The 72089-nt window shown below is 34.9% G+C and overlaps 1 pseudogene; it reads left to right on the plus strand.

Moving 5' to 3' along the window:
- Nucleotides 1-36398: 36398 nt before the first annotated feature.
- Nucleotides 36399-37036, plus strand: LOC143645727 (centriole, cilia and spindle-associated protein pseudogene; annotated as a pseudogene).
- The last annotated feature ends 35053 nt before the right edge of the window (nt 37037-72089 follow it).

Genomic DNA, 72089 nt, shown 5'->3' on the forward strand with positions numbered 1-72089 from the left:
AATGACCAAGTGCACAAAGAATAAGAAATGTGACAATGATAGAAAAAATATTTGGGGGGAAATTCTACTTGAACAAATATTTCTGTGTTTAATATTGGATTATCAAATGTTGAGTGTAGAAATCTGGAAGAAGAATAAAATATGCAGATAAAAGATGTGCAGGTTTGAATCTGTGGTGGAGCCCAGAAAAGCCATGCCCTTTAATCCTCATTCAACATTGTTGGGTGGGAGCATTTTGATTATTCCCATGGAAATGTCACCCACCCAATTGTGGGTGTCAACTTTTGATTAGAGTTCCCTGGAGGTGGGTCTCCACCCACTGAAGGTGAAGTTGCTTACTGGAATCCTTTAAAAGAGGAAACATTTTGGAGAGAGTTCCTTTTGTAGAGCCACTAGAAAGCCAGCAGATGCTGCCATGTTCCCCATATGCCCTTCCAGCTGAGAGAGAAACATGAACTTCATCAGTCTTCTTGAACCAAGGAATCTCTCCCTGGATGCCTTTGATTGGACATTTCTATAGACTTGTTTTAATTGGGACATTTTCTCAGCCTTAGAACTGTAAATTAGCAACTCATTAAATTCCCTTTTCTAAAAGCCACTCCATTTCTGTTATATGGCATTCCAGCAGCTAGCAAACTAGAGCAAAAGTCAGTGTCCCTAACAGGATACATGCTTTTCTCCTTCAAGGCGAAGTTATGAAGCTGATGTAGCTGGTGGGGAGTAGTTGAAGGGAAGACTTATAGAAGAGAAGAGAGGTAGCTAAGTGACTAGATCCTGAGAAGATCTGTAGCCCAATACTATTCAAAGGATCTACAAATTCTACAATTCTACAAATTGTCACCACTGTAAGATGAGAGGAGTATAGAAGTCACCAGTAAGCATTTTGAATTTTTTATAGACTTTGGTAAAAAAAAAAAAAAATCACATCAATTAAATCTACTTTTTATAACTGGCTTGTACTGTTATTTGCTTTCATATATTTTTTACCATTGTATAAAATATTGATCCATGGTGTTTTAGATATTTTAAAAATTGAAAACAAAATGTATCCCTATTTTCACTTAGTTCAAGAAGTACTATAATAGCTTTGACTTTCATTCAGTGAAATAATCAAAGTAATGACATAATCCAAAATATTTTTTAAAAATTACCTTCATTGATATGAAAATAGAGTGGAAGAATAGGCAAGATTATAAAATTAAAACCCATTGGGAGATCAAGATTATAATAATTCTAATGGTATATTTTGGCAATTTGTCCCAGACTACAATTGGAAAGAAATAGATTTTGGATCTGTAATTTGTAAGTAAAGGATTTAGAAATGAATTGGATGTGTGTTGGGGCCCAGGTCAGGTTTTTCATGAAGCAGACCTCTGACTGCTGGCAAGGCCACATCAGAGTAACCTCAGAGGCACGGCCCCTTGGTCTCCTGTGGAATGAGGTCTGGCCTGGGCTGCACCTAAACTAATCCAGCCTTACTGTGGCAATATTCTGCCTGTACAATTCCGGGCAGTTTATATTCCAGACACGTTAATTAATGTTCACTCTGTTCTCAAGAAAGTCCTATATCCCTATCCATTCCATCAAGCACATTCTCACGTACTGCACTGCCTTACATGAAATTCTATTGTTAAACAGTATATAATAAACTTGCGTTGGCTTCTCCGGGTTGTTGCCTTCAGCCAGGTAATGAGGCACTTAGTCCCTGCTTTCTCTTAACTCTATGTTGTGTTTTTCTTAATCTCCCACTGCCCCTTCTGACCCTGTCTGAACAGTTGCTCAAGCTGAACTCGGCAGGTGGATATTGAAGGAGGGGATTCATGGTTGACTCTGAGATGTATCTTGGGCCCCTGGAAAAAGTGAGACTGGACTTGATGCTTACTGAGACTGCCACTGATTCATGTAGGCTGGCACATCTGATGATGGGACAGTGTGGATTTTTTTTTTATTTCTTCTCTTTTCCTCAGTGAAATTGGAAACAAATGGATCAGATAAATATGAGGGTTGTGGGGAGATTGTAAAAATTGAAGTTAGAGAAGAATTTACAAAACAGTAATTTTCAAACTAACAAGAAAGGGAAAATGGCACTCAAGACCCATTTGATGTTTGTCACCATAGATTTACACAATCAGCTTTGCCGGTAAGGTGTGGAGAAGAAAAAGTATATTATTTCACCACACTTGTACCTGTGCATCCCAGAGTACAAACAAAGGGGTAAGTTGAAAAGTTTATTAGGGAATGATAATGATGAGAAACCAGGAAACTAAATTTGACAATAAGTTAAATTGAGAAATGGGTGAGTGACAGTAAAAAGTGATGGGATCAATGGATTTTTCATTCATTTTTAGTCAAATAATTTATGAATTCTGGATCCTAGAGGAATGAGAGGACACAATAGCTGTGAGAAGGGAATGTTGTATTTGAGATTGTGGAGGATTTCCAGTTATTGATAAGGATAAGATTTCAGATACGACCATTGTGTGATGGCAGAAGAGTTTAGGTGATAGTTCATTGGAATAGAGAGGACAAATCCATGACATTAGAAAGATTATATATGAAGATATTAATATCACTACAAATCATGGCTGAAGTAATATTGGAATGAACATCAGAAAATTAAGGGACAAATTTTCAAGAAATAAAAGAGAATATAGAGGGCTTTAATAAGATCGGTTAATGAATGGGATAGCCTGATATCTTTAGCTTCAGACATACGTTCATATAATGTTAAAAAGATGTACTATATTTTATGTCAGACATTATCAAACAGTAACTGTCTTGAAATTGCACTCAATAACATGAAGTACCTAGAGATGTTTTCTTTCCTTTATTTCACATATTATTGGAAAGAATAAATACATACATAAGAAGAAATAAATACATACCTAAGAGAGGTATAAGGCAAACAAGCTCTAAATAGCCGACATTTTAATCAAGACCTAGTTTAAAAAAGAACAAGCCATGACTCAATGAAAGTCCAAGTAGAGTCTGCATGACTATCTGCCAAGGACTCTGTAGATTTCTTACTTTAACAGGGAGACTTTCCCATTCTAGCACTTTACCTTCTAATGAAAATAGTAAGAAAATATAATATATTGCAAATAACCATTTTCCCCTCTATCGTTCATCCAATGCCAGGCATTGTGCTATGTATGGTTAATAAAGAGTTTAAAAATGCATTAAGTAGACATTAAAGTGCACTGCTCTGATTAAGAGGACAGGGTGAGAAACTCCAGGGCTCCACCCCACATCCCTTACACAGAAGCTTGAACAACAAGAAAAGGCTGTCAGAAACATCTTTCTCAAAGCTCCAGAAAACATTCAGGGACTGAAATTAAAAATTCTATTCTCACAGTGCCTTTTTTGGCACTTGTCCTATCCCATCACCAATTTAGTATGGAGCTAGACCACAGTGCCAATCTGGATCCCTGGTTCTAGATGCAGAGAGAGCAGAGTAAACCCCATTAACCCACTGGGAGCATGTATGTCTGAGCCAGACTGTCTGGTGCTGGCTTGAGAAACTGAACCAGGACATTCATCACAGGCATGCTGTTCCAGAACTTGGCCTGCATATAGAAGGCAACACACAGAGCTCTCCTGCAGTGTTGGGGTTGTAGTCAAGTCATGGCTGCCTAGGGCAAGAGATTGCCTGGGACAGAGAGAAAGCTTCTTTCTAGGGAGAGGGGACACTTGTATTTATGTAAAGGAAGGAATTTCTGTGGCAACTCACACACACTTGAGACAAAATGCATGTGCAGAAAACACCAGAGAGGCCCCTACATTTTAGCCTTGAACTATTCTGTAAACACATTTCATGGTTAAGCTCTAAGGAACACTCACAGAAGTTAATCTGCAAAGATGAGGGAAAGTTATTTCTAGTTTTCCTTTTTTGAGTGTGTTAGCTCCTGACATTCCAGGGAAAGCACTATCATAGCACTACCAGTGTTAAAGGAATTGATGCCACAGAGTCTAAATTCCAGCAATAATTCATTAAAATATCAAAATGTTCAGGTTTCAAAAAAAATTACAAAAATGTCAAGGAACAAGAAGTAAGGTCCAGGATAAGATACAATTGATGCATTAGAAATCATCATTGAGGATGGCCAGACCTGGAACATACCAGACTAAGACATTTAAAATATTATTCTAAGTATACTCCAAGAGCTAAAGAAAAACAGGAACACAAAATCTAAGTTAAATCCAGAAAGTCATAGATGAACATAAGGAGATTATCAATAGAAGGATGAAAATTATGTAAAGAACCCAAGTAGAGCTTGAAGAACACAATAATGGAAATAAAAATTCCCTAGAGGGGTTCAACAGAAGATTTTAGTGGGCAATAGAAATAATATGTGAAATTGAATATAAGATAATTGGGATCATTTAATCTGAGGAGTAAAAAGAATAAAAAAACAAATGAACAGAAATTAGAGAACTTTGGGGCACCACCAAGCATACCAATTTATGCATTACTGACGTGTCAGAAGAAGAAAGAGACAAGGGATCAGAGAATATATAAAGAAATAATGGCTGAAGAATTCCCAAATTTAAGAATATATACATCCAAGTTTCTGTACAAACTCTAAAAAGGATAAACCCAAATAGACCCGCATGGTGACATAATCAAGTTGTTAAATGCTGTAGATAAAGGGAGACTTAAAAGCTGCAAAATATAAACAATGTGTCACATACAAGAAAACCTCAATAAGTTTGTAGCCAATTTATCATCAGAAATGGGGTAATAAGACAGTGGCATCACATATAAACAGTGCTGAAAGCAAAAAAAAAAAAAAATGAGGAAAAGATTAGGGTATTCCCAGATAAACAAAAGCTGATGAAACTCATCCCTATTAGACCAGCCACACAAAGGAAGCTAAAGGAAAATTTCCATATTGAAAGGAAGGGACAACAGACATTAATCAAAGCCATATGAAGAAATTAAGATCTCCAATGAGGGTAACAATATGGGTAGTTACAAATATCAATGCTATTGTATTTTTACTTTATAACTTCATTCTTTACTTTCTACAGGATCAAAAAGGCAAATGCATAAAATATGGTATGTTAGTGGTTTGGGACCCACAATGTATATGTGATTTCTGACAAGAACCATATAAAGGTGGAGGAACAGAGAGGTATAAGAGCATTCTTTGTGAATCAAAAGAAAAAAGATTGTTACAGTTTTCAGAAGTTAGATTCAAGCCCCATGGTAACTACAAAGTAAATTTGAGAGAATATGCAAGCTAATGGAGACAGTAAAGAGTGTACAGTTTTTCAGTAGTGGGGGTGGGAGGCAGAAGGAATGGGGAGTTAATGCATAATAAGTGAGAGTTCTTTTTGGGGAGATGGGAACATTTCAGTAAGGGCTGATAATGACTGTACCACAATGCTGTGATATGATGAGTAATACTGAATGTTATGTTGAGAAGTGATTAAGATAAGTAAGTTCATATTGTATATATGTTGCACAATTTTAAAAAAATAGCCATAAAAGCAATGACAAATATGAGATCGTGTATAAAATATACTATGGAGGAGAAATGCTTAAAAAGACATTATTAGGTATATGAAAACAATAGAATATAGAACTGTACAATTTATATCAGTGTTAAATTTATTGAATTTGATAAACACAGTTTATTACTAGATATTTTTGTTCTTAGGAAATGTACATTGCAATATTACAGACCATAATGTATACAATGTCCAGATGAACAGAAAATAGATTTAGACAGATAGATAGATGATAGATAGATAGATAGATAGAATGATATGGAAAATGGGACAAAATATTATAATTGGTGGATCCGGGCATCACAGGGAATGGAGATATGCTACAGTTCTCTGTATGGGGGTCTGTGTTATTTTTACAACTGTCTTGTATGTATGAATTTATTTCAAAATAAAAAGTTTAAAAATATATTCAGTGATTTTAGGTACTATAATTCTAGCATACAGGCAGGAAATTAAAAACTGGTATGCATACTTCAAATAGATATATGAACATGGTGTATGAAAGCACAGGCATGAGGTAAGTTCAAGTACAGCTCTACAGAGGAGAAAATGCTTGGGCTGGCTCTGTAGGATGAGGAGGATGTTGATAGATAAAGGGGAAGATTGTAAAAATTGGGAAAAACATTTGCATACATCTGGAGACACAAAAGAACAGACACTATGAAAATGCTGTATGAGCTGTGTTGAGACCTGAAGAGTGAGGCTACTGTGTGAAAAGACAGTTCGTGTTGTGTTGATGTGTTTGCTTGCTTGTTACTTTTCTTTTAAAATCAATGTGATCATAGTAGCTCTTTAATGTAATAATAAGGTCCACCAATGTATGATCCCAATATTCTTCCTAAATTCCATTGATTTCAATAAAGGTAAAATCCCATCCCTGCCCCACCACTGGGCATCCCACCAAGTTTATATAAAGCTCCATGTTCTTTTTTGCCTCACAGTCTTATTGAGGCTCTTCCTGATTCCTCTATTTGGGACGATCATCTTACCTGACATCCCTCCAACATACCCCATTCTCCTCATCTTCAAATGGGTATTTCATATGCAACTTCTAATTACAGTTGACCCCCTAATGTATGGCTGACCAGGAAGCATTGTTAGCCTATTTGTTTATTGGCTTCCATAGCAGTTTTGCTTCCACTTTTATGGCACACATTACTTTTACATGTAATTGTGAGCCATTGTAAATCCTGACAAACAAACATACAAATATATATCATTGTGAGCTAATCTTTTATCTTCCCTCTTTGACCATAAGCTCCATGAGATCAGAGGGCCTATATCTTCTCCACTGCTGGAATTCAAATAAAAGCTTGGATACATGAATGAATTGGAGATCAAATGGGAAATATGAATTGATACTATGTAGTGTGGACTCTATTGATTGAAATGTGGTGGATCAAACAGAAAGTGAGTAGATTCAAAATGTGTATTTTTAAACTTTTCTGTGGTTAATATTTGGAAAAAATTGGAAAGTGATATGATTAGAGGGCAATGATTAGAATATGAATTAAGAGTATGTTTTAATAGTTTAGGAAAGAGGACATTATAGAAATATGCAGAATAGTGAGTGAAATAAATATCTCACAGAGATATTTAGATTGTATGGTGGTTTGGAGCTATTCATCTTAGAAGCTAACATCACTCTAAAACCAAAGTTAAATAAAGATGATATAAGAAAACAAAACTACAGGCCAATCTCCCTAATGAACATAGATGTGAAAATTCTTAACAAAATACTAGCAAATTATATCCAATGTTGCATTAAAAGAATTATACATCATAATCAAGTGGAATTCATATCAGGAATGCAAGGGTGGTTCAACATAAGAAAATCAATTAATGCAATATACATTGAATTGAATTGAATTGGAAGGGAAGAATCCAATTGAATTGAAAGGGAAAAATCCCATGATCGTATTGATTGATGCTGAAAAAGCATTAAAAAAAAATCCAGAATCCTTTCCTGATAAAAACACTTCACATGTTAGGAATTAAAGGAAACTTTCTCAATATCATAAAGGGCATATATGAAAAATCCATAGCCAGCTTCATACTTAATGGTGAGAAATTGGAAGCATTCCCCTTGAGATTAAGGATGAGACAAGGATGCCTATTGTCACCACTATTATCCAACATTATATTAGAAGTACTAGCTGGAGCAATTAGACAGGAGAAATAAATAAAAAAGCATCCAAATAAGAAAGGAAGAAATAGAAGTTTCATTATTTGCAATTGAAATGATCCTATACTTAGAAAACCCTGAGAAATCCACAGAAAAACTACTTGAGCTAATATACAAATTCAGCAAAGTGGGAGGATACCAGATTAATGTAGAGCAATCAGTAATGTTTCTATACACAAGCAATGGCCTATCTGAGGTGACAACTAAGTAAAAATTTCCATTCAGAATAGGGACCAGAAAAATTAGATATCTAGGAATAAGCCTAATCAGGGATGTCAAGGACTTATACACAAAAAATTACAAAAAAAATGCTAAAAGAAATTTAAAATGGTCTGAATAGATGGAAAGATATTCCATACTCATGGATATGAAGGTTGAATATCACCAAAATGCCAATTCTACCCAAACTGAACTTAGATTCAATACAATCCCAATAAAAATTCCAACAATCTCTTTGAAGACTTGGAAAAACTGATTATCAAGTTTATCTGAAATGAAAGGAGACCTCGAATAGCTAAAGATATCCTAAAAAAGAAAAGTGAACTTTGAGATTTATCACTTCCTGACTTTAAAGCTTACTATAACAGCATGTTTTGAGACAAAAATAGGACTGGCCAGTGGAATAGGGAGATTGGCCACCAAATTAAAGGGCATTTGATCTTCTATGAGGCCCCCAAATCCATTGAATTGGGACAGAATAATCTTTTCAATTAATTGGGCATGGGGGAACTGAATTTTAATAGCTGAAAGAATGAATGAGGACCCCTACCTGACACCCTATACAAAAATCAATTCAAAATGGATCAAAGATATAAATATAAGAGCCAGTACCATAAAACTTCTAGAAAGAAATGTAGGGAAACATCTTTAAGAGCTAGTAATAGAAGGTAGCTTCTTATATTTTATACCTAAAGTACAAGCTACAAAAGAAAAAAGTAGGCAAATGAGAACTCCTTAAGATCAAGAGATTCTGTGCCTCAAATAACTCAGTTAAAAGGGTAAAAAGGCAGTCAACTCAATGGGAGAAAAATATTTGGAAACCACATATTAGATAAAGACTTAATATCCTATGTACCTAAAGAAATTATACACCTCAACAACAAAAGAACTAAAAAATTATAAAATGGGCAGAGGAAATGAAAAGGCAGTTTTCTGAAGAGCAAATGCAGATGGCTAATGAGATCATGAAGAGCTGCTCATATTCATTGGCTAAAAGAAAAACATTTCCTTAAATGTAATCCTTTCATGTGGGTGATGAGGCCACTTCAGTTAGAATGTGGCTCAACTCAGTCAGAATGAGTCTTAATTGATGACTGAATTCTTTTATAAGCAGAATGAAATTCAGAAAGAGAGAGAGAAAACCACAGTTAGAGCAGCCAAAAGAACCAGGAAGACAAGGGAGAGACCAGGAGAAGACACCATGTGCATTGCTTTGCGACAGGGGAGCTCAGAACAAAATATCCCTGGCAGCCAGTTCCAGAATTTCAGGCTTCAGGAAGAAAGCACAACCACGACGATGCCTTCATAAGGGTTTCTAGTTTCAAAGCCATGGGTCAGTAAATTTCCATTGTTTAAGAAAAACCATTGTTTGGTGTTTGGTTTAGCAACAAGGAAACAAAAACAGACAATTGGGTATATAGTGAAGATGAATGAAAGGGAGTTGTGGCCACAGTGATAAAGATGCTCGCCTTTGGCTGCATAACTAAGTATGCATAGTTTAAAAGCCAAGAAGATTCTGTCTTTCACGAGCACAATTATTGTAATATAAATAGCAGGTCTTGGGATGAGGCAATAGGTACATTTTCAAGCAAATTTTAAAATACTTCTGCAGAGAGTAAAAATTGGCTTTATTTTAAGCACATTGCCTTATACATAGGTTTGGATAGGGAGTGAGTCTAAATTAGTGATTCAGAGTACAGAAAATTTTTGAGTAAGGAAAATAAATAAGCTTTCAGGAGGCAAAATTATGAAATGAAAAGAGAGTAGGGTAGAACATTACCCCTAGGGAGTAGGGAAAGAAATTAACCTTGACCAAAAGGATGGAAAAACAAAACAAAACAAAGAGCAAACAAAACAAACAGCAAAGTTACAGGAAGACAAAGCAAAGAGCTAAAATAAAGTTATAGGAGGACATAGGAGGACAAAGAAGAGAGATTATATGGAATCCAAGGTAAAATAAAATTTCATGGAGCGAGTGATCAAAAATATCAAATGTGGCAGGAAGGTCAAGCAAAATAGTGACTGGAAAGCGTTCACACGCAGGTTATTGCAGCCTATTGTTTGAAAGATTTCAGTCAAGTGGTAAGGCCAGGGACCAGACCACAAAAGCTGAGGGATGATCAAAAGGACAAAAGGTTAATAAATAGATAGGACTCCTCTATAGAGAGCATTATCTATGTTAGGAAGGAGAAGGAAAGCACTGTAGGGCATGCAAGCTAGTGAGGGTATTTGTTAAAAATGTTATTACCCTCAGTTGCACTGTTATTTCAGAAAACTCTTGCATAATGTATCAATGTCCCCTAGATAATTCTATTATTTAGATGAAACAAAGTGCTTGTTATAAAACCATCAATGCTTGTCCTACCAAAATTTTTAGCATCCTAATTTCTTTCTTCAGTGTGAATGTATCATAATTTGAAGGTTAAGGTGATAAAAATGCTTCAGTTGATATTGAAAAACATTATGTGACTTTTAATGGATGTTAAAATTTAAAACATCTCTGTTACTTCAATAACAACTGGTTTGGGGTGCTGAATAGATGAGCATATCTATGGGAGCCTAGTCCAATGTTAAATTGCTACCTATCTCCAGGAGAAAGGATTTCTGTTCTCGTTCCCCTGTAGACAATTTATCTATGACAGTCACTTCAGTTAAGACTGTGGTCTAATCTTTTAAGCACTCCTTCCCTCACCTTCAACTAGTTGAATGTCATTCTATGTACGAAATCATAAATATTTCATGCATGAAATTTGTCAAGAGAAGAAAAAAATACCAAAATAGTAGTATGCACGTGGTTATTCCCTGAGGTATATTGTCTGATAACTAAAGTATCTTACAATAAGGAAATTAAGTAAATTATTGTGCATTGCCTTGGTAACATACTATGTTGGTTTTAAAATAATGATGTATAACTTTGTGACATGTTAAAATGCTGATATAAAGTTCCATTAAGGGAAACGGTGACTCAATGGAAGAGTTCTTGCCTGCCATGCCAGAGACCCGGGTTCGTTTTCCAGTGCCTGCCCAAGTAATAAAAAATAAAAAATAAAAATAAAAATTCCATTTAAAGCAGACTATAGATTGATTTGATCAGTATAATTTCAACCATAAAATATGTACATTCTTAATGACAATATTTGGAAGATAATTTGTAAACATGAAATTAGTTAAGGTATACTTTAAGATCTATAGATTCTTTTATCTTCTTAATTCACTTCATTTTCAATAAGAAGTTGTGTTATATGTCCTGCTGCTGCTGCTATTTCCCCTGTTTAGCAAAGTGCATCTAAACAAAGCTAGTGAAAAATTGCAAGGGATAGCTCCTATGGTATCTGCACTCAAGAAATTTCTTGGCTTCCCATAAATGACATTAAAGTAAATTTGATATGTAGTACTTAACATCAAGGACACAAATTTATCTTCATGTAAATGGGCCAACTAAGCTTCTCTCTCAAGGTTCAGCAAATGATCTCTGTGATTACTGATTTGCTGCAGAAAATCCAAAGAATTTTGGTTTTCCCAAAGATTACATTCTGCTTTTGGGTGAAGCAATTATCAGGCACGTAGATCCAAATTCCCAAATGGTTATTAGATTTGAGCTGTCCTAAGACAACATCTTTGCGTTGCTGTTATTCTATATTTGAAACGAATTGCATTTTCACCCCAAGAAAAAATCCAAAGCACAATTCCTCCCCTGATATAAACAATAACAAAATAATGGATTTTTTCCTCTGCTTTTAGAAATTGATTGTTTATTTCATGAGCCTGTAATTGAAGATCATGCCAACTCATAAAGAGAAGTAAAACAAAGGAGCTCTGAAAACTAGCCCCTGGTGAATTGGCTTAGAAAACCTTTTTTGCCACTCACATGTTATGATACTGATAAACATGTCTCAGGAGATCTAAGGAGACATGTTTAGTTTTTTCTATTAGTGCTTTCAATCTATAAGCAGACATCTATTCCCACTTACAGAGACTGGGGAAGAATTTTTGGATGAATGAGTATTTTTTGACAAAAGATAAAAATCTAAGAAGAGTATCAGTTTGGCAGACTGCTCACATCCAAAGGAAGCCCAGCGTCTTTATTCACATCTATATCTCATTAAGCTGCTCCAATGTTACTTAACATCATATTATTAAGATACACTTATGACTATACTCTAGAATATACATTAAAATGATTTCATGGAATCATACTATTCTTAAAGTTAGAGGAAAATATGTCACTTGCTTCAATTCTCAGATTTCAAAAATGAAGAATCCATGGTAGCAGTGATAAAATATTATTTTCTGGTATGTGGTAGATTAAAAAATATGAAGCATGATAGTTTGACTGTCAGTTTATTTCCCTGAAATTTCTTCTTCACATAATATTCTATTTTATTAAGTCCTAACCTCCCCATCATTGGACAATATGACAATGTTTATAAAATGACAAGTGCGTATGCCTATTTTAAAAGAAAGTCCACATTCAAATGTGTGCTTTTATGTTGTAGCATATAAGTTTTCTATAGGATATTTTAAAAATTCCTTCTTCCACAATTATCTCGTGTGGTAGTGTAAGATTGAAAGTTTTGTTTTCTAGGTAGGTTAAAACTTTAAACATATCCAGTGGCTCCAAGGAAATGCACTCTTTTCATTTTTCAGAGTTGTTCTTCACGGTGATATGTAATCAGGAGAGCAAAAATCTCAATTTTCTAAACAGTGTACATGCACAAGAGGTCAGACTTAAGGTTACTTTGGGGGTTCTAATTCTGAATTTCCTGGATTTGTGGGTTTAAATCATAACTTGAATGTTCCATTAACGCTGGATTTTTTTTTTTTTTTCTAAAACTGAATTCCTTTATATCTTTTATTCTGCACTAAAGGGCATTGTGTTGATTTCCGTGAATATCAAGGAAATTCAACATTCTGGTAAAATTCTTTTGAGTTCATGTGTAATTTTTTAAATCTTTTTATTTTTATTCGACTAACACAATTTAAAAGGCTTTCTATTGATCACATTTTTTTTTTAATTTTATAGAAAAAGTCCAGGCACTGCTTTTTTTTAATTATAATTAAGATTTGCCTTCTGAAAAATTTGAAATTTTCATGATTTGCTTTATTGTTCAAATAGCTTAAAATAGCATTAAACTGCTATGTTAATATCTTTGTCATTCAATCTTTAAAACATCAGATTGTCCATTATTTCATACACAAAAAACTTGAAAATAGGCATGAAATAAACTCAATCACATGTATAATCAGACTACAGCTTTTAATACTGGAATAATTTGTGAATTTCTTGTCAGGAGTGATCATGCTTTAATAAATTTTATATAATTAATCAGAATCCTGGATTAGGTGCTCAGTAAATATTTATTGACTTAGAGTTCTCAGCTTCTTCAATTTAACATGTTTAGCTCTATTCTCTCTCCAGAAACATGCCTCTTAATTTTAATTTGTGGTTTGGCACACATCCCTTCCAATTATTTTAGTAATAGGCCTAGAACTGAGAATTATTCTAGAACAAATTCAAAAGGAAAGGGAAGTGACTTGGTTTTTATCAATAAGCTTATTTCTGAAAACAGACTGTAAACTTATTGAAAGTTACACCTGTGTTTTATTTTATTTACTATCGTGAACCAGAAATGGCACCTTATATTTAAAAATATATATATTTTAGCTACAGTTGACTTCATAATATGGCAAATCTAAGCTATTTCCCCACATGTATTTACATATACCTTTTTTTTTTTTTTTTTTTTTTTTACAGAGAGAAGGAAGGAAGGATAGAAGGAAGGAAGGAAGGAAGAAAGGGAAACATCTTTAAACATTTACTTGTTTTATTGTATTTTGTTTTTTTTTTTTTTGTTTTTGTTACATGGGCTGGGGCCGGAAATCGAACCGAGGTCCTCCGGCATAGCAGGCAAGCACTTTGCCCGCTGAGCCACCGCGGCCCGCCCTACATATACCTTTTTGTCTTACTCTGGACATATATACTTAATAAGTTTTTGAAAGCTCTCTGGACATAGTTAATGAGTTTTTGAGGCATAGAACGAATATCAACAAATGGAAAATTTGAAGTAATAGCTGATGTTGTATGAAAAACCAAAGGAAAAAAATCAAGAGGGGGGAAGTATTAAATATTGATTGAATACTTCCAATATGCCAAACTATGATCAAGTCTTAATAGAACACACTATTTGATCCTCACACCTACTGTTCTAGTTTGCAAGCTGCTGGAACAGAATGGCTTTGAAAAGGGGGACTTTAAAGTTTACAGTTCTAAGGCTATGAAAATGTTCAAATGAAAGCAAGTCTATGAAAATATTCAAATTAATTAAGGCACCAACAAGAGGCTACCTTCACTCAAGAAAGGTCAATGAATTTCAGGGTTTCTCTCTCAGCTGGAAGGGTACATGGTGGCCAGCCATCTTTCTCTCCTGGCTTCTTGTTTCGTGAAGCTCCCCATGGGGCATTTTCCTTCATCTACGAAGGTCTCTGGCTGTATGGGCTCTGTGTAGTTTTATTCCAAAAACGGTTCCCTCTTAAGGGCTTCAGTAAGCAACCCCACCTTGAATGGGTAGAGAGAGACACATCACCATGGAAACCATCTAATAAAAAATTATCACCCAAATTGGGTGGGTCACATCTCTATGAATAATCAAAAAGCTCCCACACAGCAATATAGAATGAGGATTAAAGGGCATGGCTTTTCTGGGGCCCACCACAGATTCAAAGCCAGCATACCTACTATTAAATGGTTATTCTTAATTTGTAAGAAATAATTAGTATTCAGAGGTGGTCAAATATTTTGGCTGAAGGGAAAGTGAGGAATACAGAACAGCATTGGATGAAAAACCAAAATATACCTGGGGAAATTTTTTTTTGCATTATCTACTAAAATTGACTATCTGTACAGTGCTTTGATCCAGATTCTATTCTTAGGTATATAACCAACAGAAATGCATACTAATATTTGCCGAGATTCATTTACAAAATCTTGATAACTTTATTTATACAAAGTGGGGATAGATGTATACAGTGGATTATTATACAGCAAAGAATGGGTAAACTACAATTACATGCAACCAATAGTTGAATATCACAAACATAGTGTTATATTAAAGCAGGCATAAAGAGTTTTATGTCAGATTATTTTATGTATATAAATTTCATGAATAGCAAAAAAATGGACTATGGTTTTCAAGCTAGGAAAACTTACTTTTGAGGAGGTAGTGACTGGAAGGGAAGTTTTGTTTTGGGGGCTGGTAATTTTCTGTTTTTTTATCTGAATTTAGGCTGCACACATGTTAAGATTTTCAAAATTTTTTGAACTGTATATATATGACTTGTACATTTTTCAGTGTTAGGTTGAACTTCTGTAAAATTTAACAACAATTAAAAAAATACCTACCATAACTCTAAAGCAAAAGTGAAATGTAATTTGGAGTTAGATTTGGGTACAAATGCTTTGCTCATATTTATTTTAACTTGTTTTTAGGTGGGAAAATGGGGCTGGGCCACTCACATTAGAAAATTGTTTTAAAGATGAAGACCAATGAATGTGAATCTCATGGCATAAAATGGAATTCAAGTAGTACCTATTAGTGTTTTTTTTTATTTTAATAAGTTCAAAAGCATAGTAAGCACAGAGCTAGAAATCAATCTATCTTCAATTATAAAGCTCACAGTTTTTTTTAAGTTTTATTGCCTCCCTCCTACTGTGGTTTTCTCTTAAGGAAGAATTACATATTATAGTAATTAAGGTACATTATTCATTATTACACACTGGGATATTAGAATGCATGAATAGAAAAAAGATATTCAACTATTGGCAATAATTCTTAGTCTAAACATTTTTTTTTAACATCTAGGATGAAGTGTAAACATATTTCAACTTTAGTCCATTTGAACTCTCTATGGTCTCAAAACAACCAGTCACACTTAACAAATATTTTTAGTGGTGACTTTGATTTACCAGTGGATATTTTCTTTCATGAAAGTTCAGGATCTGATGGCTCACAACTTAACAAGGAAAGAAAAAAGAAGAGAGAGAGAGAATGCTCTTCAAGATACCTTCATAACCTTGTCATTCTGTCACTCCATTCCCAGGTAAATGCCAAGTTTTCTTGCATAACAGCTGGTATATTCCTTTGCCTTCAGTCAAAACAGAAAGATATCAACAGTTTGTATTTCAGGGTGCTCTTTCTCACTTATACAAAATGCCATGGTTTCTTGCTCAACTAATGCAGTATCTAGCTAGTGGCTTTTGAATCACTCATTTCTCCTCTACCAACTGATTTATTGAAATTGAATAAAATCAGGGTCTATTTTAGCTAGAATATAAATTTATTTGCATGTCCTCATTTAAGTAATTGTAAATAAATTTCCTTGGCATATCTTGGATCAAACTTTAAATACCCAAATTTGATTTCATGACAGCATGAGATGAGAGAACGAGGGACAAATATGAAACCTGGTTAGGAGACAGGCCAGCTATGCCATTCTGAAGGAATAAAATTAGATGTAGAAGTTGACTAGGATGATAGTATCTGGGGACAAAGATTTCTCATGCATAATTCATCACAACACCTTATATCAAGGTGGCTAAAAGTGTTAACAGACTTATAACATGTGTGTGCAGTATATTTACCACCAGGGCAATAAGTGTCCAGTTATTGAAGTGAACGTTAGAAATTTAGGAATTCTGTCCATAAGAAACAGTGTCCTGGTCCCCTTTCCCTGTGGTTCCACACAAAATTATCTTGTAGTAGTCCTGGTGTTGTGGGCAAGATAAAAATTAATGAACAGTAATAAAGTACAACTAGTTGAGTGAATAACCATAAATTGAAGGGAAAATAGGTGCCTAGCATAAGTTTTTGGTGGCACTGGAAGAAAATACGATAAGCAGCAAGGAAGAGTTGGAGATGTAAAAATTCAGCTCTTTGTAGCACAGTTCTGGGATTAAGACTATTCTAAGCAACAGTAAAGGAGCTACCCTCTTGCAACCATAAACTAGGCATGTCTAAAAACTGCATTTGTTCTGGATACTTAGGCAGGGCTGCTTCACAGGACAGTTGAGGTTTTTGGAATTGTGAGCAACAGTGTCAGGTATATGATATTCAGCTGATATTTGTCTGAAATATTTATTAAAATATAATTGTATTCATTTTGGGACCAGATTTTTGTCCAGAAAGGCAAATCTATAGAGAAAGAATGTATATGAGTAGTTGCTTGATGTTGGGTATGGAAATGGGAAATGATTGTAAATGGGTATGAGGGACCTTTACAGAGTGATTGGAATGTTCAAAACTTGGACTTGGTTGATGGTTGTGTAAGTGCAGATTTATTAAAATTCATCTAATTGTATAATTAATTGGATATTTTTATGGTATTTAAATTATAATACTAGATTTGTTTTAAAAATACTTCAGTATTTGGACTTCTTTCTGATTAACTGACTTTAATCTTTCACTGTCTTCTTTTTTATTATGCCTTATGAATTCATTATTCTTTCATTTTGTGTGACTCCTTATAGTCAATTGAGATCCTCAAGGGAAAAAAAATCCAAAACTGGATCTATTGTTCCTAGATATCGCAAAAATTATTATTTTTTTCTTCTTTTCATGGAGAGCAGATAGAATATAGATTAAACTTGCGCCTACTTGTGTTCAACAAGATACACAATGGTCTCTGGGCTCAAGCCTCTATGTGTAAAGAGAGTGAGGTTATGCAATGCTAGGAAATCTCTTTTTATAATTTATCTTTATGTACAATCATATTAGCTTATTTTTCCATGCTTTCATGAAAGAATAGGAAGAAACAACACTTTTGTGCCTTTTGTATGTAAATGAATTGTGATATATAGAAGAAAGCTAAAAAAGATGAAACAATGTCAGAACAATCATACACCCTGCCATCAGTAACCATTTCTTCACAGGATAAATTCACCATGGAAGTGTTCATCTATGTGAGGGAAAGGGACAATATTCTGCAAGCCATAAATCCCACTCTGTTCCTGACCAAACATTGTTCCTGGGTCAGGAATAGCTCTGGGTGAGCTGAGTTTCTTTATTATCACATGATCCATGCTTGGGGCAAACACTTGAGAATCTTCGAAGAACAGCCAAGTATATTTTTGTAATCCTACTTCATCTACTTTAAATAATTTTAGTGCATCTTCCTCTAAATATCTGACATTATTAATTTTGTCTATTTCGGTGAGTTGTAACCTGGTTCTGTAACCTTATAAGCATTTCAACCAAAGAATGGTAAAACTTAATCAGGGGACATTTGCACATTTCCATTTAAAGTGGTAAGTGTTTAAAGCATATTTAATCAGAATCTTTTAAAATAAATTTAAAATAATTTCTTCACAGATCATCATCATTTTATAATCACTAATAAAATTAGTAAAATGACTCAACAAATCCTCCCAGAAAAAGGTCAATGTTTTATTTTTAAAAGGTATATTTTAGGGAGATTTCACTTATCTAACTGTGTACATATTAGGCCCTAATCAATTTTTATATTCTTAAGAAGATTGGAATTCATTAAACTCAACCCCCTGCAGACCCAGATCGAAAGCAGTATATAAATTCCATTTTTAAGAAAATGTCATGGTTTGTAACTCCATATGGCAAACATTCCCCCAGATTCATTGTCTTTCTGATCCTACCTACATTCTCTCTGACATAATTCATTTCCTCTTAAAAAAAAAAAAAATCCTTGCAAGTTTCTCTTCAGTCCCTGAAGCTTACTCTTCATTTGATCATTACTAAAACAAACATAGTGTCCTTTGCTATTCTTCTTAAAATGGTTCTCTAGGGCCTTGTGTTTGATGACACCTAACGTGACCATCCCCAGGCAATATCCCGGCACTTTTAGTGACCTTGTCCCCTGGTCACTCACTTCCTCAATGCAATTAAAGTCCAGGTTGCCCAGAAAGGTTATGCCATTTCTCTAAGATTAGTCTGGTCATCTATATTTCTCTACAAGGAAGCTGCTCTTTTTATTCTAAATCTATGTAATGACATTGATAATGAGATTTCAAAGTAATTCATTTTTTTCAAATTTTCTCAATTCCATTACATTCTTAATCTAAAAGCACAAACAAATAATCGAGGAACTAACCAATAAAGAAATATAACTCTCTGTTGGAAGTTTTGTCTATATTTTTAAGTAAGAAAGCTCCCCATTAAATAAAGGAGAATTTATTTAAATATATAGTTTTCAATATGTTAAAAACTTTCACAGCAATGTTGCTATTTCAAGCCAAGTGGCAGGTGAAAGAATAGACATTGAATTTATTCTGACTTCAATAAGTTTATAATTCAATCAAAACAGAAAGTAAACTCATTTAAAAAAGAGTGAAGTATTCCCAAAATATGAGAAGTAGAACAGGCTACAACGAAAGCTCGTAATCTATATTAGTCTTGTAGGAAGTACCGAAGTGTCTACAAATAAATGACTTCAGATAGAAAGTCCCTGTATCCATCAATCATCAGTAATTTATTGTGATTTGAAATTACTTTAATTGAGACTCTATAGATTACTGTAGCTCTTTAACATAAAGTGAAGTTATCCTCTTGAAGCAAAATTGTTTGAAATATATGCCTTCAGTCTCAAAATTTTTACTGTTCTTTTTTATTTTAAGATTTAACTGAGTGGGTGGGCCACGGTGGCTCAGTGGCAAGAACACTTGCCTGCCATGCCAGAGGACCCGGGTTCGATTCCCGGTGCCTGCCCATGTAAAAAAAAAAGATCTATCTGAGTTACATTTTAGTCCAGAGTTAATATTTATAATTCAGTGATAGAGTACAGTATAAAAAAAATACAATAAGATTACAAAGTTAGTGAGATTAAATGCATATTTTGATCCTGCAGTTTTAGGGTCAACCTTAGGATTCCGCATTTCAGTACGCACACCTGGGGATTCTCATTTTCGTGGTCAAATATCCTCATCTTGTAAGATGTTGATATGAGAAATCATGTAAAAGAAATGAAAACAAATTATGGAGATTTTAGACAATCTGCCTGACTATTATACAGAAATTCCAAGTTACTGCTATTTGTTTATTTATTTATTCCAAGTTACTGGTATAATTGTGGCATGTTGGAGTCATAATTCCAGGAAGAAGTCATTACTCTCCAACACATTTGTTTTTCTCTGTTCTTTAAGTCTTTTAAGAACAATGTTGCACTCACCATCTTTTTTCCTTTTTCTCCAACCTTATAGCCAACACTCCATTTCCAGTTACTAAACACATTGCCTCTTCACTGCATTATTGCAATAGACTTCTCACCTCCAGTTCCAATTCACATGACACCATGGTGCCAGATCAATTTTCCTAAAATAACCACAATCATATTACATTTTGCATGAAGTCTTTTAAACAGTGTTTGTTACATATCAGATGTAATCTACCTTAATTTGGTATATGAGACCCACAATTATCTGTCTTTAAGCAGACTTTTCAAATCTTATCTAATTTTATTTCTTGCTATTCAATCTTTCTGTTTTGTTTTGCTTCTCACTACAAACCAATTAAACCGCTCACTCTACACTACTCTAGTTACTCCACTTGCTCATTTTATGTTTATGAAAGCCCCAGGTCAAAACATTTCCTTATTTATCCAACTGTAAGTAGATCTTCTTCTACAACAATATAATAACTTGTTATTTTCTCATTAAATCTAATATTAAATATCATGAGTAATGACACATGTAAGTCTAATTTTCTTTTCTATGTTTATGTTCTAAGAGTGTGGAATGTATTTCAGCTCCATAGTCCCTCAGAATTATTCAAAGATTTCTAACAAAGAGTTGTTAAAATTTATTAAAAAAAATGTTAGAGTGTTTATTTTCCCTAGTTCAGCTTTTATTTCTTTTGAATCAGTGCCTATAAACTAGTACGTGTTACTAGATGCTCTATATCCATAGAGCATCCAGAATGGATTTAGCATTTAATAAATATCTATATAGAATTTACTTTTGCCAGACACCCTTGGAGCATTTAAAGGTCTTACATGTGTTTCATGGGAAATTTTAATATGATTTTCATGAATGCCAATCGCCCAAACAAGAATATTCAGCATATTCTATTACTAGTTTTTATTGCCTATTTGAAGCTTCTCTACTTCCAAAGAGAATATCACTGTTTTTATGACTCAACAATAAACCTTCAAATATCTCCACTAATTTTTCATTGACTATATCCAAGTTTCTCAGAGCAATTTAGAAGTGTTAATGGTATGAGTAAAATTATTAAATATATTCTGGAAAAATATTTTCTTGTATTATATTCTTCATTAACCAAGGAATATCCCATCAATAATTTAAATTATGTACAAAAACAGAAGTATGTATGATTTGCCATTTCTTTGTTCAATTTGTTGATAAACTTGATGCATCTGAAAAGCACTACTTATTTATGCCTTGTTTATAAAACTTTTTGTGAGTGCCCACATAAATGATAATATATTTTATTCAAAGCAATATTGAAAATGTTGAATGTAATAAAGTAAAGATGAATCATAGAAGAGGGACTTTTATATGTAATTTAGATGTATTTTTCTATCATATAAATAATAAAAATAAAACAGGAAAATGTAAATTCATTGTAAAAGCTGACATTTAATCTAACATTTCACCACAAAATACAAATATTATAGTTGCTTTTTAGAGATGCTTTCAGGTTATGAACTATTGGGATTTCCACATATATTTCTAATATGTAGAAATATTAACATTTTGTGTGTCATTAAGAATTATATCATATGTTATATACTGCTGATTAATTTAAGATTGCCATGTAATAAGCCTTTTCTTCATAGAAAATTCCCTTAGTATACAAATAATTATGTGATAATGTTTATATTTCCTTGAGCATTTATAGAATCTAATTTGCAAATGAATTAACACTTTGATCCAAAATTAAGCTTGCTTTATCTACAGAGGGTCATCAGTATGAATCATTTTATTTGTGCTAAGAATGTTCCATTCTTTCATCTTTTTGATGCACAGAATTAGCATTGTTCTAATTTAGAAAAAAAATAAGCAAACAGCTTGCAGCTCTTCTTTTCAAACCAAATATTCAAAGAACCAGGTATCAGAGAACATAGGTAGCTGACATTGGAGCATGGAGATAGTGGGGCAAGGAGATATGCAAAATATTAAAATAGTCTTTCCCCTGTAATTGTTTTGTGTTCTCAAATTTATTTTTAAACACGCATTTTTGTTTTAACTTAGGCCCTGCAATAAATACAGATATCATAAAGATATGTGCCAGTTTATAGGCTTTGTTTGTTTGTTTGTTTAAGGAATTCATGCTGAGAGAGATGGTGCATAAAGACCTAGGAACAGCAGCTATCCTCAGGAGAAGGGGTGTAGCTAGCGTGCAGCTGAGATACTGGTGTTTGATGGGACACTACAAACTTTAGAATTAGACAGTCAACCATTTCCTCCTTGGGGTTTTATTTGCTTTCCGTAGATAAGGCAACATCTCATTCATACCTTTGTAAAGACATTCCCTAGAATTTTTAAAGCTGTTTTACTTAATAGAGAAAAGTGAACATTAGAAAAGACAAAGAAAGGAGACGTCAGAGAAGTAGGATATTATCAGGTGGAGTATATGGCTATGGGAATTAAAATGGAGTCCTTCACACCGGTTCTCATTGGACGCCTGACACTACCACATCAGAGCTGCCTATAATAAATCAGAAACAACACCTATATTGATTGCTCTGTCCATACACTCGTTTGAATGCTTTATTCATGTTCATATGCCCAAATCCCCATAAAAATGCCAAGAGGTGGGAACCAGTAACGTTTTTCTGTTTCAGATGAGGAAATTGAGGTACAGAGAGTTTGAGTAATTGGGCAAGACTACAGAGCTCCCTAAGTAGCCAAAGTGAGGGACCACCCAATTAGTGAGAAACCACCCGAGGAAGTGAGGAACCAAGACCGGCAGTCTGGCTCCAGCAGCCATGACCTTTTCATTCCCCTTCTAAACACTGTCTTTTATGAATTTAGTTTTACTTGACATTCACTTCTGATTATAAAATACGAATTTTCTTAACATTTGAATTCATTCAATAAAAATAGCTTTGTGTCTACTACACATGAGGGAGACTATTGAAAACAGTAAAAAAATGCCATAACGCTGTAAAAGACAGAGTATTGGTAGGAATTAGCAAATAGTTCAGCAGGATGTGAGGGTGAGAAGAGACAGTCCTAGTGTCTGAAGAAGTTGGTGCTGAACGACAAGTTAGAAAATCTGGACTGTGTTTTGCTTTGTAGTGTCCCGGAAAGTTTTCTGCCACAGGCATAACGTGACAAGAAGTATGCTTCAGAAAGATCAATCTAACTGCAAAGAGTTAGCTGTTGTGCGGTAGAAATAACCAGAGGCGAGACGGTATGAATAGTTGGGAGACTGTAAGTCTTTGAGGCAGTAGTCTAGGTAACATATATGATTATGTTTGAGAGGAACTATTGAAAAGAAGTGTGCAGAAGTGAAATTAAGAATATATCATTAAAAATCACATATTAGGGAAACAAAGAATTCGAGAATAATTCTACATTTTAAGCCTGGTGAATGGGTCTCTACCTGTGGCATTACACAATTTGTGAAGAGAAGTGGGTTTTCTTTTTCTTTCTTTCTTCTGTCCTTCCTCTCTCTCTCTCTCTCTCTCTCTCTCTCTCTCTCTCTCTCTCTCTCTCTCTCTACTTTTGAACTTGGCAAGTGTGTATTACTAGATGAAGGTCTATTAAATGTGTCTGGAAGTGCATAACTTAATTTTGAGAAGAAACAGAAATAATACCAGGTAACATCCCTTGACTGTGCAGTTTGAGCCAGATAATGCTAATAGCTTTCAGGTGTTTTCTTATTAGTCCTGAAGATAATTCTGTGAACTGGAAGTGCTGTTATACACATTTAACAGGTGAGGAAAGATGAGGCAGAAAGAACTAGAATAACTTATCAGTGCTGCATATTAGTGAATGGGGGAGCCCATTTTGGAATCCAGGTTGTCACACTTCAAACAACGGTGTCCTCTACATAACAGATGATATTTCAATGTTTAAAAAATTCAATGAGACTCCCCATAAGTCAAATTAGAGAGTGAAGAAGGTCAGAACCATAATGTTTGAAATAAGTGTAGTAATATTCTCCAGAAGGAGGATTTCTCAGTTATTTAAAAGAAAGTGAACTCTTAACCAACAAAGCCTTGAGTACTTTTCCTTTTAAGCAATAATATTTCAGTTGAAATGACCCTCAAACGACTCTAGCCATCATTTTTAAACTGCCAGCTCTATATATCCATATATATATACATAAACTTTAAATCTCATTCCTATTAAGCTATAATGTAAAAAGTATATTTATATATTGTTTAAGAATTTTAAAAAGAAAAGACATAGATGTCCAATGCTACCATGTTAGTCCAGAAAGCTTGACACCCTCTGTAGCTCTATCCTGAATTTAATAAATGTATACACTAGACTCAAGTCCTTTAAAACTGTGTTATTTTCTTCTAGGGTCATTTATAAAACAATTTTAATATAAAGCAAATGAAATAAAAATAGCAGTGTGCCGGAACGGATATGATGTTCCCTGCATGTTATATTTTCCCAGAAATTTCGACTGGATGGATTACTTGTTCTACTTCCCCAGTTAACCAGTTTTAACATGAATGTTCTAGACTGCTAACTTTCTATACTAAGCCCAGAGCTGAGTGAAATTCATTGAAGTGTAAAATCATCTTTAAAATATTTTGTATTAAAGTTTGCTGAATTTTAAAGTGCTTTGACATCATAAGGAACAAAAATTTCTCAAACCACATCAATGTAGTTGAATATTCTGACCATGTATACTTTTTTGAAATATAGAATTATGCTATTATTTTGGCCCAGTAGGACTTCACAAGTCTTCTTGTAATCACTGCTAAATAATATGTACAGAAAAGTAACATTGGCATAGTAATAGATGATAATTAAATTAGCTTCGACAGTGTAACCTAAACAGAGTCAATGGAAAAGTAACCCTATAATTGTTAACTAAATGCCTTTTGAGCTTTCAGCTTTGGAGAAAGTTATGGTGGTATAAAACTTACTGACAGTAAACGACCTGGTTTCTCTCCAAGGCTTAGTCTACCATAGGTATTTTTAGCTAAGCCAGTTTCTGTGAGGAAAATATCATCATAATCCACTTTAGAATATTATTTGGTCAGGGTTACAGCAGAAATCTAAATTACATTTAGAAAGGAGAAAAAAATCACTTCCATCTGTGACACCAATAGTAATTTAACTTTCTTTTAGGTATCCACCAACTCAAAGAAATTAACCAGAAAATAATATTAGGAACATGTCCATTGGATAAGGGAAATTCTATCTTGAGCAATAAGTATTTAATGGATATTGGAAGCAATAACCTACTCTAGTGATTTGGTTCTTCAGTAACTAGCAAGGTACTGGAGAATTTTTGCTGGTGTCTCATTATAAGATGTTCATATTGACAAATTTTATTTCTAAAAATACAGCATTTAATTTTATTTGTATTCTAAATAAATACATTAAATTAAATTACATTATTTTAATTGAACATTAAATACATGATTGGATATATAAGTGTGTGTGTGTGGGTTTGATGAATGAATGGATGAGCATGGACTATTACTTAAAGCCTGCTTAGCTGTACACAATCTTAGGGTTCTCAAAACATCTGCTGATTATGGAACTAGACTCTTAGATTGAATATACTTTTCTTGAGGTATATAGAAATGTTTAAATCCCTTTTTTACTCTTGTGCTTCTGCTTTATTACCATTTTGAAATGTGACTATGTGCTATAATCTATGTCATATGAGATATTTCTTTCTAATGTGTACAGCATATCTAAAAGAGAAGTACGCTTCAAAGATGTAATCATTATTTGCTTTTAAATTGAAAGTTATCAACTACTCTTCAGTAGTGTGAACAGGAAGTGGGCAGTTCATTGGTTTCTCAACAGAGACTTCAATTTCTGCAATTATGTATGAAAGAAGGTCATTGGATATTCCAACTAAAATGTGGTTTAAAATTAGAAATGGAATTTCCATACTCATGCTTTTTTTTCTTAGGAGGGGGACAAAGGAGGAGATTGAAGAACAGTGTTTTCTTCTTTGAGGTAGAATCAACACCCAAAAGGAGTAGCATGTTAGAGTATCTCTAGAAAGTAGCATGTTAGAGTATCAAATTTAGTTTGATTCTAAAATATTGGAAGGCTGATGTATACTTACCTGTGATTTCTATAGCTTCATACTGTATTTGTGGTAAAAGGATGTTCTTCAGTAAAGTGAAACTGATTATGTTATATGCAACATTAATTTTCTCTTGTAAGGACTCAAGGTCTGGGACTCGCCCCCACCCTCCCCCATTTTGAGAGCAAGTCACACAACTACCTACATGTCCGAGACAGATGTTAAGGTCAAAGCATATAAAACTCCCCTCTCGTAATAACCAATCTCATTGGGTGTCTGTGAAATCCTGTTGTAACCAAATCTCCTAGGACTTTGCTAAACTTTATAAGCTGTGCTGTGGCCATGTCTACTCTCTTTCTCATTCTCTCCTGGTTTTGGGCAGAATGCAGACTTCTACTTCCCAACCAGCCACCAACGGGAAGAATAATTCCCCGTCCATAAACCCTCTATTAAAACTCATGGCTAATCTTCCGTCTGGTGTGTTCTTTGGTTTCAGAGTTGTGAAGGGCTTGAACATCTCTGCACTTTTTCTGAGAACAATATAAATATGGGCAATGCCAGTTTTTAGCTGAGTCTATCTGGAATAGAAAAATGACGTAAATCATTCCAAATCTGACCTTCTGTAGATGCAAAATTTTTGTGTATTATGTGTTAGATCATTAAAGAGAAAACAATTTGTTCTAGAAACAGGCTGAATATTCATTTGCATAGAGTTATTCTGTGTATCTCCATATCATATTCAGAGAAGCTATGATTGCAACTACATCGCACATGGATCCCTCAAGTTGCATTTGTTTTTCTGCAAAATCCCTTTTCCCTCAAGGTCTTCATTCTGTTTTCTACAAGTGAAGCATGTTATACATTTTGAAAATCTGCAATCATAAAACTTGAGTTGATAGGAATCTTTTGGATCATTTAATCCAAATAGCATTTTACAGATGAGTAAAATAAGAACAAGAGGAAATGAAGGAAATTTTCAAAGCATATTTAAGTAGCTAGGAATAGAAATCAAGTTTCCTAGACTTTTTTACAAAAACATATCACTATATTTTTCTCTTATGATAGTTTTAATTGGCTGATATTAGAAAAATATGTTTTCTGTTCTTTTGTGCCAGGTAAATACATTTATTAATAGTATCAAGCAACTAATTTAGAGATATAAGAATGATGAACCATCTATAATATTCCAACTCACTTTCATAACCAAGAATAATTCAAGAAATCTTAACTCAGGAAAAAACTTAAATAACCAACACAACTACTCAATATCTAAATCTGATATATAATAGTTTATGGGTCATATTTTCTGAGCTTCAGATCTCAAGTGAAGATAAAATACTGAAATATTATTTTTAAAAGTTGAACTCTTATTTCTCAAACTACTTAGGTTGAGTTTGAAGGATAACTTTTTTTTTTACCATTCATATATAGAGATAATTTGCAAGAACTCTTGAATGAAAAGATATCAGGCATTCTTTAGAGATATTAAAGTAGCAGTTGAATGACAAAACAGTTCATTTTAAGTATAATATTAATATTTGCATTTTATTCATTTAAGCTGGCATTTTATAGGCAACTAGTATATATATAATTTTGAAAAAAAACAATTGAGATTTTTATACAATTTAAATTTTTAGACATTTAGACTGTTAAATCAGTCAATATTATATAACTATAGTGTCACTTACTTGAAATCACTAATTTTATAGTGTCAAATAAACACCAAATATGAATTTAGGTAGGAAGATATTTTATTTAAAAAGATTATGGTCATAGGAACAGAGGAGCTATTGCCTTAGGAAGAACACTATAAGATCTGCCATCATTTCAAGGTTTGGGTAGACAAGAGTTCTTTTTTTATATATTAATTAATCAGTCTAGAGCTGAGTGTGGGAAACAGGGATAAGGGAGGATGATATGATTGGACAATAGATTGCAGGATCATTTACCCTGGGGTCAGCCTAGTCTAGGGAGGGGCTTTTAAGGGATGACTGTATGCTGACTCTAGCTCAGGTTAAGCCAAAGTCCAGGTGCCTGAGGATTGGGTGGCGGATGAAAAGTTTAAGCAAAGTTTTTCTCAAGGTCGCAGATCTTTTGTCCAGATTTGTCATTCATATAAAGAATCAACTAATCATTTATGAGTCAAATAATGGGAATTTTGAGTGACTGAGTCTAGTTTATTTTTTTCATTGGTCAACAAATGCGGACAATAAGAAGACTTATCTAAATTATATGGGAAAGGGTGGCACTTTAAATAAGATGTTTCCTGGAACATGGAAAGGTGGAAAGTGGGGAGTGGGCTTCTTAATCATTACTGTTTCCCAGGAGCACATGGCAGAAGTAAAGTTCAACAATCTGAATAGGATTTCCTTTTAAGCATTTATATCACATGGCATTCAATTCAATTTAACTATTATATTCATTACTATGCTCCAGTAAACCAGAACATAGTAGTTATTGAGAGAGACAAAGTAGTTCTGCTCCCATAACTACAAGGTTAGCATGAAAGAAAGACATTGGAACATTAGAAGAGATTTTCAAATTTGATAAAATTTTGATAAAATTTTACAAAGTTAGAACAAGAAATTATGGAGAATATCTCAAGAGAATCTTCTCTGTGAGAAGCCCCAAAGAATGAGTTAGGTGGACAAAGTTATAGAGAAAGGGGTATATAGAGAATTTCAGGTGAATGAAATGGCATGTCTAGATATGGAGAACTCTGAGGTATAACAGCCAATTCACAACTGGAAAATGCAGTGTTTAAGAAAAGAAAGGAAGATAGAAGGAAAGGGAAGAAGGAAGGAAGGAAGGAAGGAAGGAAAGAGAAGAATGGTGTACATTGAAGCTAGAGGGGAAGGGAGAAGGTAGACCTTCATAAGTCTTAAATTCCTTAAAACTTACTGAGCAACTACAATGAGGCTACACTAAGATACTGGCCACATTAAGGCTGCAAAGAGGAGGATATGTTAGAAAGAAATAAAACTGAAGATAGAATAAAAGGGCAAGGTATTGCAAAAGTATGGGCGAGTGATACAGTGAATTGGGCTAGGTTGTTGTTATGGCATTACATTTGGTCAGAAATGGAAATTTACATTGAAGTCATAGAGAAGGATGGAAGGTCCTACAGAATAAAGAAGGAGAAATGTTCCTATTGCATTCAACTTTTAAATGACAGAAAGAGGAAAGAAAGGCTGCAAGGAAAACTAAAAAGCAGAAACACAAGATACAAGCAATACAAGGGAAATATGAGTTGACATGTGGTTGCATTTTAAAAGGAATGTGCCAATAGAAGTCAAGAGATTATTCTTGCATGAGATGGAGAGTGCTTACCTCACCAACAAGGACCCCTGAAAAAAAAATGTGCCTGGGGCAACCCAGGGGTTGGGATCTGCTCCCTTAGGAAAAAATGGTAAGCCTTGAGCACATGGAAGCCTGTGTGATTAGAGTAGAGCATCAAAGCATTGAAACTCCCCTCTCCTAATCACTGTTAGTGACCAACACTTGCATGACTCCATTGTAACCAAATTTCTCTAGACTCTGAACCTTATCAGATCCCCACCACTAATACCCCTCCTTGCTCTACTTGTTCTTGGCCTGGAATGCTGACCTACATTTCCCAACTCTTTGCCATTGGGAAGAAACTCTCCTGTTCAAAACTCAGATAATTTTCTGCCTGGTGTGTTTTTTTGGTTTGGGGATTGAGTTGGGTTGGAACATCTAGTGAGCCCACCAGGAGACCAAAGAGCTGCCAGCTATAAAAGGTATGAATATTGGGTAGGACTCCCTGGGGGGAATCCCGGGTTGGTCTGCAACATCTATGTGGGGAGGGGTGGCTACCCATCTAGGCAACTAGGGACTACCAAGGGAATATGGAGATGTTTCTAACTCTCTGGTTGGACTAACAGTCCTTCTGCAATAGGTCTTAGGACAATTGGGATTTCATAAGAAAAAGGAAAGGCTACACCACAGCTGTAGCCTGGCCTCTTTTGAGGCCATGTAATCAGCTATGGAAGATATCTTGATGGTCAAAGTGGTGGTTCACCTCCTGAAAGAGGAACTCAAGTTAGAGACAGATATGCAGTAGCCCAAGCAGAGTTGAAAGATGCTTTAAATGAAAGGTTACACCAGGTGGATGAAAATTTGGAAATAATAGTATGTGATTGAGTTAGGGTAGGGGGGTAGAAGAAGTTACTCAAGGTTCAAGTAAGACATATTCTAACTTTCCCCAGTTGGGATCCCAAAGTCTGGGACCCAGTAGATTTTTGTTCAGATGATGAGGATCTCAGTCTGACCAGAAGAAGGAGGATGGAGGATGCAAATTTGTTTACCCTCTGATCCAATCTAAGATTTGATCAAAGCATGTCTACCCAGTTGGGCTCCCAGGGGAACAGGGATGATGCCACTGATGTGGCCCCAGCAGTACCCATTGAGCAAAAATGCATGTGACAGTGTGAGATTTTACCACCTCTGAATTATAAGAGATTGGGGTTCAGTATAAGCAAAAACCTAAAGAAATTTTATCAAATTGGCTACCTAAATTGTGGAACAACAATGCAGGCTGTATAATGCTCTCAGGACATGAAATGAATAAACTGTTCTATCTCATCACCCATACTTCTTTCTATCAATGCATGTATTCACTAGCCCCCAAATGGAAACAAAGTCACTACTTGATTGTCTTACATTCCAGTCAAGGAAGAGTGGCCCAAGGAGGGGAATTTGCCCCATTAAACCTCTCATTGGAACATTATTGATGAATTACAAGCTGTATTAAGGAAGTTAGGGATGTCCAATGGCATTTACTTGCCAAATGCCATCCTAGTCTGAACTAGATATCATGCAGAAGAATGTGGACAGACCTAATAGCTGCTGTAACTAAAATTGAGGATATTTATGGGTAGCCAAATGAAGTATTAGACTCTGGAGCAAGTTGCCCAAGGAGCAGGGGTTTACTCAGTTTGAAACCAGGTCACCAGAGAAGGAAGTGGATTCTCAACAAGACATTGCTGACATCATGTAAAGAGCCCTCTTCCCCCACATATGAGGAGATCTGAGAATTCCCCTATCCCCTAGCATAAGGGAACAAGTTGAGATCCACAAATAAAAGTAGTATGTAAGGGCACTAGGGATTGGAGGCCACATATAGAACTAACTATATTTTGCCCTCTACTAATGAACATAGAGTTTTGGCCTTAGTAGACACTGAAGCAGAATGTACCTTTATATATGGTGTGCTGGTTTGAAATAGTTATAGACCCCAGAAAAGCCACATTTTCTTTCTTAATCTAACCTTGTGGGGGCAGACCTACTTTTTAGGGTGAAAACTTTAACTGGATTGTTTCTATGGAGATGTGACAACTCTGTTGTGGAAGTGGCTTTTGATTGTATTGTTTTCATGGAAATGTGACAGCCAATTGTGGGTGTGAACTTTTGTTTGAATGGAGATGTGACTCTGCCCATTCAGGGTGAACCTTAATTAGTTTACTGGAGTCCATTAAGAGGGGAAATATTTTGGAGAAAGCTTAAAGCCAACAACATAAGACCCAGACATTTGGAGTTGCAGGAAGAAAATGTCCCTGGGGAAGCTGTTTGAAACCAGAAGGCAAAGACATAAGCCAGAAGACATCCGTTAAATGCCTTCCCACATGACAGTGGTGTTCTGTCTGACCTATTAGCCTTTCTTGAGTTAAAGGTATCTGTTCTAGTTGGCTAACTGCCAGAATGCAATATACCAGAAACAGAATGGCTCTTTAAAAAGGTAGTTTAGGGTGGGCCACAGTGGCTCAGCAGGCAGAGTTCTCGCCTGCCATGCCAGAGACCCAGGTTCAATTCCCAGTGCCTGCCCATGCAAAAAGCAAGAAAAAAAAAAAAAAAAAAAAAAAAAGACAGAGGAAATTTAATAAGTTGCAAGTTTATAGTTCTAAGTCCATGAAAATGTCCCAATTAAAGCTAGGCTATAAAAATGTCCAATCTGAAGCATTAGGAAAAGATACCTTGTTCAAGAAGGGCGATGGAGTTCAGGAGTCTCTCTCAGCTGGAGGGGCACATGGTGAACATGGTAGCATCTGCTAACTTTCCCTCCAGACCTCTTCTTTCACGTAGCTGCCTGGGAAGTGTTTTCCTTTTCATCTCCAAATGGAACTGACTGGTGGACTCTGTGGTTCTCTCGTTCTTCTGTCATAGTTCTGTAGCTCTCTCCTTGTTCTCAAAAAGACAATCTCCAAAATGTCCCCTTTTTTGTAGGATTCCAAAAAACTAATGAAGACCCATGTAGAATGGGTGGAGACACATCTCCATCTAATCAAGTTTAATACTTACAATTGATTGAGTCACATCTCCATGGAGATAACCTAATCAAATTTCCAGCCTATAGTGCTGAATAGGGATCAGAAGAAACCATTGCTCTCACAAGATTGATTAGATTAAAACATGGCTTCTCTAGGGTGCATAAATCTTTTCAAACTGATGGTATCTTTCCCTGGATGCCATATTTGGACTTTTTAATGACCTCGGAACTTTAAAAATGTAACTTAATAAGTCCTTTTTTAAAAGCCATTCCGTCTCTGTATATTGCACTTTGGCAGCAGTAACAAAAACTAATACATATGGGAAATGGCTGCAAAATGGGCACCCCTCACTAACTATTGCTGAATACAGGGGCCAAGATATTAAACCAGTACAGAAATGGTTATTAGTGAAAACTGGCCAATTACCACTTCAAACATATATGGTATGATATATATATATCATCTATGCTGGATGATATATTTGGAATTGCTATCTGATAAAATACTACCTTGCAAATTGTCATAGGTGAATTCCACCTCCATTGTCAAGTGGTCAAAGCCATCCTGGGAGGTCATGCTAGGTGGTTACTGGTAAAAGTACCTTCCCTCAGTTACACTGTGCAGTATGTCAGTATAGGTTCCCTGGGAGCCATCAAGAAATCACTGACACTGTTAAGGAATTAGAAAAAGTGGGTATTAGCATTTCCACTCATAGTATCTTTAATAGCTCTGTTTGGCCAGTAAGGAAACCTGATGAAACTTGGCAAATGATGATTGACTATAGAGAGCTGAATAAATACGCCTTCTTTATTTGCAGCTGTGTCAAACATTGCTACTTTGTTACAAAATATAAGTACTCATTTAAGAAAAATGTTGTATTAGACCTTGCTAATGCCTTCTTCAGTATTTCTTTAGATCCCTTCAGCCGGCCTGCATTTACCTTTATATGGAAAGGACAACAATAAACATTTATCATGTTGCTCCAAGGGTATCTCCATAGTCCCACTATTTGCCCCAGCCTAGTTGCTCAAGACCTGAAAATTTTTGAGAGAAACCCCTCAAAAACGTAATTATTTTTCATGACATTGATGATGCTATGCTAACTAGTAACTCTCCTTCAGAACTAGAGACTGCCATTGACACAGTGGTGACCCAACTTGAAAGCCAGGGATGGGCAGCAAATCCAGACACTTTACAAGGGCCTGGATGCTCTGTCAAATTTCTGGGTGTTATTTGGTCAGGTAAGACCAAAATTGTTTTTTCTGCGATTGACAACAAAGTACAAAACTCCCCCACTCCATATACTCCTAAACAGTAAATGGCTTTTCTTGGTTTATTAGGTTATTGAAGGTCATTTATATCTAATTTAACAAGACTTTTTAAACCTTTGAATTCTATGGTTTGCAAGGGGAAGGCTTGGGAGTGGGATACCCATAGAGGGCTGCTTTTGAAAAGCCCAAATGAGCTATCACACAAACACAAGGAGGGTGGACACATATGTGCCTTGTGAATTGTGTATGGCCAGTACCAATATGAGTTTTGGGTGGTGCTTGTGGCAAAGGCAATAGGCAAAATGTGTACTTGTTGTCTTCTGTTCTCAATTATGGAAAGGGGCAGAACTGAGATACAACCCCCTGGAAAAGCAGTTATGTGTAGCCTCTAATGCCTTGATACAAGTCAAGCATCCTGTGACTTTTACATGACACTATTAACAAGCCCCACTCAGGAAATTCTCAGTTTAGCACACTGACAAAGTGTGCTTACTCCCTGCAATTCACCATCTTTAACAATAGTGTGCTGTTTTAGGATCAGTTTCTTACGTAGAAGAGCAATGTTTGCCCTTACCTGCTGATCCTCCCTAGGTGGCTTCCTTAATGTCCACCATTGGTGGATGCAGAAGTATATTCGACTTTCCATGCTATACTGATGAATCAGCACATGGACAACCCACTACCTCGACCGCCATGGCCATCCAATCTAGCACTAACATCCTATCATGGGAAATTGGAACTATGCACAGTGGTCAGTGGGATGAATTAAGGGCTGTATGGATGGTCATTGTTCATGAACCAAGAGATGCATTAACTATTTGTTGTGACAATTGGATTGTTTACCAGGGCTTGAAGGTATGGATGACCATGTGGAAGTAAGAGTAATGAATAGTTGTTGGTCATCACTTATGGGGAAAATAAAAATGTGAGAGGACATCCGCACTTCTTGTCACAGTGAAAGGTAACTTTTTCATGTCTGCCCATAACTCTGATTCTTTACCTGGCAATATTGAAGCATTTACTTATGCAAAAAGTCATAGCCTAGAGCCAACATCACATGAGGCCGCTGAGTGGTTGCAAAGAAAAACAAGACACCCAGGGTACCAGACTCTGTGGAGAATGACACAGCAAATACAGCTGCCCATAATCAGATAACAACTGATAGAAATTGTGGATACCTGCCACTCTGTAGTCTTGCCTCCTTAAGGATCCTTCTTCGTCAACTCAGTCACATCAGCCACAAGCAAATTTAAGTCACCAGGTGGCAGGTCACCAGATTGGACCCTTTGTTTATCTGAAGGTGCAAAATATGGCTTTACAGCCATAATATGGCCACTGGACTTTTGCTGGCCTTCCCGTGTAGGTAAAGCCAACCAAAGAGCTACAATTTATAGCTTAGAAAAGCTGTGTGTTTTACAGGGTCCCCACACCTGTGGACAGTAATAGAGGGACCCCCTTAGCCAGACAACTAATCCCAACCTGGGCTACTGAACATGACAAATCATGGACATTTTATTTGCCTTGCAACCCCACAGCAGTGGGCTTCATTAAAAGGATGAACAGGCTTTATAAAAAGCAGCTGGGCCAGCCATGGTGACTCAGCAGGCAGTGTTCTCGCTTGCCATGCCAAAGACCTGGGTTCAATTCTTGGTGCTTGCCCATGCAAAAAAATACAGTTAAAAGATGATAAGCAATCTCTGTGGCAGTGAATATACTGGTTGTACTGACCCTCAAGCTGGTGAGGGTCAGTACAACCACCATGTCCACTGGTCCCTAGCAGCTGGTCTTGCCTAAGCCGGTCCCTGGTAGCTGCTCCTGCCCCCTTTGAACTGGTAGCGAACGGCAGAGCCCACGCAGGTGCTGCAAATTCAGGTAAAAGGACCTGCAAAGCTACAACCACAATGAGATAATGAAAATAATTTGCTTTTGCCTGTTCCACAAGCATTAGAAATTGGGGAGAATAAGGTCAATTGGCCATGTGCCTGGCTGACGCAGCTGCACTGGTTGGGAATCCTAAGCCTGTGGTTTATTGGGTTGCTCAAAATTTAAAGATTAGACCATAGTTTATATGCAAAATGCCAAAAGGCATATATGTAACGAACCTGAAAACATACACCCCCACCCCCACCTATACTTCAAGGCACAGTCTGTATGACTCTGTGGACACTTATTATGCCAAAGCTAATCGGATTTGACTCCAGAAGTCTCCCTTTAAATGCAGGGGGAGAAATTGTACTATCAAAACCCCAGCAGAGTATACCTTCTCCAGGACCATTTCTGTCTACTAATGGAAATTTAGCTTGTGCTCTATTAGATCAACAAGGTTTGCCTCACATAGTTCCCCATAAATGTCTTTCTTTCCACCCCAAGCTTCATAGCAAATAGTTTTGTGCACTGGACCCCTGCCATTGTCAGGTGCCACTGGCCTGCCTTGGACTGTGACCCCTGCAAATTGGACTGCGTGGAATATTCTGTTGGCCTGACAGAATCCAACACATAGAAAATCGGGAAAATAATCTTTTCATTTAAAACTGATATCACAGGGGTGAGGTTGGGGCTTCCCGACCAGGCCTTCGTTTCCTGTCTCGGGTCTCTTAGGTGGCTTCCCCCCCAGTGGAGTGAGGGCAAGCACAGTGCATTGGGACCGGGTCCCGGTGGCTGGGAGGCTAGAGTGGCAGGTGGCATGGCGTGGCCCAGGACCATGTCCCTAGGGAGCAAGGTGAAGGGCAAGTACGTGAAGCACTACGAGGACCCCCAGCAGGACATGTACAGGCTGAGCTACCATAAGCCACTGCACCACAGCCTGAGCCACCTGTGCTAGAGCAGGGGAACAGCCCCTGGTTGTGGGATAACTGGCCAGAACAGCAGTTTGGGTGACTCGTAGTCGTTGATGGGCGGTGGGGGTCCCTGTGCCCCATATCCCAGAAAGCTTCAGCCTCATTCTCCACTGCTGTTTTCGCCCAGTCCCATGGCATGGGAGGGGTAGGAGAAGCCCACAAGGGAGCTGGAGGCCTTGGAGCATGAGAACTGGGACGCTGGAGCTGAGGATTCCCCAGCATTGTCAGTCAAAGAAGTAGAAGTAAAGCCTGAATAACAAATCAAAACAAAAGAAAGTGCTAAATTATGCAGAAGTATTGAACCTCGATAGCATTGAAAGTGCGTTGTTTGCTAGGAGAAATAGGAAAGCAGTCAAAAGTCCTCAAAGTCATCAATTAAAATAAAAGAAAACAAGCATCCATTTGGTCTTTATGGCTGGGGAGAAAAGCAGACAGATACAGGAGGCTAAAAACACTCAATTTCTGTGCTTCTGCCTCTGTACATGAGATAACACATGGATGACACAATACATGAGATACTATCTGGCGAGAGCTTAAAGAACCAGTTGCCTGGACATCCTCTTTTAAAAGGTGGGAATGAAAGAAAGAAAACACAAAACAGAACAACCATTAAAAGAAAACTGGACATGGTTTAAGAAACCAAGTGATTATGCAAGGTTTTTCTTAGGGAATTTACAAACGATTGCTATATATTTTGATGAATCTTGCCGCCTACCCCAGCAGTAGGGCAGACAGTTGAAGCCATAGACATTTGAAGTTATTTATGAAGATAATTCTCTAAATCTTCAATATTCTTATAAAGGTTTTGTTTTAAAGCATCTTAATCCTTTAAGATACTGACACCAAATGCCTTTACATGGTTATGGATGCATAACAAATTCAATCTTGCTTTGAATAACTATTCAAACTCCATAGCTAATCAAATCATTCCATCTTGCAACATAAGACTCATTTTCATCATTTGTAGTTCTCTTAGTGAAAGAATTAATATCAAGTAAAAATGAGTTTCAACAGTAGCATTGATACCATGTATAATAAAACTAGAACTCTGGTAGTTCCTGAAAAACTAAACTTACTTGTATTTCAGTTTAGTCCCACTGCATATTGTAGTCAAAGATATTTAGACATCTGGGCTGGGTAAGGGTCATCCTTTTGTCTTTAAGTTATCATCCAGCCATTTATTATTTAATAGTTCAAATATATTCTAATAAACAAAGTGTCAGTGTAATACGTAAAACAATAAAATAAATTAAAAAAAACAAATTACAGGTTTTATCAATTATCATTACAGTCATTTAATTCCCTTTCTTGGCCTTGCTGACATCACTCAGTAAAGTTGTTATCTATGTGTAGGAGACTCTTAATGTTTTGTTGTTTCTTATACTGTAGCTGTGGAATTTGGATGCAGTGTACGTTGTTTGTCATTGCAAACTGCTGCGTGGGTGTGGATTGTGGCAACCCAGGCATTGGGTCCCCCTTCCTTAAGAAAAAGGGTGGATCCTTGAGCATATGTGCCTGTGTGATCAGGGCATAGCGTTAAAACATTAAAACACCCCTTCCTGATCACTGTTGGTAACCAACTCTCGTGAGGCTCTATTATAACCAAATCTCGTGAGACGGAAACTTTGAAGCTCCCTTCCTTGATTCTCCTTGCTCTCTTGGTTTTTGAGTGGAGCACTGACCAGCATTTCCCAACTAGCCACCATTGGAAAGAATCTTTCTCCTGCGCATATGTTTCTAATTAAAACTCATTGGTGATTTTCTGCCTGGTGTGTCCTTTGGTTTCAGGGTTGAGTTGGGTTGGAATAGGATCCCTTTAAGGGACCAATGCATAGGGTAGGTGTACATTAGGGAAAATTTATGCAGTAGCCAAAGATAATGACACAACACCCACTGTCTCCTTTTGGGCTCTGAGGGAAGGAACCCTGACAAATGATAACCACAGTTCTTCTTTGATATCTTTTTGGTTTTGAATTAACATTATTTCATGATCTTATAAATCCAGAAAGATAAATCACTACCAAATAGTCCTAGACTATAAACAAAATTGGTATACCTGACATAATAAAATTCAAAATTTCTCCCTCTTAACGAAAATGAAGATATTCAATACATGTTCATAGTATCCTGGTGATAACATTGCGATGAAAAGGAGCTTATATTTCAAAATAAAAAACATATATATATATGCTATGAAGAACACTACATGTCAGCAAAAACAGCAAATGGCAGAATTAGACTTCCAGAAATGTCATATGTTGGAAACAGAATGTAAAAAAAATCGTCTTTCAAGAACCTAGGAAAATTGAAAGTTTACTTAAAAATAAGGATATTTAATAATAATTAGTTGGAGATTTTAGAAATGAAAAGTGTAGTTATTAAAATAAAAAAAAAAACCTCAGTGGATGGATAAAATAAGAGGGAACACAACAGAAAAGAGAATTTCCAACCTAGTTGTTGACATTAAATAAATTATCCCAAATGAAAACAGGTAAAGAAATGGAAAATATGGGAAAGAGTAATAGATATAAAGGACAGCATGAGAAGATCCAAGTATTTCTCATTGTAATTCTTGTTACAGAGTACGTGAGAGAATGTTATAAAACGACAAAGAGAAATTTTGAACATGATCAGAGATTAAAGAGGTAATTTTAAAAAAGAGTGAAACAATCTGACTGACACAGATTCTCAATAACAATAATAGAAGCCAACAGAGAATTGAATAATTTCCTCAAAGTGCTGAGAGAAATTTTGTGAAACTGGAATTCAAAGATGAGCCAAACTATCACTCACAATGAAATAAAGACATTTTTAGATTGTTTAAAATGAGGATATTTCCAATCCAAAACCCTACAGGAAATGAATTTCTAATCTAGCATTTTAGGTAGAACAAAATTGAACCCTGAGGAAAGATATTTGTTCCAAGAAAGAATAGAGAACAATGAAAATAAATAAACATGTTGGGAAATAAAAATTATCATTGTGTGAAAAAATAATCATGATGAGTCTTTCAGGAAGTTAAAAATAAATGAAAATGATTCTAAAGTATTCGACAATAATTATATGTAGAAAGTGTTAGAATTATCTAAGCGAAATTATTCCAAGGTGCTTGTATTGTCTTCAAGGTGAGTAGAGCTATTTATGATTGACTACTGAAGATGTAGGGACAACCAATGTAAGAGATGAAACAACCGTTTAACTTCCAAACCCTAGATTTTAGAAATAGGCGATTTAATAAAAAAGAGACAGACATGCGAAGTAGAAATAAAATACAGAAATAAACATATACCTTCAGTGTGATGTTGACAGGCAAATGGAAGACAAAATAAGCATGGAATTATAGATAAATCATGAAGAACTACTTTTTATGGAAGGCAGTATTTGTATTTTACAAGTAAGGAACTGAGTTATTTTTTCATTTCATTGTTTATTTGTTGTGTATCTGATTTTTAAAACCAAAGAGGCTAGAGAAAAATATTTAAATCCATGTTTTTTACTTCCAAGTCTTTTCCACTACAACTTAGTCGACTCTCAGTCATTCAAACAATTGTGAAAATACAGATGGTAAAAAAACCCACAGTTTAAAAACTAATATAAGATACACTGCCAGATTCCTTCTTGACATCAAGTTCTTCTATATATTTTGTCATTTGCCTAATAAAGGCCTTTAGAAAAAGCTGTGAATTCAGATTTAAATTGTTGTTTCTGTAAGCCATGCTTTTTTACTGTATTTACTATCTCAGTATTTAAATATTTGTGAAATGTGCTTAATATTCTGCCCAGAGTTTGGCCTCAAGTTTTGTATTTTGTATATTCAGATTTTGTTCCCACACATTTGAATATGAGAGCAATTGCTTTTCTCTCATCTTCTAAAATTCCTAATAGTTTTTTAGTTTTTATTTCAATAATCATTATCAGTGTATATGTAAGATATTTTGAAATTATTTTTCTTAATTCACTGAATAATAATGAATCTTGATCTGGGAACATAAAAATTTATTTTCATTCATTATGTGTTGCCAGGTTTTTAAATTTCTTCATGTGTGTGTGTGTGCATGCTATCAGTTTTTAAACTCTATTTTTCAAGTCGCAGCTAAGACTGAAGTTCAGAAGAAACAACAGGAGAATCACTTTCCTTTTTCATCTTTTTTCCATTTTTCGTCATTTTACCTTTGGACACAAGCATCGGTCTTGAACTTCCCGTCATCTTTGAACATAGATTTAAAAAAAAAATCTAAATTTTGATTTTCCTTAGAAGTTTTCATATGTTGCTTTCAATTTGGGCTCTCCCTTTTACCAGTTTCTTAACTTCATTTCAGTTTTTTTTTGAAATATGCTCTGCACATGTATACAAGGGTCTGAATTTTGTAAACGTTTTTTTAAGAAATAAATGTACTATGAAGATTCCTTTGTATCTACCAATCAAATTACTTTGTAAATTTATTTGAATAATAACATTGTTATAATATAAGAAGCAGCCATCCTTTACATAATAATAAAGCAGAAAAGCTTAATTTTCAAAATGGGTTACAAGTAGGACAAATATCCAAAGAGACAGTGGAGCAGTCCCTAGTGGGACACTTCTTGGGGTTAACTCCTATTTCTACCATTACTAGCTTTAGGTATAGAAACTTACTTAAATATTTTTTGCATCTGTTTCTTTGCCAATTAAATGGAAAACTTTATTTTTCATAAAATTGTGGCTCAATTGTGAATCAGCTAATGCTTCTAAATTGTGATAATCTTTTTGTTCACATATGATAATTAAAATGTCACTTAATGATATCTCTTTAACATAATGTTTCTAAACATTTAAATCCATTACAATGGCTAACAACTTACTAGGTGCTTAACATGTTATAAACAGTCAGTGTCTGTAAAGTCTGGGCTTTACAGACATTAAATATTTTTATGTCCATGACATCCCTTTGAATTTGTATAATTATTATTAGACTTCATAGATGTGAATACAAAGAAAAATACAATATTATAATTGGCTAGGTATTGCTGTGGTAATAGATAAACCCTTGATTTTAAGAAGATTGATCCAATGGAAATACTATTATCTCCTAAGCCACCTGTTCCTCATGATGATAGTGGGGTATGGCTCTACCCCAATTGGACACTCAGATTCCCAGCTGAGGATCTCCACCATCTTATGGCTGCAGTTTCAGAAACACATCTCTTCCTCAAACTCTACAACATTAGAGAAGCATGCTGAGGATTCCATGTTGACTTTTCTGCCCATACTGGGGACCAGAATAAATCATTGCTAACTTCAAAAAGTCTGTGAAATATAGTGAAGAGTCAGAATTTGGATCTCTGGTTCCTGAGACTTCTTGCTGATCTGCTTTATTCATTCCTAGTATAATTTTGACAATATGGTGTGTTCGTATGTGTGTATGTGTGTGTGGTGAAGATTGCTAGTGGTTGCCAGAAATCTATTTCCTTTCCTTCCTCAATGCACAAACTGGAGTCTAAGTTCTTTCTGCCTTTGGCTCACTTCTGGACAAGTGGCTGGACACATCCAAGATAAAACATTGGGATAGGAGAGCTGCAGAATAGAAGCAGATTCCATTCCTGGGTCCTGAGGCAGAAAATGAAGGATAGTTATTTGGAAAGTAGGAACACCACATCAATGTTGAACTCTCTTTTTTAAAAAAAACTTCCATTTCAGCATTCCTGTTATTTATTTGAATAATTTTAAATCCAGATCTGCTTGCCCAGATAATTTTATGTATCATAAATATTTTGTTGAACTTTTTCAAATTGCTATTTGACTTATTTTTGGCATACAAAAAATGAAAATTTCATATGATGTGAGCTAATAATATGACCATCAAACATTTTAAATGAATAAATCTATTTTCTAATTAAAATCTGATATGATTTAAATTCTCATTAATTTGAAATATGCTCTGTCCAAATCAGGATTATATTGACTATGTAAAAATGTTCCCTTCCTTTATAAGAATAAACTCCTGAGCTCATTTCCTCATTGCACAGATTTTTATTTCTTTCTAAATAAATATTGATTCTTCTTTTTTCATTAGAGTTTAGGTCAGAATAGCAACTCCGGTCAAAACTTCCATTATGGATTAATTAAACCTGAAGACAATATTAAATGACAGTTCTCACCAGTTATTTTTTAGTTTGTAGAGGTACATTGTTCTTTCTAGTTTATTTAATTTTCTTTCCTAATTTTTTTCCACCGTCTATATATCTACCTTCAAGTACATGATGTTTTTTCCTTTTGGATGGAGACTATCTTGATATACCTATTTCATGTTTTCTTTCCTCTCCCATTTGATGTGTTTCATTTAACTTTGATTCATTTTAATATTCTATGAAATCATGATTTCTACTCAATACAAATTTGGTATTCATTTTCCTGTGTTAAAATCCGATGCTAAATTTCTGAATTACTCAACTCTTTCTATTATTATAGACAAGCAAAGGTATATTTTTGTATACACTGTTAATATTTTTTTCTTATGATTTAATAGCGAGCATTTGTTTTATTTAGCTTTACTGTACTATATTTTAATTTTAATTTATATATATGTATATAAATTTTATTTATTTATTTTTTTAGATGAACAAGCACTGGGACTCAAACCCGGCTCTCCATATTTTATATATATATATTTTAGAACATTCATCTCTCATTGCCACATCTGTTGTCTTACATACTCAGTTTCTCCCTTTCATGCTCACTTTAAAGATCTCCTGATTAAAATGGTGATTTCCATGCCAAACAGTAAGACTGTCTTTATGCCATGAAACTTCTTGCAATAAATCCAAGTTTGTAAAACTGTTATTTGGCATAATGTTTAGTCAGATGTTCATCTTCCTTACTCCTCTCACTTCATCCAAAGTCAGAACCTTTAACCAGAAGCAAAGATGAAAACATAGCTTGGACCTTCTGGTCCCTCTATCTCATTTCTACATTATACAAACTAATTTTCACTTCAAGTTAAAAATATAAGTGCTTGGATAAATTCCTCTTTGAATTCTCTTAAAGAATACCTCTGAAATTTTCTCAAGATATCTTCGTTCAAAAACGTTTTGGCTATGTCCCTTCCTACTATTATTCTATAATTATTTTGAGTGGGAATAAAGTACAGACCTCTAGCAGTACAAAGCATCTTTAATTAACTCATTATGTGATTTTTTTTTGTCTTTGTTTAGTAAACTTCCATTACACCGAAAAAAAAAAAAAGTGAAAATTCTCAGAAACTTGTTCCACCAACCCAATTATCCAAGGAAGGTATCTTACCAAAGGGAAGCATCTAGATGCTCTCACACAGATTGCATCTGTGGCCATGATAAGCCTTAATCAACCTTATCAGTGGGAGAACATTCTTAAAATGGCTGAAAAATCTAGCTCCTAAAGTTCTCTCTCTGAAATGAACCTGCCAAACTAAACCATTTTTCCCTCTATGAAGCCAATTTCCCTGTCCATCCACACCATCTGTTCCTCACGAAAATGGAAAATTAGCTTTGTGTTGACCTGGCAGCAGTTAGTTCCATTATTTCCAACTAATTCATTTATAAAATGCTGGGATTTCTTCTACCAGAATACTACTAGTGTTTTCCTTCCTAATTCAAGATAAATAAAAGCAATTCAATACTTATTGCTTCAACATGTCACTTCTTTCTTCAAAGTCTTTTAAAATTAACTTACTCAACTGTGTGATCCGATTTAATGCTGGTTATACTGGTGACATTACATACTTTATCCTCTGCTGTCTCAGAACTTTGGACTCAAATTTCATCTAACCATACTCAATAAAAGCCTAACCTATGCTTTCTTTATTTTAGAATTAAGCTATTGTCTAGGTATACAGGATTATTTTAAGAATCATTCATATTTGAAAAAGGCATCTAAATTCTTTTCACGAATTTAGTCAGAGAAAGCTACCCAAAGAATATAAGATACTATCATAAAACACAACATAAAAAATATGTTAATCAATGGAATTTGATTTTGCCAACTCCACCTGACTTCCTACACTTCAGTTTTTGAATGACCAGGCATAGAAGAATAGGGGACAGGGATATGTGTAACTAATTGTGATGGTTAGGTTCTAGTGTCAACTTGGCCAAATGATTATGCCCAATTGTCTGGTCGGGCAAGCACTGGCCTGACTGTTGCTGCAAGGTTATATCCTGGCTGGTTAAGAAACTGGAAGGCTGGTATATTAAATCATAAGTCAGTTAATTGCATTTATGACTGATATCTCCCTACAGAAGATAATCTAATCAGTTGAAGGCTTTTTAAGGAAGAAGAGAGACTTTTTCACTTCTTCAACCAGCAAGCCTCTACTGGGAAGTTTGTCCAAAACCTTTATCAGTGCTGCCAGTTTCACAGCCTGCCCACAGATTTTGGACTCTTCCATTCCCATTGTTGCATGAAACACCTTTATATATCTCATATTTACAGATATCTCCCACTGTTTCTGTTTCTCTAGAGAACCTGGCTAACAAGCTGGGTACCAGGAATGGCTCTTGAGAAACTGAATCTCAAAATGGGTTTTGCAATTGGTTTACTACTTTGACTAGACTCAGAGGCACTAATGACTCTGTTTCCAATAATCAAGGTGGCACTGATGTTCATGGGTGAGTTGGCAAAAGAGATATTCAAAATATCAACATTAGACTCTGCTAACTGTACACTTATATGAGGCAAAACTCTGGATGAGAATGTTTTTGACACGTTTATAGACTTTTGTGCAAGTAAGAGGTATAACGATGTTGGCTGCTTGATGTTAGATGTTCTGGATACAGTGATGAGGGAAAGGAATGAGCTGAAGCCTTCAAATTTGCACCATAGGGGCCATATAAATGATGTAAAAGTTTCCATGTGTGCCCTGAAAGAAAATCTTCCTTCTGTGGTCCCAGACTTGAGATCTCTAAAAACCAGACACAGTCTCATTATGAGAGTAGCAGATTTATAATGTAAACTAAAATTTCAACCTTGCATGGAGTCTACTGTTAAAGTGCACTGATAGGAAAAAAATAAGATCCCCAAAAGTTGGATAGCTATATTTGGCTTGAAAATGATGGCACTGAGGAGGAAGGATCCCTGGAATCTGCTGAGACTTTGCAGATAGACCTGTAATGGACTGCCCTGAGGAAAGAACTTCCTGACCTCAAGCCTGCCTTGAGGAAACAGCTTCCTTGTCTCCAGTCTCTCCAGAAGGGTCTGCCATCCAACCTCTACCTAACTGATTAATCCTTCAGTGCCTGTTAACCCTGCACCCATCTACCCTGGGGGAAATAGCCCTCATTCCTCTAACTGGAGTGACTAATTCTGCTTCACCAAATGAAACTGCAATGGAATGCCCTGAGGTAACTGGCTTGAAAGACACTTTTATTTATTTTCATGACCCACACCCACCACCCATCTTTTCCTCAAGACCTATAACAAGATAAAGTCCAACAAACCCTGAAAGGCAAGGTACAAAGTGTAACCCATGAGGAAATAAACTATAATCCAAAAAACACTGTTGAGTTTTCCAATCCATATAGACAGGAATCAAGGGGATATTTGTGAGAATGGATATTAAAGGTGAAGAATAATGGTAGAAGGAACATAAAGTTGAATCAAACAGAATTTATTGATATGGGCCCACTAGGCAAAGATTCAATATTGTAGCTAAAGGCGTTAGAAAGGACATTAACAGTTTGCTTGGATGGTTGATTGAAACATGCATCCAAAGGCCAACATTACCTGAGGTCAAAATGCCACAAATGTGTCAATATAATGTATATGAAGGGATCCAGAAGTTTAGAGAAATTGGAATGTTAGAGTGGATTTATCATGGTAAACTTACTCACACACCCCAGGAATGGCCAAAGGACACATCTTTCACCAGAACCTTGAGAAATAAATTTGTGAGACTAACTCCATCAGTCACTATCTCTGTAGTGGCCCTTCTCTGTAGGTCAGATATTACTATGGAAACTGATATTACTGAGCTGGAATTTTTAAACACAATGGGGATGTTTGGATCCTGATTGGCAGGAGCCATGTGGCAACAGTTAATCATTATAGACAAGGTGGGCATTGACACCATAATGGACAGCAGACTTAAAGCAATAATCAAAATAATCTGACTCACAGAGACTTGTGGCATTGCTTATTAGATCATGGAGTACCTAGAAGTAAAATAGATGGGCAGTTTACTAAATTCTTCTTGGAGCTGTATAAGCAGAAGAATTCTAGGTCAAGTGAGCAGAAGTTTAAATTGAATTACAAAAACAAAGTATCACAGCCCTGTAATCAATTTCCAGACTTGAGACAGTTTACAGTCCCAGAGTCTCTCAAACAAGGAGAAGATGTGGACCCTTAAGGAAAAGCCCTTTAAACTGCCCAAAACTTACATTGTGAACCTTCCTCCCACCCTTCCCTAAGGTGACCTACAGCCTTTTACCAGGGTGAGTGTTCACCGAGGAAAAAGAAATGATCAAATATTTCAGGAATTATTGGACACTGGCTCAGAAGTGCCACTACTTCCAGGAGACCTAATACATCACTGTGGTCCACCAGAGTAGGAACTTATGGAGGTCAGATGATCGATGGAGTTTTATCTCTGTTCCATCTCACAATGGGTCCAGTGGGTCTCCAGACTCATTCTGTGGTCATTTTCCAAGTTCTTGAATGCATAATTGGAATCAACATACTCAGCAATGTGGACTTCCATTCATCAAGACTGGCCTGGCTGTGGCCATTCTTGAATGCTCAGTCTGCCAGTAGCAGAAACCACACTCAGTCCTCAATATGGCATAATTCCCTGTGGTGATCAGCTTGCTACATGGTAGCAGGTTGATTACACTGGACCACATCCATCATGGAAGGGGCAGTTATTTGTTCTAAATGGAATAAACACATACTCTAGATATGGGTTTGCTATTCTTGCATGCAATTCTTCTGCAAAAAACTACCATAAATGAACTTACAGAATGTGTTATCCACTGTCCTGGTATTCTACACAGCACTGCTTTTGATCATGGAAACACTTCACAGCAAATGAAGTGAAGGGATGAGCAGAATTCTCTAGTCTTACCATGTTCCCCATCATCCAGAAGCACCTGGATTGATACAACGAAGTAATGACCCTTTGAAGATCCAATTACTGTGCAAACTGGGTGGCAATACGTTGCCAGACTGGAGCAATGTTCTCCAGGAGGCTTTGTCTATTCTAAATCAGCATCCACTCTATGGGTCTGTTTCCCCTGTTGCCAAGATTCACAGGTCCAAGAATCAAGGGGTGGAAATGGGAGTGGCACTACCAACTACCACCCCTAGTGATCCATTAGGGAAATTTTTGCTACCTGTCCCTGAAACCTTAAGCTCTGCTGGTCTACAAGAGTTGCGCTTCAAGGAGACACAACAATGATCCCATTGAACTGGAAATTAAGACTGTCACCTGGCCACATTGGGCTTCTCATGTCAATGAATCAACAGGCATGAAAGGGGATTATTGTTCTGTATGGGGTGATTGATCCTGACCATCAAGGGGAAATAGAACTGCAACTACACATTGGAGGTAAAAAAGAATTTTCCTGGAATACAGTAGACACTCTAGAGTGTCTCTTAATACTACCATGTGCTGTGATTAAAATCAATAGAAAACTGAAACAATCGACTCCAAACAGGACTACCAATGGCCCAGAAACTTCAGGAATGAAGGCCTGGGTCACCCCTCTTGGAAAAGACCACAACAAGCTGAAGTGCTTGCTGAGGGTAAAGAGGACATGGAATGGGTAATAGAAGGTAGTGATAAATATAAACTGCGACCCTGTGACGGGTTACAGAAATGAGGACTGTGATTGCATGAATATTGCTTTGTTATGAGTATGTTTGCATTTGTACATTCTTTTTATCATATGACATAAGTTGTATTGTACATGCTATAATAATTAAGTGATAGGATACGAATTTAAGAGTGAATGTTACCGAAGGACCTGCACTCTATTCTGAAGAGATGTAGTGCATTTCTAGTGTACACAGGACAGTTGAATATTGCTAGGTTAAACATATGTCTGTTATTGTTTTCTATATGGATTTTAGTGCGTTTCAAGGTGATGTGTATAGCTGCCAATTTGACAAGTGGTGAACTGTGATAGTTATGTTTTGGTGTCAACATGGACAAATGATTATTCCCAGTTGTCTGGTCAGGCAAGCACTGGCCTGACCATTGCTGAAAAGATATGTCATGACTGGTTGATAATGTGGAAGGCTGGGGTATTAAATCATAGGTAGCTGATTACATCTGTGGATGATTTCATCTATGATTAACTAAGGTGCATCTCCCACAAAGAGATGATCCACTCAACTGAAGGCTTTTTAAGGAAAAAGGAAGACTCTGTCCCTGCTTCTTCAGCCAGTGAGCCTCTCTTGTGAAATTAACCAGACCCTTCATCAAAGCCTCCAGCTTCACAGCCTGCCCTATGGATTTTGGGCTCTTCCATCCCACGGTTGTGTGAAACATCTTTACAAATCTCATATTTTCAGATATCTCTGGTAAGTTTTTTTTCTCTAGAGAATCATGACTAACACAATCATACATGATAAAACATATTAATATGAAAATAAAAAAATACATACTGAGTTTGTAGAAGGCTTGTTTTCCCTTTGGTAGGAATTCCAACTGTACTTTAAGTAGTGAACTTCCAGTAATGTGCTTTAAATTGTTTATTTCAGAAAAAAAATTGCAGTATTCATTAAATCTAAATGTCATCAGAACAATGACAAAACAGATATGACTTTTATTGAAATTGTCATATCTGGAACTTTGAAAGAATTGTTACTTTGTGGAAAATGGAGGGGTCAGGATGGGAGTTCCCAATAGATCCATTTGTGAGGATGGGATTCACACTGACAGGAGATGATTAGTCAGCAAGATAAGAAGACAGCCACCTAGGTAGGCACTATCCATGAATGTCAAACAAAATTTTCATCACAACTTTGAGAATAAACAGCATGTCCAAAAATGGGCAAAACACGATGGCGACAAGCTTAATCCAGGTTCCTAGGATATCTGTTCTGTGGCCTCTCATGTGCATTGCAAGGTGTGCATGATGGGAGTGAGGTTGGTACTAAATTTCTGTCTATCATGGATGAAGCGTGGGTGCATTATAACAAGGAACAGGTGCTTTCAAACAATAGCACTAAAACTGTGACAGAAAGTGGGAGTGGGAAGATGTGGTGTTATATTCGCCACTTGGAGAACAGTGCAAGAGATGGTGAATGTCCATATCTGAGTCACTCCACCTGCAAAAATTGATATCTGGATGAATTCCAGTTCTTTTAAGATGCTATTTTTTTTTTCCTATGGAGCCCTAGCACAAACAGCTGTAGCACCACAATTTTAGTTGCTTTATTTCCTAATCACAAAGGTAGCAATACTCAATTTAGAAAACATAAAACAATTCAGAAAAGCATTAATGCATCCTATTATTTTCAAGTATTGCCTATTTTAAAGAAAAAAATCAGAGAAGAAAATATCCCCTTAATACACTTCTCTTTATGTCCTCTCTTTTGTTCTCTGCTTACATCTCACCAGCATAAGATTGCCATTCTACAGAGTTCTATGTGTTTAGCTGGTTTGACTCTTAGTTAACTTTCTCTTCAATAAGTACATGGCAGGAGAATAATCCTATCTTTTCTCAAATGGGCTTCTTCTTCTGAGATGGAACACTTTATAGACTCCTGAAGGTATATTGAATCTGTCTAAATCTCAATATGCATTAAACTCACATTTTATTGACATCTTTTACATACCACAAACCACGTTGCACATCTATTACAAGAAATGTACCACTAACCATAAAGATAAACTGTATTTCTCTACTGAGTTGCTGTTTATCAGATAGTACACTGACACTATTAAATATATAAGGAATGCAATAGTGCCATCACAGAAATGAAACTACGTTCACAAGAGGCATTCCAAGTGGGTTCATTTCTACGAATTCCTCAGAAGTGACTTTCTCTTTGCTGCCTTCAATACTTAGGCTTGTTGGTGGGTCTGAGATTACATTTCAATCCAACTCAGATGTTTATTAACATAAAAGTAAATCATAATATACATTATTACATGTACATATCTGACTGAAGTTATTCTCTATAATTAATAATAATGGGCGTACTATTTCCTATTGCTTCTTTAACACTGCCACAGAAGCATTGAGTTAAAAAAAACCCACAAGGTTATTCTCATACAGCTGTGGAGGTCAGAAGTCTAAAATAAAGACATTAGTACAGTAGTGTTCCTTCTGGAAGCTTCAGGGAAGACTCTGCTACTTTGCCTTTTTCAGCTTCTAGAGGCTGCTTGCATTCCTGGGTTTAGATCCTCTTCCTCCATCTTTAAAGCCTATTACTCCAATCTCTACTTCTGTAGACATATCATTTTTCCTCTGACCCTAACTTTATTGTCTCCCTCTTATAAGCAACTTTGAGTTACACTGGGTCCTCTTGGATAATCTGGATAATCTCCTCACCTCAAGATTTTCCCCAAGGTCACATATACAAAGTCTATTTTGCCAGATAAAGTAACGTTCACAGATTCCAGTGTAGACATTTTGAGGATGGGGTCTTTGTTCAGTCTATATTTATGGACTATGAACCACCATGTCAGTCTTAAGGATGAATTAAACATATAAAATGGAATAAAACTGGAGCTGAAAAATTTACAACTTAAATCTGAACATAAAATTATTTTCATTTCTCATGTTCAGAATTATTCTTTGCCTTTAACATTGGCTTAAAAAGTATTCATAGCACAGTAACTGGCACAATCTATGTTACAAGCTTAGTAAGTTCTACATGTTATGAAGATGAAATGAACTTTGTAGAGAGGCTAATTTTAGATAAATAAGAATACATAGTAAGTTGAAATACATTAAAAATTGAATACTAAATGTAAAAAAATGAGTTTAATTTGTTTCAAGCCAATTTAATCAGAAAACATTTTCTCATCTTTTCAGTCATGGAAAAAAATCATAATCAGAGATGATCCAAAAGCCTGCCCCAAATCATGTATAAAAGGTATTGATGGACTGCCATGTAGAGACATGAAGAGATACCTGGGAGATATTTAAATGTTGTGATCAATGATGTGTATTTTTTATGTGTCTCCCTAAATATATGTATTTCTATATATCCACATTCACAGACTCAGAGGCAGATATATGATACGTATATCATAGGGAATTTCGTTCACACTGTTTTTTTTTTTTTTTTTGTTTGGTGGGGGTGTGCATAGGAAGGAAATTGAACCCATGTCTCCTGCATTGCAGGTGAGAATTCTTCCACTGAACCACCCGTGCACCATAATGAAATGCATTTAGAAGAATTGGTAGTAAGAAAAAAAAGAGGAATAAGGAAAGATTGTATCTGTCACAGATATATCTATTAACCAGGATGAGGGATTCAAGATGGAAATGGATAGAAACTTCTGTTTTCTGTTTTGATGTTGAATTTCTATGGACCATTCAGGTTGATGTGTTCATATGAATGATTACCACTCAGCTTTGAGGTTTACCTTCTGATAGGGTATCTACTTCCTTTCAAAGCCTGGAAAAACTAAAACAGCTTTTTAAAACTCTTTTTTTTCCTAGGCTTTTGGTACCATCTAGGCACCTCCAATTATGTGCACTCATATAAAATTTGCAATGCAGAAGCAAGATGGAGAGAGGTCACCCTTTAACTCATTGGCTGCTCCTCCTATCAAGCATATTTGTGAGGACTTGGAGAATTTCTACAGCTGTATGCACTCCCTACCTTCCCTGTGAGGGAGAGTGGAAGTAGAAGTAGGGGAGGAAATGGATCTCAGTTAAGACTGTGTGCTCTTGAATTTAATAATCCCCACTGTGTCCTAGCTGATCCCTGTGTTGAATCCTTTTATTCTTTAAGCTACAGTGGTTTCCATTTCCTCTAACTTGTCCCTAACTGGTAAAGTTTAGATGGCAGTCATATCTACAAATCTGAATTTTAAAGCAAAAAATAGAATTGAGGATGTAAATTTGGAAATGATTAGGACATAGGTGTTAGCTGTGGATATGAAAATGGATGAGGTCATCCAAGTTGCAGGTGAGGAGAGATGATAAAAGAGTTGCATGCTTAGGAACATTGGAAACCATCAAAGCCATAAAGATGCACAGGAAGAAAAACCTATCAGAGAATCTTGAAGTAAAAGATCAAGTACAATAGTGAGTCTTTTGGAGCCTTTTCCTTTCTGTCACTTTACTAACTTACATCTTCATTGTCCCTGTGTGTTATCTGAGCTCCCATTTTCTTTGTCACCCCACTTCTGGTTTCATATACTTATTGTCATGCAATGTTAAACCATTTCAAATATGCATTCTCTGTAATGGTGAAATTACTAGTTTATTCAGTGCTTGCAATCCTTTCTTGATTTTAAGCAGTTGAGCAATTGTGTGGAAATTTACAAAATCAAGCTCATCCAGTTCTGCACAAATTTAACTTTTCTAATACCAAATGTTGACTCAGCAGTGCTTGATAACCCTTGTGCTTGACTCTAAGTCCAGGTTCTTTCTTTTTTTTTTATTTTTGAATGCTGTACAGTGGGAAATACATTACATTCTTTTTCAATAAGGCGAGTATCACTTTATTGTAGCACCATTTGTTGAATTTTTGTTTGTCTGGTTTTTTTTTGTTTGCTTGTTTGGGAAGTTCATGGGCCCAGAATCAAACCCAGAGTCCCCTGCATGGCAGGAGAATTCTACACTGAACTAACCTTGGACCCGCCAGGCTATTTACACACACACGCACATCCATTTACTCTTTGGTCTTGACCTCTTAGAATAATGTGTTCATCCTTTCCAAGGCTAATCATTCTATCTGTTACTTATCATACCTCTTTGCATTACATCCAGAATTCATTCTTTCATTCATTCAAAAATATTTAGTTAAAGACTATGAGCCAGACAATGATTCATGACCTAGTATATAGTAGTGAACAAAATATAGTTTCTCTGGTAGCAGGCTTCCAGAAACTCTCAGAGAATAAACAAACAATGGAAAGAAGGATAACTTGATTAGGGAGATCATCAGGGCACTGTTTTTCTGTGTTGTCAGGAAAGGCCTCCCTGATAAGGAAACCTTAACACAAAGACTTGAAGTAAAGCTCACATTCCTTCTGCTACTATTCATTTTTTGTATTAATTTGTATAAGATTTTTAAATATTTAAGGCATTGCATTAGCCAGGGTACTCCAGAGAGAGATTAAATGACATGTGTTGTCCCATGTGAGCATGGGGATCAGCAAATCCAAATTCCATAGGGCAGATTACAAGCTGGAATCCCCAACAAAGATGACCCTGAAATCTGGCACATGTGAACCCTATATGCAGGCTGCACGCTGCAAACTCTAATGAAGGTGAAGTCAAATACCCAAAGAGAAGCTAGCTGGCTGAAATAGAGATAGACCTTCTTCTTTCTGAGTTCTGAATTCTTCAGTTCTGGCTTTTAAAATCTCCAGCTAATTGGATGAGAAGACTACCCACCTTGTTGAGGGTAATATCATTTTTGATTGTAGATACTATCAGCAGTAGATACATTCAACTGATTATAGAAGCAAAACTACTTCTGAAGTCCCTGAAGTAACAATCAGTATCACTGCTTGCCTGACCAAACAACTGGACAACAAAACCTATCTTACAGACACACAAACTTAACTGTCACAGCATGTACAGCTTTCTTAGGGGTGATACAGATATTCTGCCCAGGTTCATATATTTGCCTTTTAATTTGGCTTATGGCATTTGGATATATGTATATGTATGTATGTGTCATGTGTATGTGTCAAGCAGTGACCTGATTGTTACTGTCAGGGACTTCAGAGGTAATTTTGCTTCTATAGTCAGTTGAATGCATCTACCACTGATTGTGTCTACAATCAAAAATGATTTTACCCTCAACAAGGTGGGTATATATATATACACACACACACGCACACATACACACACATACATACATATATATATTTCTTGTAAAATACATATATATATATATAAAATACATACATACACACACACACATACATATATATATATACACACACACACCTACACATATACTAATTCTCCATTTATTTTGACTAATAATCAACTTTCTTTTATGGCTTTTGGACTTCATATCATGGTTTAAAAGTTATTTTCCAATTTTCCAGTCAATAATGAAAAAAGAAATGATTTACTTCTTTATCAGTATTTTACTATTTACTTATTTTTTGCTAAAATTTGGATCCAATTGCAAATTATTTTGTCATGAAATATGAAATAGTAATCCATACATAGAGAAGTATAGATAATCTGAGCGTTAGATGTAAAAAAGGATGCATAGATACAGAGATAGATGGATCCCCAACTGTTTTGCATTTAAAATATCATCTTAATTGCAAATCTAAATCCTTATAAATAGATTTGAGCCCCTTCTGGGTTTTCTAGTATGTTCCATTGAACTGTAGGTTTATTATTACTAAATAAAGTTAAATGATATTGAATATTATATATTACTTTAGCAAAAGATTATGGAATTCATGTGAACATATAAAATACTGTAATATATGGTTAATTTTATTTACAAGCCTTTAGAATAAATGTAAGGAAATTATTTTACAAGAAATCCACATTGATCAATAAGTATAAAAGATCTTACTCATGGAAGTTTATTATTTTCATAATTTCTAGGGTTTTTTTAAATTTTTTTTAGTCATGGCAGTGTTCTCTTGACCTTTAGAGGTATATTAAAGTCCAGTGAACACAGTGTGAACACTTTGCTGCATGTTTTTTTATGTAACATTTTTTCATGAAACTTTCTGTTCTGTTTCATTCAGCAAGGCACGTTAACATATGCTGGTTAAATTCTGCCTCCTTGTTACAGCCTAAATCTGTTTTCATTCAGGTTGGTTGCTTTATGCCTCCTAGCTAAAAAAAGGATATTTAAAATCTTGAGAGAAATGATTCACACTCTCTTTGGCAGCTAAAGCTACAATCGTTTCCTTTTGCTCACTCCTTGGAATTTGATGAACTAAAAGATTAAGACAGTCATACCGAATGCATAATCCAAATGCTTTTAGTTCTTATATAGACAATACAATTGTTGCGGCTTCTCAGAAAGAAAGTTGTCCAGTACTGTTGTTTCATAGGCTAAAAGTGATAGGAACCTGTCTTAATGATCTTGTTTTGAAGTGGTACAGAGCTAGAGCTAGTTTTCTTATCCATGAAATGAATAAAGGCCAAGGCTCAGTAAGAGATGTAAATCCTAAACAATGCACAACTTGCAACCTGGCTTCTCTGGACATCTTCCTTTTGGGGCCCATAAAACATGATAAAATGTTTTAATGCTAAAGAAATTCAATTGTAATTCAAGGAGATGACATGATATACATCTAAAGATCTAAAATGAGCATTTCTAAGAGAGAAATTAAATATAGGTAGCTTTGTTTTCATTATGTGCAAATTATTTTAAAATTTTATTGACCACTCTGTAAAAAAATATATGTATATATATATATATATATATATATATATATATATATATATAAAGAGTGAGAGAGAGAATGATAATCTCAACAGAAATTAGGATGAATAGGAATTAGGACAAAGCTGAAATTTAGTAAATAAGTCCTATAGCTCTCAAATTTTAGATACATTATTTTCATACATAATTATGTCCACCCTTCTAGGTAAGTGTTATTATGTTATAAGTATGAAAAGGGAGTCCCAGGTTATTTATATCTGCTTCCTAATGTTGCTACACAGTAAGAGATAAATTAGGGATAGTAATTGTTTCATGGCTGAACTTTGGCTCTCTGCTTTGTCAAAACAGTACTGTAAAATAATAAAACATATTATTTTGAATCAGGAGTTGAATTCCTAGTAATGTAACTTTTGGGCTGATATTTAGCCACTTTGGGCTGATAGAGCCTTCTGCATAAGCAGTGTATCTAAGACTTCTTAAATATCTTGGCGTATGGAATTTAGGTGCTTTCATTATTACCATAACATTCTTGTCTGCAGAGTACATTCTTTCAAAGACGATAATCTGCCCTTAAGGATCTCAAAATTTATAATCTGAACCTATGATATGTAAACCACAATACAAGGTAGAATTCTATGCACTATAAAACAAAGATGAATATCAAAATTAGGGGAAGAAAATATTCTACAGAAACTAAGAGAGAAATCAGTTCTAACATAATAAAAGGTCAGAAGATTATTTAAGATAGAAACAAGCTTCGGGATATTCATTGCAAGATTGAAAAAAAAACAGTTTTTGAGGGTGAGATGGAGGAAAATTGCAGGTATAGGAGACAACTGCAGTGTAGAAATATATTTTTAAGGAAATGTTAGGAAATGCATTTTGAGTGATAGGTATACTAATCACACTAGAATATGTAAAGGAATTAGTGAAAATGCAAGTTTGGAAATATTAATTGAGACAATCTCAGGAAAGCCTAGATGCCAGTCTGTGTCGTGGCAGGCTAGAGGTGGTATCGTTAGTGTCACATGGCAGAGGAACAGAGGAAGTACAATTTAACATTAAGAATCACTTCCAAAGTTGATTGCTCTGAGATATATACATCATGCTTTTAATGCTTGTTTGTTGCCAAATATATGACAGCAGCTATATTAACATGCTAAAACAGCACTCCTTAATTTAACAATATCGTCTTAGACATATGCCACATATTATGGCTGCACTGACAAAAATTATTTATTTTGTTTATAGTTGTCTTTTACAAGCATTTTGTAAAAGACCCTTTTGCAAATTTATTCACGTTTGTGGTAAAATTATGTGGTCAAGAAAAACCTGAGTTACGGAACACTTTCTAAAAGTCAAAATTTAATTGCGTTCAAGAATTCAGTTGTCCTTTAGTGTAATTCTCCTGCTAAGCAGCTGCAGGACCTTGCATCTGTCATGCAGACTCTGGAGGCCTTTGTTTCAATATTTCCAAACAAATGCCTGGCCTAATTAACATCCATGATCACTTGTGGCCAAATAATTATGAGATTGAAGTTAAATAAACTTGTGATAAGAATAAGATGGTCCAAAATTAGGTTCTACCACTTAGGGAAATTGAGGGTGGGGCAATAAATAGGGGTATAAAATGAATCTTCTAAAAATTGATTAAAATAGCTAAATAGCCTTTTTAATTTTATATAAAATTTGTAGGCTGTAGTCTCAATTTTCCTATACAAAGTAAGTTACTGTAATTTACAATAGCTTTCCTTCTGTTTAAAAACAATCCTTAGACCCATACATGCTTCCATGATGTACTATGGACATTTTTTTTCTAAAATGTGCCACCTTTGTCAAATTTTAGACTCCCTGCTTATTCTCTAATATAATGTATTGTTAATGCTGTGCTTTTTGAAATTTATGTGGAAATCAGCTGGGGATCTTCTAAAATGGAGATTCTGTTTCAGTAGCTTGGGTTCTGGGACTGAGATTTTGCATTTCTGACAAGATTCAGGTTGATGCCAATGTTGCTGGGTGAGGACATACTCCATGTCACAAGGTTCTGAAAGACTTACCATGAGTTTCCTTTTTGAATGCTTTTCTGTCGCTTGGTTTTGTTATTCTCTTGGTGGATGCTGCTATTCAGGACTTCTGAAACTGTCTGCTCTGGTTTTGAGGGCCCCCAAAATTGGAATCATCCTTTCTCTTCTATCCCACATCCAATTCCTATGGAACAACCTTCAAACACATTCAGAATATGACTGTTTTATCTTCTGGTAGTATTTCTATCAGAGGCACTTGCTACCAACTTGGTTAAAATCCTATGAACTTCTTTCTGGATTATTAAAATAGCTTCCTAATTTCCTTCAACCACCACACTTGTCCCTCTTACCCAAGTCCTTTGGGTGATACTCTTAAAATATGTCAGATTATATCACGTTTTTGCTCAAATCCTTCCAGAGGTACTACCCCTAAATCACTGTTTCACGTAAATGAAAGTCATTTACTCTACACTGTTCCATAAAGTAGTAAAGTCATTTACTTGACACTGTCCCATAAGGTAGTATGTAATCTTGTTTCCCATTACCTCTGTGAGCTTACTTTCCAGTTATTTTCCCTTGGGTCTAAGCACACTAGATCTGAATTCCTTGGTGTTTATTGAACTTCCCAGGTATGTTCTTCTTGTTAGTCTCATGACTTTTTCACATTCCTTAAATCTTTGGTCAGAATCTTTTTTTTTCCAATTAAAACTCTCATTTCAATCAGAACACCCAGTTTAAAGTTGCTACTTATTTTCTTGGCCAGTCCTGATACTTTTTACCCTGTATCCTTGTATATTGGTCAAGGCAGGGCTCTCCAAAGAAACAGACCAGATTTATTTTAAGTTATTAGTTCATGTGATAGTGGGGACTGGCTAGTCTGATTTCCATGACATGTGGAATGACTGGAAATTTCAGGAAGAGTGATATTGTAGTATTGAAACTGAAATCCATAGAGGAAGTGGCAGGCTGAAAACTTTTAGGACAGTTGATGTTGTAGGCAGAACCTCTTCTCTATGGAATTCTCAGTTCTTTATTCTTAAGACTGCCAACTGATTGGAATAGGCCCAACCACCTTATGGAGGAAAATCCTTTCTACTTAAAGTCATCGACAAATTAATTCCACAGCTACCACTGAGTCAGGGTTCAACCAAACAACTGGACACTATAAACTCATCTAATTGATGCAAAAAAATTAACCATCACTGTCTACCCCTTGTCAACTTGGCACCCATACTCATCTCTGTAAACTACACTTAAACTCCAAATAAAAACAATAAAAAAGTCACACTTTCACTTTACATGATACAAATACCCTGTGTACAATAGAAAACATACTAACTTTTTGTCTGAAAGAGAATACAAGCCCTTGGGTTACATTTACTCTTATTTATGTCCTGTAACTTGAATGCCATGATGTGAAATTAACATAATTTATGTATTTACATTACCTGATGAGGAGATAATAGCAGAATAAACATAGATACTGCAACTGGTTATGTGTTTGTAGCTGGTATTGATAATTATCTTCTTCTGCTACGGATTCTATAAACCTTTAACCCTAAGGAAGCACCTTGGCTGGTCGTAGTGCTTCACTTGATGGGGCGACCCAAACCTTCATTCCTGAAGGGTCTGGGTCTGAGCCATTAGTAGTCCTGCCTGAATTAGGTTGTGGCTATTTTCCATTGTCTTTTGTCACAGAGCATAGTAGTATTATGAAACACTCTTAAGAATCTCTTGAATTCCAGAAAAACTCTTCTTTCCTTCCATTGCATGATAGCAGTCCAATTTTCCCTCTGTAGTCAGGATCAATCACCCCAGCCAATGTAGTAACTCCCTTCTTTGCCTCTTGATTCAGAATCATGAGTATCCAAGAATGGCTTGATGGTAGTCTTCCAGTTGAATGTAAAAGTGTTATGTTTCCTGCTGGTACTGACCCTACTTTTGAAACTAAGACCTCTAGACCATCAGAATCTAAGATTGGCCCCACATTATGCAAAATAGTAAGTGGTAATAAGAAGTATAAGAGGTAATAGTAAATAATCAATGCCTAGAATAAGTGAGAACAGGAGCTTTGGTAAAAGTATTTCATCCAGGGAATGCAAATCAGTATTCAGAATAAATATCTATTCCATTAAGAATCATAAAAGGAAAAAAAAAAAAAAGAAAAAAGAAAAAAAAAAAGGAATCATGAAAGGTAGTTGGCCGATCACTCCAGGCAATGGTGCTATATTCGGGACTCAGTTTTGTCTCTACTGCGCTTCTCCTTTCCTTTTTCTCCTTTGTGTTATTTAATATCATCTACCATTTCCTCCCCCTAACTTATTCACTAATCTTTTCTCTAGATATGTTCATTGATTTTTTTTTTTTTAAATCTGCCTTGTGCTGCTAGGTTATAATTGGATACCAGCAGGAATTTTTGTCTGTGTTTTTAAGACGGAACTATAGCTCAGAGGATATGCGAGTCCAAGAGCTCAAGAAAGGCACTTACCCTCGAGAGGAACAAAAATCATATGCTTTCAGTAGTGAGATGGGTAGAGATAAAAATATATTTGGAGATTAAAGGTCAGGCCTTGGAAGAAATTATTTCTGGATTATCTCAAGGTCATTAATTAATGGAGGTTTTTTGATAAGGCTTAAGAGAAGTAAAAGAGAAAAGATACTCTGAAAATTTTAAAGGATCACTAACTGGCATAAAGAGAAAAGTCAAGGAGATGGCAAGTGTTTAATATCTGTCCTGTACAATTACTTGATGCTTACTTAGCAAAGTTTGTATATCTGCTTTGGTGGAAGGATGCTGAATTGGTGCTCTTCTGAGTAAGTGTGGCAGAATATCATGAACGGTTCAGGACATCCAATGTTAGATGTACATTAGCTTGAGGTGTTACCAAAGCCAAGGAAAATCTTTCCAACTATCTCTAGGATAAGAATAAAAACAACCTGAAAGACTAAGGATTATTTCTCAGAATTTAAGATATTATGTGCATGAAATAGTTAACATTGGATTATTTTATAGGTGACAAAATTGTCCAGGTTACAACCATGTAGGTTGGTGGCTAAAGTGATTTGAAGATATAGAAGGTAAAAAGTTAAGGAATTAAGGAAACAATATGAGGATGGCATTGATGGTGATTTCAAGAAATCACCTAGGTAGGGTAGGGTGATGATAAATCCTGATTTTTCTGGAACCATTCTGTTCTATGTCTGCTGTTCCAGGGTAAATATTGATAAATCCTCTTTATATTCAAATGTGTCCCAGTTTAAATGATAGCTTTTTGGTACATCTATAGGACGGATCACAAAAACATCAATATTTTGAAGTAGGTGTCAATTCTCTTAATGAAATTTTGAATAGCAGCAGTGAGTCAATAAGCATCAGGGTAAGGAGGGCAGAAAGATAAATAGTAAAAGGAACAGGAAGTCGTACAGTTCAGATCAGCCTGATTCTTCATTAGATTAATCTTCCTAAATGTGCAGTGACAGCTGTTTCCCTCTATCTGACATGTGTACCTCATAAGTCACCTTCCATAAGTTATTCAAAGCAACTTGAATCTTTAAGCTATCCAGGATTTCAAATATTAGAAAGTAGATATTATGGCCACTAGCAGTATTTTTCTTTAAGGTAAACATCCTCAATTTATTCCAGTGTTTCTCATGTAAATTATTTTTAATAATCCACTACCATGATCATTTTTAAAGGGTAGGGATCAGAAATAAATGCAATGCTTTAAATCTTGTTTGACAAATGAAGACCAGACTATGATAACAAGTAGCCTAAATGTGAATTAATATTTGATATTTTTTGGTTTTGATTTGTTTTTATTTTTGGCAATAATAATATAGCGCTAATTCATGCTTTTACTGGTTTTCAATAACTCCCCTATCACTAAAGAATGGAAAGTTATTGCAGTTAATTTCATTGCAGTGTAAGATTGTGAATTGCTTTTGGGCTTATCAGCAAGTATTTCATGTATTTATTTCATTCTATATATTTTGGAATATATTTCACCTATAGATACTGTAGTTTCTTGTTATTCTGAGAATTCATGTCTTCTGCAAGATGTATATGCTTTCTATTTAACAACTCCATCCAAATCATTCATAGAAATTTGAACCAGGACATTAAATAAGTTGCATCTAGATTGATATCTGTCCATGAAGTAGTACCTAAAGGCTTGGTACTTTAATCAATTGTAATTGTTATCTATTTTTCTATGAAATACTTTGTAAAAGTCTTCATTATTAATCAAATCCATTAAGTGAATTGTATTTTTTCTGGTCTAGGATCTAAGCAATATTATGAAGGAAAATAATACATTGCATTTACACTACAAACACAGAGATTGCATTCTAGGTAAAAGAACTATATTTGTACAAGTTGTAAAAAGTTAATACTTTTGCTGATTATGTCGGAAAGTCCAAAGACATTATCAGACTCCCATTCCAATATATTTTAACCATAACAGTCACCCAAAATATATTAATCCTACTTGAAATCCTTTACATTAAAGCAAGTGTGAAATCATTTGTAATTTAAATTTTTCACTTCCATTATTTTCTTACTGCAATTCCATATTCCATAACTACAATTTTACTTAAATAGCTCTTGCCAAAAATGGCTTTTGCTTACCTAATGGAATGAGCAATGATCTGGCTTTATTTCTTCTTGACTTTTTTAGGAAAGCTAACCCAAGTTAACCACTCTCAAAATATTTTTCTCCTCTAAGTTTCAGTGACAATGCTGTCTCCTAGATTCTCCCATCCTAAAGTCCTTATTAGCCTTTGCAGACACCTCTACTTCAGCTTGACTTCTAATTGTCGAATGTCTTAGGACTTTGTCCTGGGTTCTTGATTGCAAACTTTATTTATCTCTATAAATTTCTATGCCACCTAAATGCAGAGAAGTCAGAAATATATCTCAAGTTTTGCTTTTTCCTAGAGTTTTAGATTTCTATGTTTGACTGCTTTATTTTTGCCATTCTAGTATTTATTATGTGAAATATTTATGCATGCCTATACCTAATTCTCAGTCCTGGTATATTGCTGTATATCATAGCTACAGTTTAAGACTTTTTACTATGAAAAATGACATGCATACAAAAAGCATTAAATTTCAAAGTGCAACACAACTATTAGTTATACAACGGATTTCAGCATTTGGTATGGATTAAAATTCCACAATTTTAGGTTTTTTCTTCTAGCTGCTCCAAAACCTTGGAGACTAAAAGAAATATCAGTATAATGATTCAGCAAGTATGCTCATTTGTTAAGCCCTATCTGCTCTGCATAACTCCACCTTATCCTTTGATCTTTCTCCCAAACTGTAGGGTTATTTGGCTATGTCTGTTTTAACTTTTTCATGTTGGAAAGGGTTGTTGATAATATGGGAATGGGGATTGAACTAGCTGATGTTCTGGAGTGGGTGGCCTCTCTGTGCTTCAGGACTTATCTGGTCTAGGAACACATCTAGAGGTTGCAGGTTTCTAGAAAGTAATCATAGTGCATGGAACCTTTGTAGAATCTCAGATGAAGCCCTAGGTATTCTTTAGGGTTGTCAGGAAAGATTTCAATTGGGCTTTGGCAAACCATGATAGGTAGCAATGTCTAGCTGAAGCGTGTATAAAAGTAGCCTCCAGAGTAGCCTCTCAATTCTGTTTGAACTCTCTCAGCCACTGATACCTTACATGTTCCACTTCTTTTCCCACCTTTGGTCACGATGGCATTGTTGATCCCATGGTGCCAGGACAGGCTCACTCTGGGAGTCTTATCCCACGTTGCCAGGGAGACTTTCACCCCTGTATTTGACTGCCATTTTAATAGTCCCACTTGGCTGTTAATAAGATATCTTACAAGGTTCAAACAGAAATTTTGAACCCCATTTCCCACTCTATTTTTAAAATAAACAAAGCCTATTCATTTCTCTAGTGTCGTTCTACCACTGAACTACTCTCGTACCCCCTTATTCTTAACTTTTTAACCTTGAAAATGTTACAAACTTATTCCAAAATAGTACCATTCCTTGTCTGCATTACACTGATTTCCAATTATTGTTCTTTGTACTTCCAACTTCTATGCCTGTCTGCATGTTAATCTCCACAATGTAGAACAATAATATTTGGAGAATGCACCTAATTTCTCTTCTTCATTGCCTTCTACAGTTCTTAGGGAAAATACAAATTCTTGGTCCTGCTCTTCTGGCTTCTGTATGAACTGGCCTTTGCCTATCTCCCCAACTTTATCACATCCCAGTCTTTCTTACACTCCATACCTTTTAGTCATAATAGCTTTCAATTGATTATAAAATTATGGCCAATTCTTGCATACTTCAGAACTGTCACACTTTCATCATTGACTTCAGGCTGCCCATATTCTAGCAGGAGGATGCCAAATAGATGGAGAAGTTAGAAAACAGTATTCTAGATTTGACTGCTAGCAATTTGCTAGATGTCTGTGGGGAAGTCCCTCATTTCTTTGACTCTAATTTCCTCATCTGAAAATTAGCATGTTAGCAGATTCTAATCCTGAAGTTCTCCTCTAGGTCTATATAAACAAAACTTTTACATTGCAGTAATAAACACAATGACTTCTGTGTTATTGTTAGTTGGCAAACTTTTTATATATATCTATTAGCTATTTTACTGTGAATTACCCATTAGTATCTTCTGTCATTTGTCTTTTTCTTATTGATATGTGAAAATTCTTTATATATTAATAAAGTAGGTCATTTTATCATAAAAAAAATCACACTTTCTTCTACTTGCAATGCACTCCTCTGGATATTCCCAAGGTTGGTCTCAATAAAAATGTCAATATCTTAAATGATTATACTTCAAATTCAAAATATAAAGTTGCACTTCCAAGTAACTGTACAGAATAACAACCTGTTTTAGTTCCTTCTTAACACTTGCTTCAATCTGAAATAATTGCGATTCTTAAGACACTTGACTATATTTTGCTTTCCTGCCAGAATAAAAGCCCAATAAATTGAGAACATTATCTTTTTTCATTTACCGTTGTTTATCCAGGATCTAAAAATGTTGCTGGAGCAAAAAAGATGTTCAGTAAATATTTTTGAGAGAATGCCTTGTGTTTACATAGGAACAGTGACTGAAAATTCAAGGTTCAAGAACACTGTATAAACCTAGAACAAGAATTCATTTTTATTCTATTTCTCTAAGAGAAAATAAAAACTAAATTGTGTTTTCTCTGATATTTAATGGAAGAGGGGTTTAGTAACCACAGCATTAATAACAAAAAATCATTTATAATATTAGTGTTTGATTTATAACAAATTTTTATTTGTGTGTGTTTATAAGAAAAGCACAAAAAGAAATATGAAGAGATTTGCTTATTAAAATCAAGAAGGCTTAGAGATAGCAATATTTTATGGAGGTCAGGTAGGTCATCTTGGATTTCTCAAGTTGGATGACCTATGAGGAGTTCTTAATGTATTATATCTGAGATCAAGAATTAAGTAGATATGCTACATATAGATTGATCGTATGCTTTTTGCTTTAGTACAAACTGCTAAACACAGTAATTACACTAATGGAAACTAACCTCCTCTAGTGAGTAATTAAATTTAGCCTACAATGTGCATTTTGTTGTTTATATATTCATTCGTAAAAGTTGAGCTTCTCCACACGGATTTACTCTAATTGCATCGAAAAATAATTTTTCCTTCTTTATCTTTGGTGAATCATATTATTTCAGTCCACAAATAATCATTGACCTGTAGAAGTATGGCCATTTATTATTGCCACTGTTCATGTAAAAGTTTTAATATTTGATAATGACTTTAATTTCTATCACTGGATATCCTGAAACTCTTTTTAAAGTTTTGCTGTGTGTGTGTGGAGGTACAGTGTTCATGTGTTAGAAATAAGTGAAATGTCTTCTCACTTCAGTGTCCGTAAACCTATTTACTATTAATGTGGCATCTTTGCTCCCCCTTATAGTCTTTACTAAAATTAAGCCAGGTTTTTTGGGTGGCTCCGTATGTATATTTGAGGATTTAGAAACCTCAGAAAGGTTTGTGAAAGGAAAAAGTTGCAACTAAGCCCCCAACCAGGACCATTCCTGCCAATCCTAAAGAGCACCTAGGGCAATATATAAGATTCCACAAGGGTTCTATGCTCTAGAGTAACTTTCCAGAAACCTACAACCTCCAGATGGATCCCTGGTCCAAATAAGTTCTGAAACCTATCCCAGCCTCTCCAGAATATCAGATAGTTCCATCTCTCTACCCCATATTATTATATGACAGACCTTTCCAATAATCAAAAATTTAGAATTGCCATAGCCCAAGCAACCCCAAAGAGAGGTATGGAAAGATCAAAGGTGATGGTGGAATTGTACATAGAAGATAGGACTTAACAAATGGATATGAATGCTGAATCATTAAATTGTTATTGCTTTTAGTCTCCAGTATTTTAGAACAGCTAGGAGTAAAAACCTAAATTGTGAAATAGTAACCCATGTCAAAGTATGAAATATGTTCTACAACTAATTGTGGTGCTGTGTTTTGAAATTTATATATTTTTTGTATATATGTTATTGTTCACAAATAAAGAAGGAAAAAAAGTCAATTGTGATGATAGGATTGATAAACCCTCTAACCTCCTATATACTGGAGCAGCTAGAAGGAAAAATCTGAGATCATATGGTAGCCCATGACAAACTCCAGGATCTGTCCTGTAACCACTTGTTGAAGAGTGCTTTGAAAACTGTTGCTTTTTAATGACTTTGCTTTGTATACATGTCATACTATTCAACAAAAAAAGTTGCAACTAAATTTTCCATTATATGAATTATCATTTGAGTTTGTCAAATCAAGATCTTCCTTCCTTCTTCCTTCTTTCCTTCCCTCATTCTCTACTTTCCTTCCCTCCCTCCTTTCTTTTATTCTTCCTCATTACATGTAGAGTGCCACTATGCAGCGTTCTTTAAATCATAATTTTATGTAGAAAAATAATTTTAAGGATAACTGAACTTATAATTTTAATTAGAATTATTGCATATGAAACACTGAAAACATACACTGAGTTCTGGTATCAATATTAAGTTTTGCAAGGAATTTTAAAATACCAAAGGAGTAAAAATATATATCTTGGTCAAGTTTGAATTTTTCGGTGTTTTTTTTTTTTCTTCCTGATTCACAACTCTGATATTCATTAGGGTATTTTCTTGGAATTTTAGAGCCAATATTATTCAATTTTATTCTTTGTTGCTGCAAAACACAGGAAAATGTATAGCACAGTGGCTAATGAAACAAACTGTTCTTGGAAAGGTATGGCTTGATTCTTGGCTATTACAAATTTGGGAAAATTATTAATTTTTCTCAATATCTGTAGGTGACTATAATAATGGCCTGCATTACACAGAGTTCTTATAAGATTTAAATAAAATATTATGTAAGAAATGGGCTAATGCCCAGTTTGCAAGACCTCACATGTGCAAGTTAGCTTTTTTAACTACAACTGCAGGTTTTCAGTTGTGTTCTTACTTTCCTTCTTTTTTTGTCAGTATTTTATCTAAAACATTTTAAATACAGAAAATGAGAGATTAAAGATCTTCCCACTGAACATTTAAGTACCAATAATCTGACTAGTTAAATTTTACTATTCATCTGACCATCCCTCAATTCATTTATTATTTTATCTAATTTTTAATATATTTCAAAGTAACCTATAGCTCTCAGTATATTTTGTGTCTATTATTAACTAGACTTCATTATTTGGTTACAGTTTTTTAGGGGGGATATAATTTACATGTTACAAAATGCATAAATCTTAATCCATTTGATAATGTTTAACAAATGCATATTTTTATGCAATCCAAATACCTCTGAAGATGTTGAACATTGCCATCACTTTATAAAAGCTCCCCCATGCCCATTTTCAGTCAACTCTTGCACCTCTCTCTCCAGAAAAGACAACTGTTCTGTTTTTTTGGTGTTTTTTTTTTTCTTGCTATATATTAAGTTCTGTCTAATAGAATTTCATAAAAATGAATCCACATGACGTGCATTTTGTGTAGTTTTCTTTCACTTAGTATAAAGTTTCTCAAAGTTCATCCATGTTGTTGTGTATATCCGTAATTAGCTGTTTTTTATTGTTGAGTAGTATTCTAATGCATAAATAAGACATAAAAAATATCCTATTGATGAACACATGAGATATTTTCAGGTTGTTGATATTATAAGTACACTTTCCATGAACATTCCTAGAAAAAAAATTTTTTGCACGTAGATATATATATATACATATATATATATATATAATTTTTTATGTGTAAACATCTAGGATTAGAAATGTTGGAATTGTTGTATGATAGGATAGGGAGATGTTTAGTTTTACATGAAATTTCCAGAACTTCTAACAAAGTGGTTAAATCCTTTGATAGTTCCGACAGCAATGATAGAGAATTTTGGTTGCTTCATGTCCTTGTCAACATTTCGCATCACCAGCCCTATCATTTTAGACAGTCTAACGAGTGTAGACATAGTCATAGCTCATTGAGCTTTTCATTTGCCTTTTCCTGATCACTAATGCAGTTGAGAACATTGTCATGAGGTTTTCGGCTATAGGTATATTTTCTTTAGCAAAATGTCTGTTGAAATAGTTTCTTCATTTAAATGGAATCAGTTGTCTTTTTGCTATTCTCTGTCTTCGACACCAGTTTTTGTCAGATTTAAGTTTTGTATATATTTTTTCCCGTATGTTGCATACTTATTCATTTGCTTGGTGATGTCTTGTGATAAGCAGAAAGTTTTAATTAGGATACACTTACTCTTATAGCATTCTGTGCCTTTTCCAAGACATCTCCCTGACATGAAAGATTTCTCTGCTGTTGTGTTCTAAAATCCATGTTTTTCTAGGTTTAGACCTATTGTGCATTTCAAGTTACGTTTGTGTTTGATTTAATTTTTTTCTAATACATATCCAGTGGTTACAGTACCAAATATCAAAAATATTTTTAGTCTTTAATTGGAATTATTTTTGGCATTTTTGTGAAAACCAAATGACCATATCAGTTTGGTTTATTTCTGGGCAAGTTATTGCATTCAATTGATATATTTGTAAATTCTTAGGCTGGTAGCATGTTGTATATATTGCTGTATTGTTATAAGTCTTGAAGTTTAGATAGTATAAATTCTACAGTATTTTTCTTTTTAATGATTGTTTGAATATTATTGTTCTTACACATTTTAGAAGCAACTGTTTAATTTTTATAAGAAAGGCTCCTGAGGACAGGCCATGGTGGCTTAGCAGGCAGAGTTCTCGCTTGCCATGCCGGAGACCCAGGTTGTATTCCCGGGGCCTGCCCATGCAAAAAAAAAAAAAAAAAAAAAAAAAGACTCCTGAGACTTTTTAATATGGATCACCTTATGGAAGAATAGTCTTGTTAACTACTTAAATCTTTCAATCTATTACTTTATAGGTCTCTATTTATTATGTCTTCTTTAATTTTGTGGGAAATGATTTATTTTTAATTTTCATTGTCGGGTTTTTATATCTTCTGCTAAATGTATCCCTTATTATTTTGTATTTGATGCTATTCATGAATTTTATTTTTAAATTGCTTGTTATTAAATTATAAAAATACTATTTATTTGTACATGTTGACTTTTATCTGGCAAAATTGCTAAATTTACCTCATATTTTTAGCAGCTGGTTTGCATTATCCATAACATTTGTATGTTAAAGAGTAAGTATATAATCTGCTATGAATGTAATCTAATCTTTATTTCCTTTCCTTCCTTCCTTCCTTCTTTCTCTCTCTCTCTCTCCCTCCTTTCCTCCCTTTCTCTGTTCATTCCTTCCTCTCTTCCTGACATTTATGTTTTTACTTATGTATCCTATTTTATTGTCATGACTGGGATATAAATTCAGTTTGGAGTAGAAGTACTCTAAATCTTAGGGGAAAAGTGTTCAATATTTCAGATTAAGTGCAGTATTATCTGTTAGTCTTTAAAAGAAGATTTTTTTCATACTGAGGAAATTCTGTTTTATTTCTATTTTGTGAAGAGATTTCACCAAGTAGGTGTTGAATTTTGTCAGATACTTTAAATGTACCTATTGATATCTACCATATGATTATTCTCCTTTATGCTTATGATATGGTTGATTACATTGATGTTTTCAAACATTAAACAAAACTTAAAAATATTATTTGATAGTATTATGTTATCTCCTTTATATATTGTTTGATCCAGTTTGCAAATTATTTTAGGATATTTATTTCTATTTTATGAAGAATATTGGCCTATAATTTCATTATTTTTATTGTCTTTGTGAGGTTTTGGGTAATGATGGCCTTTTAAAATTATTTGGAGACCATTCCCTTATTCTCTATTCTGTAAGAGTCTGTGTATGTTTTGCATTATTTCACTCAAATGTTTGATAGAATTTGCCAGTATAACCCTCTGGACCAACATTTTCTTTGTTCAAGAATTTTGATGATAAATTCAGTGTTTAAATACACATAGGACTATTGGTATTTTCTATTTTGACCTATGTCACAGTTGGTAAAAAGAATTTTTAATTAATGTTTAAAGTTGAATTATTTGGTGTAAAATGTTATATTTTATTCTGTTGTTTTTCTTTTTAATATCTATACAAGATTTAGTGATTTTTCCCTCTATCATTCTTTTCTTGTTACTTTAGGTGTGTTTATAATTGCTCCTTGAGCTGCTTTTATTATTGATGTGGACTAATCATGTTCGCTCTCTTTTCTTGACAAGTCTCATGTGGGTCTACCTGCTTTGTTGATTTTTCCCAAAGAGTCAATTGTTTGGTTTTCTTAATTTGTGCTACATTTTTGATGGTACTTTCTAATACAGTGATTTCTACATTATCTTTATTATTTTCCTTTTGTACTTAAGTTTTGATCTTCTTTTTTCTAGTTTTTTAAATGGGAAGCTATATCATTTATTTTAAATATTTTCCTCTTGTAATATAATCATTTAGAGTTCTAAATTTATCTCTAAGCAATCTAAGCCACATATTGTAATATATTGTATTTTCATTTTCACTCAATAGAAAACTTTTTTTATTTTTCTGTTTTCTTCTTTAATTTAAAATTTTGTCTTTTAATTATCATGTATGTGGACTTTTCTCACATTATATTGTTATTGATTTTTAATTATTTTCATCATCAACAGATAACATTACTTGTTTGATTTCAATCCTTTTTTTAAGATTTTATTATTTCCTAGCATATGGCCTCTGTTAGTAAATGTACAATGAACATTTGAAAATATAGGTATTCTGCCTTCATTGTTGTTAATTTCTATACATAGAAATTACTATAAATTATTTGTTTTTATGTCCATCAATGCCTTTTCTGGTTTTGTCTAGATTTTCACTGCTTAAGAGATAGAGATTTTAAATTATCCAATGATGAGTATGGAATTACCTATTTCTCACTTTCTGTCAATTTTTGTTCATGTATTTTGAAGCATTCATTTCAGGTGAATACATTTATGATAATTATGTACTCCTAATGAATAGGCCTTTTATCATTATTGTTTTGACTGGCCATTCTCTTTGTCTCAGCATCTACTTTACATATAATATTAATATACCCCATCTGGACTTCTCTTGCTTACAGATGCGTAAGAAGTAATTTTCATCTGTTTTGTTTCACTGTACCTGTTTTTTTATATTCGAAATATGTTGCTTTTGACAATGTGTCATGGCTTGCTTTCATGTACCCTTACAATATCTGGCTTTTAATAGCAGTGTTTAATCCATTAACATTTATTATATATTAACTTATTTTGATTTATATTTGCTATTTTACTATTTGTTTTGATTTTGTTTTACCTATTTTTTTAGTCCCTTGTTAATCATTTTCTGCTTTATTTTATATTATTTGGAATATTTTCATTCAATTTTAAAAGTGACTATTGTTTTAGGTCACAACACTGCATTAATTTTAGTGGATGCTGTAGGGATTACTGTACCCTTTGTCAATTTCCCAGTCTACTAAGAATTAAAATTTAACAGTTTGCA

This window comes from Tamandua tetradactyla, chromosome 9 (genome assembly GCF_023851605.1).
Source record: "Tamandua tetradactyla isolate mTamTet1 chromosome 9, mTamTet1.pri, whole genome shotgun sequence".
Lineage (NCBI taxonomy): Eukaryota > Metazoa > Chordata > Mammalia > Pilosa > Myrmecophagidae > Tamandua > Tamandua tetradactyla.